A 51750-nucleotide genomic window follows, 5' to 3' on the forward strand; every position below is an offset into this window, starting at 1 on the left:
AAAATCTTCAATGGAAAAGAGGTGGATCACAGATGACTACAAAAAATCACGGTGGGTCAAGTTTAATCTAGTGAGACATATTTCAAAGGAGCTGGAAATTTTAGGGAAGAACAGTGGCCCAGAAGGGGCGAGGAGGAGGAAGAGAATGACTTGGGCCTCCCCTTGGCTCTGTGGTATTGAAGTACCGGAGAAAAAAGAGCCATTACTTAGAGAGCTGCAAAGGAAGCAGCATCCTCAGGGGAGGGCCAGGTGTCAGTGAGAACTCTCCCTGAACAGTATCAGTCAGACCACAACCTCAAGTTCACCATGTAAAACAAAGATTACCTCACGGCCACTGCCATAAAAATAGTTTTAGTACATTCATATCTAATGAGTTAATTTTATTTAGCTTCTTTGAAAGTTAACATTATAAAATTTTCCATTTTTATTTACCTTCCTGTTGCAATTGAGCCAAAAAAAGTGCAAGGTATGTGTCTGATATTAATTCTGGACCCGTCAAGAGAGAATTCAAGTTGAACCACTGGAAAAAAAAAAATGCCATCATTTAAATTAATATACATTATAATTAAGAAGGAAATTTCACGTTACAAATAGATATAACCCAGATAAGCTTAGTATGACTGTCTAAACAGTGAAAACAAGTCAAACTGAGATTAAAAAAAAAAAATTACGAAGAGAGAGAGAGGTAAAGAGGAAGAGGGAGAGGGAGAAGGAGAGAGATAAAGAGAGAGAGAAACATCAGTTGCATCCTGTACCTGCCTTGTCCAGGGTCAAACCCGCAACCTAGGTATGTGCCCTGACTGGAATCGAACTAGCAACCTTTTGCTGCATAAGATGATGCTCCTACCAACTGAGCCACCCAGCCAGGGCTGCATTTGTCTTAAATAAATAATTTTTCTTGTGATACACCTAAACTGTACATGGTTGTCACAAATAAATCTATAGTGGAAACTGACATTGTCTTTTAAAATAGCAAATTTCTAACTATCAAGATTGAAACTATGCTACATATATGCACATGAATGGTGAGTTTCTTCATCAGATCCTGAGCCTGTGAAACTCTGGACTGTTGAACATTTTAGTTGCAAATGGGGTGCAGGATGAGAAAAAAATACAAGGAGGAGAAACATTACCTGTTTTCCTAATTTTCTAACTGTAAACCAGTGTTCTTTATAATTGCATATAAATGATCTTTCATTTCTAGAAAAGAAAAAAAATAAAGACCCAATATTAAGTTGAAGTATTAGAGTTCATAGTCATTTAGTTTGTCTACTGGCAAGTGTTATATAAAACTTATGATAATTTACTAGTAAGATTATGTTTACAGTTTAGTATTATTAATTTTTTAAAAATTACAAACAGAATGAATCTCTCTACACATTTGGGATGCTGTGCAAAATGAAGGCATCACACATCACAGAAGGATCAGCTCTGTGCCACCACATACCAAGCTGCCAGGCAGGCTGAGAGGGCACATGTTCATGGACATCTCCAAAAGGAGAAGTAGGGAATGAAGCAGGGCACATCAAAACAAAAACATTCAAAATATATTTTTCTTAAGAAATTATAACTTTAATAATCAAATTTAGGAAAAGAAACGTAGGAAAAGCAAAATAAATCTTACATGGGATCGATCCTGAGCCTCTGATACTCTGGACTGTTGAACAGGATTAGTTCTAAACCCCAAACTTTCAAGGCATTGCTTATAACCTGTTAAAAAAAGAGCAAATTCTGATGAGCTAAACCATTCAATTCCAAATGTAATTAGGGAAAGTCATATTAATTGTGCAAACAATTGTACTTCATATATCAATTTCCCTGGAAGGCTATGGTTTTTTCAAAGTGTGTGTGTATAAGATATTTCACTAAATCTATAAATAACATACAAACATAGCATTTAAAAAGTCTTTTTAACTCTAGGTTTCTGGGATATTCCAGGGAACCACACAATTCCTAGATAAAACTGCCTCAAAAATCGAGATGTATATTCTTAAAACTAGTCCTCTATATACATATGATAAATTGGACGCTATGGTCCTGCTGCAGAAAAGTTATATTTCAACTCACTACCTGATATGTCAGGAATAGTGATAATTATATGTCTATTAAGATGAGTTCTTTCTAGGGGTTTAAACTGTAGTGTTCATAGATTTTAATCTTCTGTTATCATAGGTCAATAATTTTAGGAAAAACAAAAGATAAACCTGGTTATTCCAAACTGTCTAGAAAGAAATAGGAGATTTCTGAAAATTCACTACTAATCCTTCTAGGTAGCTGACAAAGAGGCAAGTGAACTTGGTACTAGAAAACAGAAAGCGAATCGCATGTAGGGGCACATGTGAATCAGCACCAAGGGCAGCGCCACATACCACAAAGGACAAGTGCTGGGCCCCTCAGCCTTCCATCCTAGCCCTGTAGGGAAGCACTGAATGGAAATGCTGGTGAATGAGGAGTCCAGGACAGTGCAAGGGGAATGCAAACAAAATTATCTTCAGAAGTAGATCTCTCAAGAGAGGTTCCGAAAGAACTCTGGATGCACCTTCAAGGTGTTAGAAACACAATGAAAGACCCACAGATAAAAGAATCTCACAAGCAATATAGCTTCCTTTGAAGTCTATGGGTGAATATACGTTTAAAAAAAAGAAAAAGCCTCGGGCCATAATAAAATAACCCAGTCTCAGTAGGCTGATTAAAAGGGAGACAGTGAGGTGTTGCATTTTCACAAATTTACACAAGAGATAGCAAGTTTAAAAGACTGTGACTTATTGGAATTAAGGTTATTAGTATCCAGATGCAAATTAAATAATCTTTCAAAAAAGCCCTATTCTAAAATGAAGATTCTACAATCCTAATTTTCATATTTACCTATATAAAAGTCTAATACTCTAAGAGTACAATCTTATACTTTTAGACACAACCCATTGGAGGAACTTCTAAAGGTCATATCATTAGTGTGACTATGAAACGCTGTGAGAAGATACTTCTATCAACCATACCCTGAGCTTAAATACAGCCAGGGACAAAAACAACACTTAGTACTTGTTGTGACTACTTACTTGAATAGAGAAAAAACCACTATCATCCATATTCCCAGAAGGCTGCTGTTTAATTTGGAAAGGTAGTTGAGGCGGGGGTTGAGGGTGGAGAAAGAAGGAAAAACTGTCATTAGTAGGCATATTTAAAATAACATTTTGTGCATTCTCATTTACAAAGTCAAGAGCAGACTTATAATTAACAAGTCAGATCCCGATAGGGAGAATAGTTTGTTCTTTTCTAAACAATACCCACATATTTTCTTTTTCTTTTTAATACCCATGTGTGTGTTTTGTTTTTTCCCCAATCCCTCTATGCCCTCAAACACCCTCTCCCCCTCATCAGAGCTGTCTGCCTGCTATGAGTCTTAATACCCACATTTTTAAAAAAACGCAAATTGGTGAGTTTAAAATCAGTACCTGTAAAAACGTGCGATAGTCTTCACTAGTCACTCCGCCTTCTGCCATCCTCATCCTCTCTTCTTCATCTAGTTGATGTGCAATAGAAGATAATTCCACAGGGCTAAAATATTCTCCTTGCAATAGATTATTCAAGCAATGCTGAGCACAAAGTGAGCCTTCTTGCTAATATCCAAAAGAAAAAATTCAAATGTGGCTTGATAAACAGATTTGTTCAGGGTCTTTCCTTAAAGAGGAATTTAATGATTAACTTCTTAACTGTCAAAACTGAACCTTTCTGGCTTTAGACCAGTGGTTCTCAACCTTCCTAATGCCGCAACCCTTTAATACAGTTCCTCATGTTGTGGTGACCCCCAATTTCATTGTTACAAGTTGAACATAATTAAAGCATAGTGATTAATCACAAAAACAATATGTAATTATATATGTGTTTTCCAATGGTCTTAGGCGACCCCTGTGAAAGGGTCGTTCGACCCCCAAAGGGAGTTGAGAACCACTGCTTTAGACAAACAACACTAACAAAAGGTAAATGCATTTTCATTTAACATTTGTTTTACAATCCTGCCATTAATGAAACCATAATAATTTAGCTCTATAATGGAAAACTTAAGAATGATTTATATTAACACATTTCGTACCGCTCAGGAGTTTTCTCGTGTTTCGCGCGCCATCTGTTAAGGACCGCTCACGAGTGTTCTCGTTTTTCACGCCCATGGAAAAAGGAGCGAATCTAGATACTTATGTAAATTTTGTTTGGTCCCTCTTCATAGAGGAAAATGTTTTACGCAGTACCATACGTTAAAAAAGTACTAGGAACTTTAATTGTTTTTGTAAATAAAAATGTTATTATTATTGAAAAACAACACCTAAAGTGCATTATGATGATTTAAATAACGTGCAGTTTGCCCAAAAACGTGTGGTCCCTGGTGTATGTCTTAGAGATTTCTATCAGGTACGCAATGTGTTAAACAAACATCTATGAAATATACCAAATCTCATATTTTACTAAAAATTACTCTATAAGCACTTAGCCTCCCTCATTTTCAGTGCCTAAAATAAATCCACTCAAGATTCCAGAGCAAATTACTAATGCTGAAAGGGAAGTTTAGTCCCTAGAACATTTGTTCTTTTAACAGGATAATGTCTACTTGATTTAAATGCTTGTTCATGTAACTTCATATCTCAAGAGCTGATACAGGTAAGAACAATCTGTTTGAGTTAATGAGACCTCATGGCTGCAGAGTTGAGGTTTCCTTTGGGAACTCTGAAGGTAATATACACACAGGGTGGTGCCGTGAGCAAGACTGGCATTCCTGGAGCTCACTCTGGACAAGCCAACATGGGGGCTGCATCCAAGCTCGGCCCCCCATGGCATCATTGACTTCCTGTTATGGGCGCAGGGGATTACAACTTCCCATGGGCCTTCAGGTGCTGGGCAGATGGCTTTTTTACATGTATGACAACCCAAGTATGTATCCAGACTGCCTGGCACTGAGAAGACTCATCAGCCCTCTCCCTGAAACAATGTTGCTTTTCCAAGCTCGCCTTTTAGGAAGAGACATTCAAGCCCTGCCTGCATAGCTAGGTGGTCGAGTGTCCACCTATGAACCAGGAGGTCACCGTTCGATTCCCAGTTAGGGCATATGTCAATGATTCTCTCTCATCACTGATGTTTCTATCTCTCTCTCCCTTCCTCTCTGAAATCAATAAAAATCTATTTTAAAAAAAAAAAAAAAGAAGAAGCCGAACTGGTTTGGCTCAGTGGATAGAGCATCGGCCTTCGGACTCAGGGGTCCCAGGTTCGATTCCGGTCAAGGGCATGTACCTTGGTTGTGGGCACATCCCCACTGGGGGGCGTGCAGAAGGCAGCTGATCGATCTCTCTCATCAATGTTTCTGGCTCTCTATCCCTCTCCCTTCTTCTCTGTAAAAAATCAATAAAATATATTAAAAAAAAAAAAGAAGAAGAAGAAGAGACATTCAAGAATAAATGAGATCCCTCCTATGAATCAAGACCAGGGGTTTGCCTCTGTGGGATGATGGCAGCAAGGAAAACACATGTTTCTCCTGCTAACTCTGGCCTTCTAAGTTCTCCTTTCCCCAGTAAAGTCTATTCTGTAAGCCAGTCTGTCTGTCTGAGCTATGTTACACAATAGATAGTGACCCCAAAGAACAACATCTTGCAAGATACATATTCTTCCTGATCAATTAATGTTCAAGGAACAAAATTCAGCTGCTGAAAAAGATATAAGGAGCCCTAGCCTGGTGGTTCACCTGGTTGGAGCAATGTCCCATACATCAAAAGGTTGTGGGCTTGATTCCCGTTCAGGGCACATACCTACGTTGTGGGTTCAATCCCCAGTTGAGGGTGTGTACGGGAGGCAACGATTGATGTTTTTCACACTGATGTTTCTGTCTCTCTCCCTTCCTCTCTCTAAAAAAGAAATCAATGAACATCCTCAGGGTGAGGATTATAAAAAAGATAGAAGGAATACATATGTAATGGAATAGGAAAGCAGCATGGAGACAGTTTGAGATAGGGGGCTGAGATAAATTTATCTTCATAACTTGGTATGGTAGTGAAAGAGGACTTGTGTCCACCTCCTTTTCCTTCTACTGTATTCCTACCACCAGAGAGTAACTCCCACTGAATACTATAATGGAAACTGAAGAATATACAGATATCTTAGTTATATTCTGCTGAAAAATTACAGGTCAAACAAGCATTCACAAGAGGAAAGCCAAATGGCTAAAACACACAAAAAGGTGCTCAACTCCATTACCATTAGGGAAATACGTATATACTAAAACCACAATGCATTACTACTCACACTCTCCAAAATGGCTACAATGTTGGAAAGTATTAGAGACAACAAATGATATGCTACCAGTGAAAGTGTAAGTTAGTATGACCACTTTGGAAAACTATTTGTAATACCTACTAAAGCTTATCATACGCATACCCTATGATCTAGCAATTCCACTACTAGGTATAGAATACAAACAAAAGAAATGTCGCCCGGCCTGTGTAGCTCAGTGGTTGAGCATCGACCTATGAACCAGGAAGTCACGGTTTGATTCCCAGTTGGGGCACATGCCTGGGGTTGTGGGCTTGATCCCCAGTGTGTGGCATACAGGAGGCAGCTGACCAATGATTCTCTCTCATCATTGATGTTTCTATCTCTCTCTCCCTCTCCCTTCCTCTGTGAAATCAATAAAAAGTATATTTAAAAAAACAGAAATGCAAAATTATGTTCATCAAAAAACATGTACAAGAACATTCAAAAAAGCACTACTTATTCAAATTGGAAACTAGCAAATGCCCATCACAGTATAATGGATTCATTCATTGGTTTATATTCACAAAGGAATAGTACACAACAATGAGAATGAATCAACTACAACTACCTGCAACAATATGGATGAATCTCTCAAATGATGTTAAACAAAAGAAGACTCAAGAGTCTACACTATATGATTCCATTTACAAAAGTTCAAAAACAGGCAAAACTAGTCTACAATGTTAGACTAGTGCAGGGGGTGGAGGTAGGGGTGGAAAAGGCAGGGAAATACATGTTTGTTATTCAATCTCAGTATTATTCACACGTAAGTTTACTTTGTGAGAATTCATGAGCTGCACTCTTATGATGTGTGTGTCCCTACATGTATTATATTTAATTTAAAAATTCAAACAACAAAAAAGCCTCTGCTAAGATACAGCGATTGCACACAGCAAAAGTTACCTAATATGGTAACCAGACAATGAATTTTCTGGGATCAGTCCTAATGCAAATTTTCTCTCCTGCTGTCATGCCTCAGTTTGGGGCTCTTAAACTATGGTTACCATACTTAATACGATATATAGAAACAGTGACATCCAAATATTTGATATAAAAAATGAAAAATAAGCACTTGTCTAAGTAAAACTATATCGCTATAGGAAATAATATCGTTCTGTATTTTTACTATGATTTAATGAGAGAAAATAACACATTGTCCAGCCCAAATTTTAAAAGCACTTTTTTTAAAGTCACAAGATCAATCAAATGCTACAAGGACCAAAAAAATTGTACAGTGGTCCCTCTAAAGATTATGCATCCCCCTCTCCAAAAACTATCCCCAGTCACTTCCTCCTCATCAAGCCTCAACCAAAGCTGAATAGTTCACTTTGCTATAGTTTAAGTTCAGAGGTACTGAAATTCCATGATTTTAGTCCTAACTTTGCTTTGGGATTGGAGGATAAGCAAACTGCATCTCCAGCTTTACAAAACCACAAAAGGATGAAATCCCCCACTGCCCTCAAAGTCTTCAGGACCAACCCGAAACCAGCTCAAATTCCCAGGGAAATACTGACTTCAGGTGTGCTCCACCCAATCGACCAAGCAGCACTTCATCTCAACCAAGTTATAACAAGGTCCCCCGCCTCCTGAGGTTCACAAACACAAGCATCCCAATAACAACAAGGCCAGCGCTTCTGCAACACAAAGTGCCAGGTAGCATGCTAAGCACTCATATCTCCGAGGCAGACACTTTACTATCCTCACACCAGAGGAGGAAACTGGGTCCCAGAGATAATAAGTAACTTACCCAGATCCCACAGGTAGTCAATAAATGGCAAAGCTGGGCCCAAACCCAGGCAGAGTCTTCAAGTCTGTGTTACTACCACTTCCTCGTGCCACTTACCTATGACTAAACCTCAACTATCCTGACGATGGCTAAGAACCAGTAATCACAAAAGGGCATATAATACATGCCATAAAGTCAATGCTCAGCATCTTTTCAGCATTTTCACTGATTTTAAATATAATCCCAGCAAGGTTGGTCACCATTCTGTTTACATTACATAAAAGTACCAATTCAGATGGCACAGTGAACTCACCAAGAGCAGCCAGCAATTGAAGTGATAACAAAAATGACAGAAAGCAGGCAACAGAAAATCAAAATCAAAAACAAACAAAAAGCGCCCTAACCGGTTTGGCTCAGTGGATAGAGCGTAGGCCTGCGGACTGAGAGGTCCCGGGTTCGATTCCAGTCAAGGGCATGTACCTTGGTTGCGGGCACATCCCCAGTGGGGGGGTGTGCAGGAGGCAGCTGATTGATGTTTCTCTCTCATCGATGTTTCTAACTCTCTGTCCCTCTCCCTTCCTCTCTGTAAAGAATCAATAAAATATATTTTTCAAAAACAAACAAACAAACAAACAAACAAAAAGCAGTTAGTGGTCATTTCATATTAGAGTTAACTCCCGCTCTTGAGCCATTTAATATTAGGACAAACTCCTGCTCTTGAGCCAAATTCAACCTGCACCAGTAGCTAAGAATGGTTTTTATATTTTCAGATGGTTAGGAAAACACACATAAACAAGAATATATGACCTGCAAAGCCTAAAATATGTACAAAAAAATTGTTTAGACACACAGCACCATTATATCTTAGATGCTCCAAGAACTCAATGTGTTCAAATATTTATTGAGCACCTACTATGTGCCAAGCACTCTCTTAGGTACTGGGGATGTAACAGGCAAACTTGTTGAGTTTACATTTTGACTTAATAAAAGGACCCTCAAAGTGACAACTCTAAATATGAGGAAACCAAGATTCCAAGGGGAAGTGCTTGCAGATCCCTACATGCACAGCTTCCTTAGAGCCAGAGTTGGGATTTTGGCTCCCTGAACCCAGGACCTAGCAAGGATTAAATATATGTGGTGGAGGGGAAGGGCTAAATATATGTGTCTGGAAAATGGCATATTAAGTTCATATATTCTGAGAAGGGACTGTGATGAGACTAACAACGGCCTTATAATTATAGGTGCTTCCCATACTCTTGAAATATGCCTGAAAACTTTAATTGAAGAGTCTTAATTTGCTACGTACATATGTTTATAAGGGTAAATATATTCCTGAAATATCTTCAAGCTGATAATTGAGAGTGACTTCATTCACGTAAATAGATTTTCATTAGGCTATGGCTCAACTTCTTTTGATCCCATGGTTTAGTAGTTACCTTCACTAAAATCAATCTAAAATAGGTAACAGTCTATATTTTTAAAATATGCATTGTACAAGTCTCAAGAATCTTCCATGTTGAAACATTTGGTCTTATACCAAAATTTCTGAAAATTAGTAATAACAGTATGTACATAGAGGGTTCTCCTCATCCAATCTCCTTATAGCCAACCAACGAAATTTCTATTGCCCAAGTTTCATAAATCATGTCAAACAAGTCAAGATTAATAATATCTATACCACTGAGTCCTTCCTCCCCATACATAAAAATTAGTCTATTCTAGTGCCAAAACTTCCCTTTATTGAAAAGAAAAGCACCCTAGCCGGTGTGGCTCAGTGGATAGAGTATGAGCCTGCGGACTGAAGGGTCCCAGGGGTTCAATTCCAGTCAAGGGCACATGCCCAGGTTGTGGGCTCGATCCCAAGCAGGGCCTGTGCAGGAGGCAGCCGATCCATGATTCTCTCTCACCATTGATGTTTCTACCTCTCTCTCTCCCTCTCCCTTTCTCTGCGAAATAAATAAAAATATATATTTTAAAAAGGAAAGCCTTCCATTTAACAACTTTAGATTTGTGCTGTTGCCTCCTTAGTCTTTGATTGCTTTATTTGATGGTGGTGTGCCTGTGAACCTTTTTAAATGGATAAATGATCATTTACAACTATTTAACAAAACAAAGCCTCTTTTCTCCTACTAATTAAAAGCCTCACCAGCAACCCCTTCAACACTTGAAACTCTTACGAAACAAAATATCATGTGCCCAAGTTATCCTGAGCAAGATTTCACTCAAAGCGAAATAGCTAGCTAATTGCATGCGGGAGAAGACGAGTTTCTCCGCATGCCACAAGCAGCATCTTTTCAAGCGCCTGGTCATCGAAGAATCAAAACAAACCAGGCTAGGACCACAACACGACTATTCCAGTCCACCCCCCCACCCCACCCCACTCCGCCCCACCCCCCGACACCTAATAAGAAAACTGGTTTCCTATCCGGAAAGATGGGACTACCGAAAGAAACGAAACCCAAAGAAACTAAACCCAAACCTTCCGTAACAAAAACTCTCGTGGCGACTTCCCTGTCCAGGTCCCTAAATGTCAGGCCCTCCACGGGATGGGGCCAGGCTCCCGGCACTGGAGTCTCAGGGAACTGGTGCAGAAGGACGTGAACTCGAGCCCAGGGAGCTAAGCGGATGGGGGGTTCCAGTATGAAACTGAGGAGCCCAGAGGAGGAAAAGTTCATTCTGCCACGAGCAGGGCTGCGAGAGTTGGAAGGAGCGAGGGAGGCGCCCGGGAGGTGACGAGCTACAACCCACGGAGTGTGGGGGGAGGAAGGACTGGGGAAGGAACCCCACGGAAAGTGGAGGGGAAGCGCAGAAGCAAACCCACTCGGGGCCACCCCGGCTCCGGTGCCCCGCGGCGCCCCCGGCTCAGCCCACACTCCCCGCCGGCTCCCGGGACTTCCCAGGCCCCGGGCTCCCCGGGCACCTCGGTCACGGGCACGGGCCTCCGGGGCGAAGAGTGCAGTGGGGGCTTCAGGGAAGCTCCCCTCCCGAGGAAGGTCTTCCCGCCCCACGAGATCGGGATGGGGGCGCCACGAGCCCCACCCAGCTCTTTGGAAGACGGCAGTACCGCGCCCCACGCCCGCCACGGCACCGCGGGCAGGTGCCCCCGAACGCGGACACTCACTTTCTCGTGGAAGATGGACTCCATGTTTATTTGTCTGGAGCCAACGGCCCCCGCGACAGACCACCCCCTACTGCTCCGCCCCCGCCCCGGCCCCACCCCTCCGCCCACCCGGCTCCGCCCCACCTGGCCCCCCCTGGCCACGTGTCTCGCGCGGACCAATCACACCCGAGGATGAGAGTCACGTGGAGAGAAGAGCGAGTGAAAGCCGGGGCGGTAAACGCGGGGACACGTGACCTATGTAACGCGTCCTCCTATCCACTGTTAGCTGGCAGGCTAGGGGGGAGGAGGGGGGATGCTGCAGCGCCGCCTGCCGTCTGGAGGATCTTCTCCACTTCCCACCCATTGCTATGGATTCTTAAGGACCTCCCGGGTTCTATGTTCTTTTTGTTTTCCACTATACTTTGTACTTTCTACTTATCATATCTGATTATAATTATTTAATGCATTTCTCTATCGCCATTGAAAGCCTCATTAAGAAACAGGCATCGCCCAGCAGGTGTGGCTTAGTGGTTGAGTATGGACCTATGAACCAGGAGATTACCAGGTGGATTCCCTATCAGGGCACTTGCAGGAGGCAGCTGATCAATGATTCTCCCTCATCATTGTTGTTTCTCTCTCTCTCCCCCTCTCTCCCTTCCTCTCTGAAATCAATAAACAAATACATTTAAAAAAAAAAAAAACAGGCATCATTGCCTCCCCGAATACCTAGCACTTATGTAAAAATGATAGTTAATATTTATACAGATATGGGGCTTACTGGAGGGTAGGCAATTTTCTAAGAGCTTTGCATATATTAAGGAATTTACTACAGCAACGTTTGATGCAGGCGCTAGTATCCCTATTTTACACATGAGGAAACTGAGGCACAGAGAGGATATGAACAGCACAGTGTCCAAGGTTCTGGGCTGGGGTCCAAATCCAGACAGACACCTTGTTATTAGTGTTATGTGTTCAGGCCCTGACGAGGAAGTGTCAGTAGAGGGATCTGACAGTGACCCTACTAAAGTTAGGGTTGGGGGTCAGAAGAGTTTGATGAAGCTGATGGTGTAGAATAGGAGATCTTGCACCTTGAAGCCAGGTTACGTGGTTATGTTGAATAATGGTTTTATATATATATATATATATATATATATATATATATATATATATATATGATCTGGAGTGCAGGAGGCTGGTTCGGCTGTGGAATAGGGAGTTGTTGACATAGAAAAGGAGACTGACAGCACAGGTGTGAATAAATCCACCAACGGGAAAAGGAAGAGACTGAGAAAAGGATCTAGAGTAGAGTCCCTTAGAGTAGAGAAGTACTAGCCCCGGAGAAGGGAGGAAACACAGGAGCATGTAATATTATGAGAGCCCTGAAAAGGGAATGTTCTAGGGGGCAGCCATGTTGCTGCCAATAGGTCCTGCAACATAAGGACAAGGGCCCACTACATTTTGCTGCTATGGAGACCACTTGTAACGTTGGTGAGTGCAGGTTCAGAGGAACAGAAGGAGCAGTGGGAGGTAAGGCAATGGAGGCTGCTAGTGAGGCCCAGGTGCTCAGGGGAGGAATCGGTCACCACTTATTCAACGTCTCTCCTTGCAGTCCACAATCCTGTACGGTGTTGGGGAAACAGTCTGTGTTCTTAAGGAATTGTGGCTCAACTGGGGAAACAAATCGTGGTCTCATGAAGTGAAAAAATATGCAAAACATTTTTTCTGATTTTCTTTCCGTGTAGAGAAACATGTATTGTGTGTGTTGTGTAGGTGTGTGCATATAGATATTACAAATTTCTGGAAGAATATACAGGAAACCCAGAGGTTAACCTGTTTGAGATGGAAAAGGAACTAGGTAAATAGGAGACAAGGGTAGGATAGAGATTTTTCACTGTATACAGTTTTGTTCTTTTTTATTAAAGATTTTAAAATTGATTTTTAGAGAGAAAGAAAGGGGAAGAGGGAGAAAGAGAGAGAAACATCAATGTTGATCGGCTTGCCTCCTGCACACCCCTACTGGGGATCAAGACCACAACCATGGCATGTACCCTGACCAGGAAACAAACTGGCAATCTTTCCATGCACAGGATGATGCCCAACCAACTGGGACATACTGGCCCCGGCTACAGTTTTATTCTTGATTTAACTATATTAGTGTATTATTGAGAAAAAATTCGATTGTATTCATTCATGTCCTATGACTGCTGTAGCAAATTATCACCAACCTGGTGACTTAAAACAACAGAAATTATCTGACTATTCTTAAGGCCAGATGTCTGAACCCTAAGTGTCAGCTAGGCCACGTGCCCAAGTATCTAGGGGAGAATTCTTCCTTGCTTTCAGGTGGCTTCTGGCATTAGTTGGCTGTGGCCACATAGCTCCAATCTCTACCAGTGTCTTCATGGCCTTCTTTCTCCTGTGTCTCTTCTGTGTCCTCTCTTCTTATTGGATTTAGGTGCCACCTGAATCCAGGGTGATTTCATATTGAGATCTTTAACTAATTAAATTGGCAAAGACTCTATTTCCAAATAAGGTCTTTGGTTCTGGGTGGACTTGAATTTTGGAAGTGTATGACTCAACTTTTTACAGTGGTTGCTTGCTAGGATATATGCTACCCAAAGGACCTTATTGTTTTGTTCACTGTTAAATCCTTATAACCTAGAACACTTCTTGACAATATTTAGTAACTAGAGGCCTGAGTGCACGGGTAGGGTCCCTAGGCCTGGCCGGTGACCAGGGCTGATCTGCGGGGTGACCAGCGGGGCCATGAGTGGGCTTCTGCTGGCACCCGCCTTGACTGGCCTGAGGCCTGCGGGCAGCTCCTGCATTGAGTATCTGCCCCCGGTGGTCAGTGCACATAATAGTGACCGGTCATTCCACCGGTCATTTTGCTGCTCGGTGGATTTGCATATTAGGCTTTTATTATATACTAGAGGCCCAGTGCACGAATTCATGCACCAGTGGGGTCCCTGGGCCTGGTCTGTGGGATCAGGCCGAAACTGGCTCTCTGACATCCCCCGAGGGGTCCCGGATTGTAAGAGGGTGCTGGCCAGGCCGAGGGACCTCACCAGTGCATGATGGGCCTGTAGAGAGATGCAAGAAGTTGGCCAGCCAGGGAGGGCCCGCGGGAGAGCTCCAGGGTGTGTCTGGCCCGTCTTGCTCAGTCACGATTGGCAGGACCCAGGCAGCAAGCTAACCTACCGGTCGGAGCGTCTACCCCCTGGTGGTCAGTGCATGTCATAGCGACTGGTCGACTGGTCAACTGTCTGTCCCCTGGTGGTCAGTGCATGTCATAGCAGTCTGTCCCCCTGGTGGTCAGTGCATGTCATAGCAAACTGTTGAGCAACCTTAGCATACATTAGCATATTATGCTTTGATTGGTTGAACTAACAACCAGGCAACTGGACACTTAGCATATTAGGCTTTTATTATATAGGAGGATGCTGAACTAATACCAGCCATTTCATTAGGCCTTCCCGACCTATTGAGCATGCGATTAATAGCAAGCATCATAAAGTGAAAAGATATCAATGCCTGGGAGTCGGAATGCAGGTTCTGGTTTTGGCTTTGTCTCTGAAGCCATGTATGATTTGGCTATTAGCTTTGTTACATTTCCCATTCTGATAACTAATATTTGGCATGTCCTAAACTTTAACTTTGTAAGATAATGCATATCGTCTTTCAAAACCCAATGACCATACTCTCCAGGAAGTATTCCCTGCTGCCCAACTAATTTAGAAGCCCCTGTCCCTCCTCTGCGCTCCAGTATGTACCTGTCATACATGGTGCTTTTCATACAGTATCATAATATTTGACTTAATCATACATCTTCACCAATACCCTATTAATGTCTTATTTGACTTCCTGTATTTAGTAGTTGATGTCTTTCAAATGAATTAATGAAGCCAGGTGTCTGGAAATCATTTCTTGATTTCTTCCCAAACTCTTCCACTTCATTCCTTGTTCCAGCCAGTCCTCAAATACTTGCTGTGTATTCACTACTCATTCCCTCTTCATTGCTACTGCTCAGTTCAAGCCCTCTTGATTCCTGTGCAGTCCAGTCCAAGCATCTCTGGTCTCCTGCTTTCAGTCTCAATTATGTTCCTAGTGCTGTCAGTGTTCTCTCAGAAATGCAAATTTCACCAGCTTTTCTCTCATTGAACAAATGCAGTGCTACTATGTGTCAAGCTCTGGGATGACAACCATGAGAAACAAATGGTCCCATCCTCATGGAGCTTATAGAGGGAGGGAGGGACCTTTGAATAATTATACAAACTTTACTCTATTAAATATCCTTCAGTGGCTTCCCATTGCTGGCTTAAAAGGCTCTGCGATCTGGACCACCCACCAGTCTTGCTTTATCTCCCTGAATTCCCTCTGCTCTAGTCACACCAGCTGTTCCCTTGACCTCCCAAAAGTCCTCTGATGAACAGCCCTTTGTGCCATCACCATACCTCGCACATGCCTGTATTAAAGCATTTACTACATCACGGTGGGATTATGACTTTACTTGCCATTATTAGACTCAGCTTTTGAGGATTAGGGTTTTACTCACTATGTAATCAAGGGCTGGTACAGAACAGTGAATAAATGCATGAATTCTTTTTGACTCATTGGCGCAAGAGTATTGCAATAATTCAGCAGGAGAGGTTACAGAGCTAATCAGGAGGGCTCCTAGAGACAGGGTAGACAGAATACATGCACTTCTAGTACTTCCTGTCACCTTGAACACAGCTTTTCTCTAACCCACTTCATTAGAACTCTGTTAACAAGTGAGAGTATAGCTGTTGTCTTCTTCAACACTGTACCTTTTAAACTGGCATTTTGTTACTAAAAACCAAATAGCTTAGAAATTTTAACATTTATGTGTCAATTTGTATCTTGAGTTCAGATAAGAATCAGTGATAATCAGGGTGTATTATTTCATTGTAATTTTACATCTATACTCAATCTGAAACTAATTTCTCAAGAAAAGGTAGTTGAACATGAACAGGTGACATATATATCCACTCATGAAACCATCACAATCAAGAACACTAACATACAGTACTATACCCGTTTCCATGTGTCGCTTTGTCATTCTTCCTTCCAACCCCTTTCTGCTCTGGATTAGTTTGCAGTTTCTAACGTGTTATACACATGAAATCATTCAGTGTGTGTGCTCTTTTTGTTTGGCTTCTTTTATTCAGGATAATGAACCTGAAATTCATCTCTGTTGTATCAATAGATCATTTCTTTTCATTGCAAATAAAATCTTAGCGTTCTCCTATTAAAGCTCCTTTGAAGCACATGGTTTGAAAATAATTTTCTGAAAAATATCTGAGGAAAGAATTGGCTACATGAATATTACTGTGATTTAAACTAAGTAACAGAAAATTAAATGCTAGTTGTAAAGTTAACATCAATGTACACAAGACACTAATTATTTTGAAAGCTAGTGTACCTATTACTTGAAATGTGAAAGATCACTTCAACATTAAAAGGACCACATTCTGCCCTAACTGGTTTGGCTCGGTAGACAGAGCGTCGGCCTGCAGACTGAAAGGTCCCAGGTTCGATTCCGGTCAAGGGCATGTACCTTGGTTGCGGGCACATTCCCAGTAGGAGGTGTGCAGGAGGCAACTGATCGATGTTTCTCTCACATTGATGTTTCTAACTCTCTATCCCTCTCCCTTCCTCTCTGTAAAAAATCAATAAAATTTATAAAAAATAAAATTAAAAAAAAGGACCACATTCTAAATTGTTCAGTGTTTTTATTTTTCTGATAATTTAAAAAATGTGAACATTCTGTAATTCAGCCACAACCTTTACTTCCAGGTGACTTCTTCATTGGGTCTCAATTCTCTGTGTGGAAAGAAAAATGGAAGGAAAGGAAAAAGTATTAAATAAAACTTTCATGAGGGATAATAGGGAAAGTCAGAACAATATAAATTCAGTATTTTATACTCTAGTAAATTAACCCATTTAAAAGATTTTATGTTGAGTCAACATATTCTATTCTCTCATGATTTTAAAACTTTACTATCTTTTCAATTATATTTTTCCCGATTAAACTGTAATTTCTTTTTTTTTTAATATATTTTTATTGATTTCAGAGAGGAAGGGAGAGGGAGAGAGAGATAGAAACATCAATGATGAGAATCATTGATTGGCTGCCTCCTGCACGCCCCGCACTGGGGACCGAGCCCGCAACCCAGGTATATGCCCCTGACCAGAATCGAACCTGCAACCTTTCAGTCTGCAGACCAACGCTCTATCCACTAAGCCAAGCCGGCTAGGGCATAAACTGTAATTTCTTAGTCTGTCTTCATATAAAAGCTCAATGAGTTCATTAATTGTTTCTAGACCTTTTCCAGCTCATTTTATCTTTCTTGAAATCCTTGACTGTGAACCTCCTCTGCAGTGATTGCGACTGCTGCTCAGCTCTCGCCCTCTGAGCTTCCTCCTACCCAGCTGCACATGCAGGGGCAGACTCCCTATCTTGTCATCTCAAACTCCCTGCTGCCAGGGGAGCCATTTCCAGACACAGTGGGACCAGGCGGCTACCAGCCGCCATCTGGTCACTCAACCGCCATGTCTAAAGCTCTCAGGGTGTGCTGCCGAGAACAGATCACCAAGCCAGTCAGCACCATTTATTTCAGCTACACCCTGACTCAAGTAAGATGGTATGTCATCATACACGTGAAAGCTGTATATAAAGTAGGCTTTGGGGGGCTGGTTCAATTTCAAGCAGTGTTTCCATATTAAAAAGTACCCCGAATTCCAAAAAATGGGGATTTTTCAAAAATCTGAAATAGTCTGTTCATAAGCTGAAGACATGTTTACATTCCAAATGTAATCATACAGTTTTATGTAATCATTAAACAACAAACAAGACTACAAAATAATATCACTTACATCTAAGTCCTTGGGGGACGGGGATTACCCCTTCTGTTTATTTTTTCGTATATGATATTAAGAATACTTCCAAAAGCTGGGTAATTGTTGGTTTAAAAATGCCCAAACTCACCTTTTAAATAACAAACTCTTGTTCCGGAAGGCAGTTAGCTTTTCATCACTCTTTCTGTCTAGATAACATCCAATGACAAATCCCATAGGGACAAGTATATGTACCCAGTGGTCACGCACAAGCTGAATTAAACTCATCCTGAATGCTAAAAAAAAATGAAAAAAATAAAAAATTCAGAAATATAACTGACTTTGAAATATCTTTTAAATTGCATCTGAAACAGGAAATAGTCCTGAATATAGGAATAGATATTAAAAGCATAAGCCTCTTGCCCTAGTCGGTGTGGCTTAGTGGATAGACGATAGAGTGTTGGCCTGCGGACTGAGGGGTCCTGCTTGATTCCGGTTAAGGGCACGTACCTTGGTTGAAGGCTCCTCCCTGGCCCGGGCCCTGGTCGGGCTCATGCAGGAGGCAACCAATCAATGTGTTTCTCTCACATAGATGTTTCTCTCTGTCTTTCCCTCTCTCTTCCACTTTCTCTAAGAATCAATGGAAAAATATCCTCTGGTGAGAATTAAGAAAAAAAAAAAGCATAAGCCTCTTTAAAATTGCTTGGCATCAGAATGTAGTATACTACTTAAAATCTACTCGATAAAGATTATATAGATGACAATGATTAGCATAGAAACTGCAATGCACTAAAGTCAATTTATTAACTTTTTCCCTATTTTCATCAGTGATCTGACGATATAATGCAGAGAAATGGAGAGTATAAATTCTACCTGCAAAAGCCCGGCTAGTGTTGCTCAGTGGTTGAGCATCAACCTATAAACCAGGAGTCACTGTTCGCTTCCCGGTCAGGGAATATACTGTCAGCATAACCATTATATACTGTTTGTATTTCACCACCAACAAAAAAGTACTTGGGGACTCTCAGCCCATGACCACCTGTGGGCTATCAGCCACTTACTATTGGCATTCTTCCAACATGGCCAGACGCTACTTTTGTCTGGCTCTACTCTGAGCAGATGTGACCATACAAGCCCTGAGGTTCTTGCTGAATAAACGTCTTATGAGAGTCCAGGTAAAGACAGTGGGACTGATAGATAAAACAATTCTGTACATTTAAAATCCAGAGTTGGATTCAACCACCTCGAAGGAAACCCGATTCCATCCCCAAGAAGCAAATGGCAAATCTTAGTCCCAGAGGTATTTCATATTCCAATTGTAAAATCTACAATTTAATAGGCTTTGGGAGCAGTGGCACTGAACATATTTTTCCTGTGTATTTCGCTGCGAGTGGGTGACCAGGGAAGACAAAGATTTATGGGCATAAAACTGAGCTAGGATGATTTCTTGGAGAATGGACAGGAGAGGGAGCATGGACAGGCTTTCCAGCTCTTGGTCATGGCCCAAGGCCATACGGGATGGGTAAAGGCGAGTGAGGGCCTGGGACAGGCTCCAATGAGACAAGCCTGGGTTTGGATGAAGAGGGACATCGCCTGGGTGCCCATGAGGGCACTGTACACACTGGGGTGGGAAAAAGTAAGTTTACAGTTATGAGTGCGAAACAAATTTTGTTCTTGCATTATTATTTTCTAAATTATTGCATTATTTTCAGTAATATATACTGAAGAATACTGCATTATGAACAACTGTCAACCTACTTTGGACACCCTGTATTAGTGTCTTCTTTATATGAAAACTCTTAAGAAACATTTTGCTCTTACTTCCGAACTGGGAGTAGCTGTGGTATCCCTGGGAAAAACAACAACAAACAAAACGAGTTGGTTTTTATCTTATGGACTCAAGGAATCATATAACAGATCAAGCTGTTTTGCCTACCTCTAGAAAGAGCTGATTTAGCAGTCTCTGTAAGGCTCTTCTTTTAAAAAAAATATTTTTATTGATTTCAGAGAGGAAAGGAAAGGAAGAGCGAGAGAGAAACATCAATAATGAATGGGAATCATTGATCTGCCGCCTCCTGTACGCCCCCTACTGGAGACCGAGCCCGAAAACCGGGCATGTGCCCTTGACCGGAATCGAACCCGGGACCCTTGAGTCCGCAGGCCCACACTCCATCCACTGAGCCAAACCAGCCAAGCTGTAAGGCACTGTTCTTTTTTTTTAAATTTCTTTATTGATTAAGTTATTACATATGTGTCCTTAATCCCACATTACCCCCCGCAAGGCACTGTTCTTAATGCTTTTCCTAATCACAACTCAAGTAATCCTCACAGCACTATACAAGTTTTCATTAATAAAGGCCCCCAGTGCAGTCGACATATTTTTTTTCAGATGAGGAAATCCACAGTTAATTGATTTGTCAGAGGTCACAGATGCAGCAAGTGGCGGAGATGGGATTAATGGGCAGCCTGCCTCCTGGAGCCAAGCTCTTTATTTGTGCTTCCTGTCTCTTACAGGAAGCACAGAGGTAAATAGTTATATAATTCTTCACTTCCTCTTATGTTCCCTAACTACATATTATTTTTTCTTCGACCCAATTTTCCCCGCTTACCTTCTAAAAAGAAAACTATCTGGTGTGAATTTTTGCATGTCACTTTCTAACTGTTCCCCACAGCATTTTATATGTATTGATCAAAAAGTGTCAACTAAGCTGACGATAAAGAGCGCTGCATGCATGGAGAATCTGAGCTCCTTGAAGTCACCTGTCTTAATGACACATACGCCCAAGAAACTCAGCACAAAGTAAATATTCCATTTTTAAAAAGTGCACATGGTCGGCTCGAGGGTTTGAGATTTACAAGAGGGAGAGAGCGGGGTTAGCTTCCCATGGCGAGTGGCGAGGAAGGCAGACCCGGGACCGGGGACGCATGAGGCTCCCTCCAGGCTGCAGCCCAGCATCGCGTCCCCGCCGCTTTCCTCTCGGGGCGGCCGGGCGGACCCCGCGTGACCAACAACACGTGCCCCAGGGATGACAGCCTCCGAGTCCCCTTCCCAACAGCCGCGAGACGGCCTGGGCCCAGCACCTCCCTTTCCCATCTCGCCTCCTCTGATCTGAAGCCCGGGGAGGCCGGGCCGCTCCAGCCCCGGGGAGACCCAGACTACGACCCCCCGGCTCCCCCACTCCATCGCCGAGGGCTTTCCCAGGGGCGCACCCTGGCTGCCTGCACAACCGAAGCCCGCGGCGTCGAACCCGGACCCACCTGCGGCCTCGGTGCCAGCCCGACCCCAAGACCAAGGGCAGCGGCGAGTCCAGCCTCCAGCGCCGGCGGAAGCCGCGGCCTTGGGACACGCCATTCGCAGCGCCCGCTCCAAGACGGGGGGGGCACCGCATACCATACCTTTTTTCCTTTCAATACTCCACTCTTCTCATATTTATGTTAGCTTTAACATATTAAACATTATTGCAAGAGTAACACCTAGGCCTCAGGTGGTGAGACTTGGGGTGAGGGCCGTCTCTTTCCTACATTCCGTCCCCGCCCCTCCCCGGCAGATGGTATCGCCCTGGGTCTCGCCCCGCCTACGCGGTCCGACTCCAATTTCAAGATGGCGGCCGCCATGGCGGAGCTTCTGCGGCCCGGCCGTTACGGCTGCTGCTGAGCGGGCGTCAGCTTTCCTCGCTCTCGAACCTGGATTCAGCGAGGGGTTGGGAAGGGCAGTGGACGGCGTTGGGGGGAGGACGGACGAGGCAAGTGCGGGCGAGGAAAGGAATGAGCCTCGGGATGGGGGAGGGGGCGTCCTGGGCGGCGGGGAGTCTGCTCCCACCCAGTCTCCGCCGGGACGGGCTCCGGGGGTTTCGGATACGACTTTCCGGCTCGATCTTGGCCCAAGTGCTCAGCGAGGGAAGAAGAAGTGACATCTCCGAGGGTCTTTGGCGGCCATCCTTCCGATTCCCCCCCTTCGCTCCCCCCGCCCCCCTCCGGCTGCTTCCCTGCGCCGTGCTGCTCGCGGGGCTGGAGGCGTTCATCCGACGCCGCTTTGGCTCCCGAGCCTCGTGGCTGCCGTGTTCTCCGCCTCCCCCTTGGCGTTTCCCCGCCGTCTCGGGGTGAGAGAGCAGGAGGCTGCTAAGCACTGGGAATAAAGCAGGCATCCTTTTTGGTGAAGGGGGGCTCGGCCCTCCGAGTCTCCCGCTCCCCGGCCGCCTTCCATCTATTTTACAGGCTCCTAAGCCAACAGGAGGTCACACTAGCCATACCCCTGGCGAGGCTGAGCTCCTGTGACCTGGCGGACCTGAGTTATCAATTGCCCATCTCCTGATTTTTAAAAATTCACACCCGCGCTGATCCTGTTAGGAAATCACTGCTCTTCTGGAAGTGACCCGGAAGAGACTCCGCATTCCGCTCAGGGGCCAACCAGGACCCCTTCCTGTTCCCTTGCATTTTGCAGAATTCCCCTTGGTTGTCATCGACATGCAGGGTCATTATTGAGAGAGAGAGAGAGAGAGAGAGAGAGGAACTGATAGACAATTGCAATGAAACACTGTCCAGAGGCGTTTATGATGTGGCTAGCGTTCATTCCTAGCCTCTGCACATTTATGTTGCTTTGAGTGCCGCGCTTGGTATTGGCGATACAAAGGTGACCACCTTTACTCCTGGTGCATTCAGTATCCGTTCAGCAAGTATTTTTTGTCCCCAGTTTGTGCTAGGTGAAAATAACTACCTGAGGACACCAAAAAAGCTTTTTAAGGAGTACATATTTGAGCTGGGTCATGCAGGGGCAAAAGGAATTTAGATTCAAGAGAAGGTCATTCCTGCATGGAGGACTGGAATGCAGAGATTTGAGATTTGACTCAATAGTTAGGAAGCCACGGAATGCTTTGCACAAGGAAGGGGCATGAGTATATTTGTTCTTTTTAAAAGATGGCAGCTGTGTTATGGAGGATCAGCTTTGGACAGGAAAACTAGATGAGAGGAAATTGCAGTCATTCAGGTAAGGTAATGAGTGCCTCAGTTGGGGTAGGAGAGTTGAAGGACGTCAGACATTTCTGAAATGTCAAATAGGATTCACCTGGTGGCAGCCCATTTGGTGGTAAGAGGGTGACGCCAGAGTTTTTAGTCTGGGAGGCTAAGTGGTTGGTGATACCATTAAAACCAAGCCTAAGACATGTACATAAAAATAGAGCGGTGCCAACCTGCACTTTCGGAGTGGCAGAACACATGCTCTGCATTCGGAAGCAGTGATTTGAGAGTCTAGACCTGTGCTATTACAGTAACCGGGAGCCACATCTTGAAATTGTAATTAGACCAAATTGAAATGTGTTGTAAATATGAAACACACACTAGATTTCAAAGACTTAATACAAAAAAGTAAAATATCATTAATTTAGTAATGATTACATGTTGAAATATTACATATATATTGGATTAAATAAAAGTATATTAAAATTAATTCCACCTGTGAAACTTTTCAGCATGGCTCTGAAAAAACTTGAAACTACATTTGTGGCTTGCATTATATTTTTGCTGGGCTAACCTGTGGTGGTCTAGACTAATGATAGAGGAATTAGTATGGAGGTGGAATTTGAGCTGGGTCTTGAGATGGTGAATAGTGATGTCAAGGCAACTGCTGGCACCCTCCATTGCCAGTGAAGGCATTCAGATTTCTGTGTTGTTTTTTCCTTCAAGCAGTAGGAAGCCTGCTTAGATTTCTGAGCAGGGGGTAATGTGTGCAGGAGTGTTTCTGAAGATTAATCTGGCTGGAATGTTTAAGTTGAGATAAGGGCAGAAAGACTGGAGGCCAGGAAACAGAAACCCTGCGTTAAGGTACTGACAGTGGGAATAGAAAGAATGACTTATGTGCAAGGCATTCTAAGGGAAAACTAACCAGAAGTTGGTAACAGACTGTTCAAAAAGAAGTAATAAAAGGAATTAAACATCTAGAGTTACAAGTGTTGGTTACTTAGATAATGATGAATTCATGTCTTGGACTTAAGAAAGTACTAGAGGCCCAGTGCACGAGTTCGTGCATGGTTGGGGTCTCGACCTGGCCGGCGATAGGGGCCAATCGGGGCCTGTTGGCCAGGGGGAGGGATCACGGGAGGTTGGCTATGGGAGCGCACTGACCCCCAGGGGGAAGCTCCTGCATTGAGCATCTGCCCCCTGGGTGGTCAGTGCGCGTTATAGCGACCGGTCATTTGGTCGACTGATCTTAACCGTCTCTTAGGCTTTTATATATATAGATTTTTGGGGCTAAAAAAATTTAGCCTCAAAAAAGAACCAATAAAGTTGAAAGGATGAAGTAGCCTGCTAAATACTCCCTCTTTTTATCTCTCAACTTTCTGTACCTTCTTATCAATCATATACATCAGCCAATATCCCTAAAATACAGTTACCTGGGTCATGTCATCTTCCTACTTGACAATGGATCTTAAAATGTTTCTCTGTTGCCTGTAGAACTAGGTCCAAAGTTTCCCAGGCCTTTCACTATCTGGCCCTTTTCTCTTCAGATGCCAGCTCGTTTCTTCACTGGTAGCCTGTAATTTTTTTTTGTTTTGTGCCTTTGTTCATGTTACTGTTTTGTATACCTTTTCTCTTTGTCTCTTTCTACCCAGGTCCTACCAATCCTTAATGAATAACTTAAGATCCCACCTTTTTTATGATTTTCAATAACATAAGCTATTGTGAATTTAAAAAATCTTATTTCCTAAACTTCATATTTCAGCCTCTAATTATAACCAATTTGGTATATTATTACTTTTGTTTTTTATTATGTCTTTTATTATCTTATCCCTATTTGTTTTATGTCAGCTCAAGCTTCCTAAAATTAGGACAGGTTTCTTTTTTTTAAATTGATTTTCTAGAGGGAGGGAGGAAGGGAGAGAGAGAAAGAGAGAGAAACATTGATGTGAGAGAGGCACATTGATTGGTTGCCTCCTGTCCCGTGCCCCGACTGGGATAGAACCTGCAACCTTCTTGTGCACTTGATGATGCTCCAACTAATTGAGCCACACTGGCCAGGCATGACAAATTTCTTTTTTTTGAAAAAAGATCATATATTATACTGTTTGTTGCTGCTCACAGTGTTTATTGTAGGGCAAGACATAGAAATTAAACATCATAATTAAAACTAAAGTAAGTCATTATGCCACATTCATTCGTCTCATTTCTTTATATTTTAGATTTGTAAAGAGCTCTTACTTTGAATTTATGGTGTTTCATCGTATATAGGACTGAGATATCAGTAAGTAATGAATGTCTAATAAAGATCTAGCTTTATTATATTCCGAGAAGTTGTAATAAAAATACTTTTCGTGTGGTGAAATCAGGATCTGTCTGCAGAAACGTTTACCATGAACTCATTCAATTCTATCTGCAAGGTACTTTGTGTTTTCACTTCATGATGGAAGTAAAGTGGGAGGTCAGGTAGATTTGAGATGAAGAGTTTCTCTTCGGCCGTTAACAAATCGCAGGGCGTGTGTTACCTGCTGTTGCATTGGCTCCAGCTCCTGGTGACTCTATAAATGAGTGGTGTCCACAGTGTTCTGCTCAGCTCCTGCAGACTCACGCCTGTGGCTTCTTCTCTGGGGTCAGCCCATCTCATATTTGGTTTCCTCTTTTCCTGCTGCTTTCTATTTTTCCCAGTAGATTGCCACTTTCAAAGAGCCCTGCCTTCTCATGGTGGATGTGAAGTAGGACAGCCTTAGTTTTGTCATTTTTTTGGCCTCCAGTGATGTTTCAGGCTTAACTTGTTCTGAAGCCTACTTGTTCAGATGAATCAGTTTTTTCCTGTTAGCTTCTTCACTACCCAACTTTCACACCTGTACTTAGTAATTGGGAATATGAGGGTATGAGTGACCTTAGCGTTGGTCTCAACACACTTTTACTCTCAGTGATTTTTGTTTTTTAATATATTTTTATTGATTTCAGAGAGGAAGGGAGAGGGAGAGAGAGATAGAAACATCAATAATGAGAGAGACTCATTGAATGGCTCCCTCGTGCACACCCCACACTGGGGATCAAGCCTGCAACCCAGGCATGTGCCCTGACTGGGAATCGAATGGTGACCTAGTTCATAGGTCGACACTCAACCACTGAGACACGCCAGCTGGGCAAGGCTAATTTATTTTATTTTTTTAATTGATTTTTGTTTTTCAGGGAGAGAGAGAGAGAGAGAGAGAGAGAGAGAGAGATTAATTTGTTGTTTCACTTAATTATGCATTCATTGGTTGTTTCTTGTATGTGCCCTGACTGGAGATAAAACTCGCAACCTTGGAGTATCTGGAAGACACTCTGACCAACTGAGCTACCTGGCCAGGGCTAAGGCTAATTTATTTTTAGGAGCTAAAATCTGGAATGTTTCTGTGGAGCTTTGTTTTGCTAGTGAATATTTTTATAACATTTGTTTAATAGCCCACAATTCTAGTTTTAGGTCCTAAATCTCAATAGATGTGTTCATGTTATATTTTCTTGAAATGTGTGTAGTAGGTGTCCCAACATAAATTCTATCTTTATGTATATATTAATATTTATGAGGAAAGGTTAATTAACTTACCCAGAACCACATAGGAGCAGATTCAAATTTGAGTCTGATTCCCAATCCACTACTTTTCATTAAATCAAACTGGGGAGCCACTGCAGTATTCATTGTAAACAATAGTGTGTAAGATGTTCGTGCTTTTAAACTTAGCAGTGACGGAAAGGGGTCTTTAACACGTTAAGCGCCCAGCCTGTTCTGTCTTCCGGACGGAAAGTATAGTGTCAGTCACCGGTGACTGGGCGCTTAACGTGTTAAAATGTTTGCTTTTCATGTTTATGGAATTTCTGCCCACTTAGAAATTATATATAATTTTAATTTGTCTAGTGTGTATATTAGGCTGTACTTTTATGCTTAATTATATATATTTTTCTTTTGAAAGAACTGTTTGGACTGTTGTTATTATTGGACCAAAAAGAATGACATCTATTATCAAATTAACTACCCTCTCTGGGGTTCAAGAAGAATCTGCTCTTTGTTATCTTCTTCAAGTCGATGAATTTAGATTTTTATTGGACTGTGGCTGGGATGAGCACTTTTCTATGGATATTATCGATTCCCTGAGGAAGTACGTTACTTTTAATATTTCTAGACTTCTAGTACATCAACTTTTCTACATTGTAATACTATTTTCATGTTAAATAGTGTTTGCTTTTTTTGCTCTAATTTAGTTTATAGTAAAAGACTTAATTTTACTTATGCCAAAGAATGACTATCCTATATAATAAAAGCCTAATATGCTAAGTGCCCAGTCGTCTGGTCGAATTTTGTGCACCTCTAGTTTTCACTTATAAAGTTTGATCGACTAATAGGCTATGTTATTTGAAATTCAACATACTCTTAAGTTAATCGTTACTTGGCTAATGGATCTCAGTAAAAATTTTGCACTCAAATTTTAGAAAAGAGTAAGTTTATAAGAATTTGAAGAGAGAAAAAAACCTTCCATGTGAAAGTTCTACAATCAGATTGCATGAGCTTACTTTTTGATCTTTTGATGCTAGACATTGAGAATTGTTGCTCAGAATAGTGACGGTGAGATACAAAACAATAGTAACCCATTGGAGAAAAACTCAGTAATGTTTGCAGTATTGTACTAATTAGGGAAGGAAAGAGGACTTAAACATTTACAAAACTTAGAACTTGTAGCAAAACATTTTTTTATTTTGTCAATGAGAACATATGCTTCCTTGATTAAGTAAAGTTTTACTATAATGAATATGCTATCAGTTGCCATGATAAATAGCTGGGCCAAAAGTCCATAATCAATATGTGGCTGTTTAAGTATTTCCTCCTTCATTTCTGAAATTCCAAACTGAGTTCTTGAACTTTAATTAATGGTACGTAAGGTAGACATTTGAAATCAGCTTACATGTGGTATCTACCGTTTCTCTTTCTTTTCTCTTTTAAATGTGTCTATACACTATAGACCTAGTGTGACTTACACCATGATTTTGCTATCTATACAGCACAGGGGTGGTTAGAATTAATATTTGTAGGCATCATACTTTGAGCTCTTTTACTCCAGCATAGTCTTCAGTTCAGAATGCTGAGAGGAATCTGAATTGGTGAATTAGTTTGAGTGTCCTGCCTTCATCCTTAAAACATGACTAGGGAAATGGTAATGTTGCTGGTGCTCTTCCAGGCACGTTCACCAGATTGACGCGGTGCTGCTGTCTCACCCGGATCCTCTCCACCTCGGGGCCCTCCCGTACGCGGTCGGGAAGTTGGGTCTGAACTGCGCCATCTATGCGACCATTCCTGTTTATAAAATGGGACAGATGTTCATGTATGATCTTTACCAGGTAATATAAGCAATTAAAAAAAGTTTTAACGGTTCTGCAGTGATCATTTTTAACCTTTTATTTGTGTTATCCTTTTAGTCTCGACATAATACAGAAGATTTCACTCTGTTCACGTTAGATGACGTGGATGCAGCTTTTGATAAAATACAGCAGTTGAAATTCTCTCAGATTGTGAATTTGAAAGGTAAAAAATATTTCCATCAATAAAATAATTGGACTAATGGGATTTACCTTACTGAAAAATGCAAGGGGAATTTGTAGTAAAAGCTGTAGGCACTGTGGTCTGAGGAATAGAAAATTAGCATTTTTTAATAAGAACTCTGAACCTCCCCTGAGTCATTTGGACTGGAAAATATTCCAGACGAAATACTAACAAAATGTGAACAACTCGCCTTTTTGTTGTTAATCCTCACCCAAGGATTTTTTTCCTATTGATTTTTTAGAGATAGTAGGAGAGAGGGAGGGGGAGAAAGAGAAAGAGAGAGAAACATCGATGTGGGAAAGACACATCGATTTGTTGCCTCCCATGCGTGCCCCAACTGGGGCCAGGGATCAAACCTGCAACCCAGGTAAGTGCCATTGACCAGAAATCGAACCTGTGACCCCGTGGTGTGGGGGTGGACACTCTAACCATTGAGCCCCACTGGCTAGGGCAACAACACCTTTAACTTGGGAACGACTTATTTAGTGTCTACTGTGTGTAATGCACAGAGGTAGCGTGGGCAGATCCTCCTGGGAGCTCACAGGTCGAGGAGAATAAGCAGCACAGACAGCTGGCTGTAGTGACTGACGGAAATGGAATGCGATGGCAGCATAAAGGACAAAAATGACTGCATTCTAGAATCAAGCATTAAAAAGTTTATTCTCATTAAGGCAGGAAGTTACATAGTAAGTTTATATTTACTATCTACAGAGATAATTGTATTAAAGATTTTCAGATATGAACCCTGGCATTGAAAAAATGGTGCAACAATCTTCCTGAAGATTTAGCCAGGAAGTCACAGTGGTCTCAATAGATGTGCATTACTGAATTTTTCTGTAGGATAAATTCTTTAATGAGGTTGGAATGGTCAGTTTAGAAGTTAGCAAAAATGTAAATACTTTATAATTGTGTGTACAATATAAGTAATAAATTTTATTAGTTCATACTAAGTAACTTACTAGTAATAGTAACTTTAAGTCCAATCTCTAGCCTTTTATTCATAAGCACAAATATGTCTGTAAGAATCGTAATAAAGTGATAAGAGCATTTGCTTCCATGAGGGAATGGAGTAGCCAGGGGACAGGAGAGTGAGACCTGCATTTCACTGTATGCCTTTTTACTTTTGAATTTTGTATCATTGTCTATATTACCTGCTAAAACATAGCTTACAAATAAATAACCTCTCTGTAGGGATGTAAAAGAAATCTGAGTGTTGTCATGATCTCGTTGACCTAGGAAAAGGACATGGCTTGTCTATCACACCTCTGCCGGCTGGTCATATGATAGGTGGGACCATATGGAAAATAGTCAAAGATGGAGAAGAAGAAATTGTTTATGCAGTTGACTTCAACCACAAGAGGGAGATGTAGGTATATCAAGAGAAAAGCTAATAGAAATACAGTTGGTATTATTTTATACTTTGGAGGGAAAATTAGAAACAGTTATTTTTTTAACCAGAAATCTAAAGATATTTAAATGCACCAATTAGTGAATATTTTGAAAATTACTAATTATTTGCATTGTAAGGGAAAACTATGATACTAAGAGATAAAAAATATATTTGAAATTTACATGTTAGTTTCCACTCTGTAAAACAGATTTCTCCCTGGAGATGCTGCAAAAGAGATACATTTTTGTATATCAAACTATACTTTATATGCTCTTGACCTGCTATTTAAAGGAAATTTGTCTTTTTTTTGTAGAGTTAGTAATTACCATATAATATAGTTATATTTAAAGTCAGATTCCCTTTAAAAGGAGACACAAGAGTTTAATTTTAAATACTTCATTTTGTATTCATAGCATATTATATCAATTACTAGAGGCCTGATGCACGAAATTTGTGCAAGAGTAGGCCTTCCTTCCCCGGCTGCCAGCACTGACTTCCCTCTGGCATCCGGGACCTGGGCTTCCCTCACAGCCCCGGCTTCATCTGGAAGGTCGCCCGGCAGGACGTCTGGTCTAATTAGCATATTACGCTTTTATTATTATAAATGTCTGAGTGATGGTGCTCTGGAAGATCTTGGTTTTCCTTTTTTTTTTTTTAATTTACCAGATTTTCTTATCAGTGAGCATGTATGTATACTTTTATAGTTAGAGGAGGAAAAAGGCCTTATAAAAGACGTTGCTTATTTTCAAGTAAGATTTTCAGGTTTATTTGAAATAATATAAAATATTCCTCTTCTTCAAATTTGTTACAGCCACTTAAATGGATGTTCCCTGGAAATGCTAAGCAGACCCTCCCTACTTATCACAGATTCGTTTAATGCTACATATGTGCAGCCGAGGAGAAAACAGAGAGATGAGCAACTTCTGAGTATGTATTACATAAGGTCCTTTATAAAGAGCCATGGAAATGCTTGGTAGAGTGAATTGCTGCTTATTCTGTTCTGGTTTTCATTTTTCTTGTCATAAGAGATTGTCTAATTCTAGTTATTTAAAAAAAAAAAATACCTATGTGACCATATCAAAACAAAAAGATGCTTTCATTGGTTTGAATTTAATTTTTGTGGAATAGGTATAAAGATTGGCTTCTCCCTGCCATTCACCATATGGCTAGCTCTCCCTGGCACTCACTGGTATATGTCTAGGGAATACCAAAATATAAAGATCTTATATAAATCAATAAGAACACAACAGTACTTTGCTACAGAATTAAAGATAACTTTATTTTCATGTTTTCACTATAAAAACTATGATTTATAAATAAGCCATTACTAGGCCAGGTACAAAATAAAATAAAAAAATGAGAGAGAATCATCGATCTGCTGCCTTCTGCATACCCCTCTACTGGGGATTGAGCCCGCAACCCGGGCATGTGCCCTGACTGGGAATCAAACCATGACCTCCTGGTTCATAGCTCAATGCTCAACCACTGAGCCACACTATCCGGGCTTGGATTCTACTTTTAAACATTTTTTAAACCACTGCCTTTGTCTATCTACTTAAAAAGTATAGCTCGTATACTATGTTACACTACCTAAGAATGTTTTCAATTCTTGTTTTTGCTAGAGTTGGTTTTGCTAAATATTTTCAAGCACACTTTTATCTAGAGCAAGAGAATCTATTTAAATCTGTTTATAAAGATGCTTTTGTTAGCAGAGAGAATATGATCTATTTTATTCTATAGGCATACATACACATATATAAAACATGTTTGTATTAGTGTAAAGTCCACATTAAGGGTTGGAAACCAGTGATTTCTAATGTCTCTGTGAAAAAAAATTGAGAGTCAATGGCATTGTTTTTCACTCTTAGAAAGATGTATTCAGAGAATAAAAAGTATTTGTAATAGCCTAAACAGAATTATTTTATTTTGTACCTGACCTGGTAATGGCTTATTTATAAATCATAGTTTTTATAGTAAAAACATGGAAATAAAGTTATCTCTAATTTTGTAGCAAAGTACTGTTGTGTTCTATAGGGATTTTACACTCTTGTTTTCTAGCAAATGTCCTGGAGACACTTCGCGGGGATGGCAACGTGTTGATCGCAGTGGACACTGCAGGCAGAGTTCTGGAACTTGCGCAGCTCCTCGACCAGATCTGGCGAACTAAAGATGCAGGACTGGGTGTGTACTCCCTGGCACTCCTGAACAACGTCAGCTACAATGTGGTGGAGTTTTCCAAGTCCCAGGTTTGTCTTTACATGATCATTTGTAATATAGTTTGCTACAGACAACACTGTTTTAATTGCCCTTTAGATTTTATTTTTCTGTTGAAGAGGTTGCGATGATGACAATAATAATAGCTAAAAATTAACCACTTACTGTGCTTTCTGCTTTACATGTATTATTTCATTTAATCCTTATATACCCTATGAAGTAGGTTCTGTTCCCCCCCCCCCCGCCCCCATTTTACAGATTGGGCAAGTTGCTTCTCCTCTAGCACTTAGTGTGGCAAATGGGGACAAAAATTAAACCAACCTCTTAGGCCAGTGGTCGGCAAACCGTGGCTTGCGAGCCACATGCGGCTCTTTGGCCCCTTGAGCGTGGCTCTTCCACAAAATACCGGCTCTTCCACAAAATACCGACTTCTGCACATGGGCCACGCAGTTTCAATCGCATTGTACGTGCGCGCCAGCACGTGGTATTTTGTGGAAGAGCCACACTCAAGGGGCCAAAGAGCTGCACGTGGCTCACAAGCCGTGGTTTGCCGACCACGGTCTTAGGCTATAAATGTTAGAATTCATTTTTCTCTTCTTTTTGAATAAACTTGTCCTTGAAATAGCAATCTCTGGGCTAAGATACTCATTTAGAACTTATACGTAGCCGTCTCAATAGGCTTAAAGTAATTTATAAGTGAAACATAATGCAAAATTGGAGTTTTGGGGGTGACTACTATGGGTGATGGGATCTAATGGGGGCAGAAGCAGAAAATAAGCTGCTTGTCAGAAAGTTACAAATTTAAGCAACTAGTGGTGGTGGTGGGGGGGGCGGGGGAGGACTTGAGCTAGAACTTTAACTTCCTGACTGTGGTAGGATACATTGAATTTATAATATAGCATTTTCTTATCATTGTCATCTTTCCCCCATATTAGGTAGAATGGATGAGTGACAAATTGATGAGATGTTTTGAAGACAAAAGAAATAATCCGTTCCAGTTCCGCCATCTCTCTTTGTGTCATGGTCTTTCTGACTTGGCTCGAGTACCCAGTCCTAAAGTGGTACTTGCCAGCCAGCCTGACCTGGAATGTGGATTTTCAAGGGATCTCTTTATTCAGTGGTGTGAGGACCCTAAAAACTCCATCATTCTAACTTACAGAACTACTCCTGGGACTTTAGCACGTTTCTTAATTGATAATCCTGCTGAAAAAGTTACAGAAATAGAGGTAAGTGCTTGCATATGAATTTTATCTTAACACTGTTTTGAATACATTATAAAACTCAAAACTTTCAAGGTTTTTATCAGAATAACAGTAGAGAACCTTTAATAGCCCAAATTTCAGAGCTACTTAGTTGGAAATCCTCATTCTTGAACCCTTCCATGGTCCCCTCTGGAACCACCCCAGACGGTATGCACATACACTGTGTTCTCATTTCCCCTTTGAAAAGTTGCTCTGCGTCCTTTCCTTAGTTGGAATCCGGCGCTTTCTTGATACTTTCTCCTGTAGCCCTCTCAAGCAGACGCTCTTTTTCCTTCTTTCTCCTCCTTTCACGTTCCACGTACTTTGGGTGGGGTAGGTGTTCTTGTTATGTATTGCAGCTTTGAAGCCATTTCTCTTCCCTCTGCAGTTCTTAAGTCAGACTTGACAATATACTCACCCCTCCTTGTTCCTGGCATTTACTGATCTCTTGGTCATTCTGTCACTCATCTGTGACTTCGGACCCTGGTTCATAGCCTTCCTGTCCACTCGTACTCAGGACTTCATTCGTGATGACTTTAGCATTCCTTTCTGCCCAGTTCCTTGGCTCTCTTGTTTCTTGACCTCTTATTCCTTAGTGATCTTTTCCTCTATTCCACCTCAGTATCTTTCCCACCTTCATGCTGTGTATTCCCAGGGTCATGCCCTTAACCTTGTTATGGATGAACAACTTCCACATCTCCACTACCTCAGGCATCCCACCCTGATGTTACAGATGACTCTCTTACTGCCATGCCAACAGTTCTTTGGTCCCATGGGGACTTTAGGTTCATGAACTTCACCACTTTTGCTATCCGTCCTCCCTCCAGCTTTGAGTCAGTGGTCCATCATTACTCTGTGAACACCTTTAACTCTCTTATCCTTTCTGCCACTGTGCTCACCTGGCAAAGCCTTGGCTAGTTAAACCATTTGCTTAGTGTGTGCCTGTATCCAAGGATTTAAACGCTCTGCTGTGGGGACAGGTTTTCCTGCCCATTCATGACCTCACATCTCAGAAGGGCACCCAACACTAGCACTCAGCATTTTGGGGCACTTTTCTGCACTCTCCCATAAGACAACGTCCTACCTTCTTTCTTCTCAAAACGCCTACAGCTCCATCTCAGTCCTCACCCATAGCACATGATGTTGTGGGAGTTGTTAACAGAAGTGGGAGTCAGACGGGAATTCCCTTATCTTCTCACCACTAAATAGCCTCACCTGTTTCTGCATCTGCATTGCTGCTGCCTTGTTTCCTGTTATAGGAGCAAGACAGTCAAATGACCGTTATGCCAAAAGACCATAATATATCAATTTTCCAAAACTAGTATCATTAACCTGAAATTTATAGCAATTGATATTGAATGGGTTAATGACTGCCAGTGCTGGGCAGAGTTTTAAAAGACTGCTTTTCATTTTGTCTTCATACGGCCATTTTAAGGGATGTCTAGTTTTAAAGCTGAGTAGGAAGAGTATCTTATTAACTCTACTTAAGAAAACCATAGTAATAGTAAGTAAAATCTGATATGCATTCACTGTAAATACAGAATTATTGAGGAAGGATTCAAAGCAAGCACACCAATTTAAAATACTGTCTTTTGAGTTATTTAATAGCTTAGAAATACAAAGTTTAAAGAGCTCAAATATTTGAAACAGTTTCATCAGATATGAAATGCTGTATTAGAAAATATTAATAACTAGAAATTCAATTAAGGCAGATATGCCATTTGAGGAATTCTTAAAAGAATATTAAACGTGGTTTAAGTTTGAAAAAAATAGAAAATGATTCAAAGCTGAAACTTGAAGTGTTAGGTTTTTAATTTTTTTCATAAGTAGTACTTATGCTCAGGATTCATTCCCGCTTACCTTGTTAGGGATATTTCTTGTGTAGTTACCCTTTTCTGTCCAATATCTATTATTTCTTCCTCTACTTGGTACATCCAAAACAATTTTGACTATGTCTCCTCTTCTCCCAAACTTCCTTTTCTTTGAGTTTTCTCATCTCAGGGAATAACAGCATTTTCCATATGTTTACGCAAGCCAAAAATCCAGAAATTAAAAAAAAATGTTCATTGAAGTATAATATATATTGAAGAGTGTGCATAGTGTACGCATACAGTGTGATGAATTTTCACAAATTGAACACACTTGGCTAGCCTGTATCTAGACCAAGAAATAGAATATTACCAGTACCTCGGATGCCCCCTTTCTGGTCTTCCCTACCTCTTTCTTCCTAAGCTAAAAACTATCCTGACTTCTAATGCACAGATTATTAAAACTTATTTTAACTTCCTTACCTTTCTTTTAACAGCCATAATCATTCTAGCAAGAAGTCCTTCCTATTGGCTTGACCTCCAGATATAGTCTACGTGTCTTCATGGCTGTTATTTGTTTTTCTTATTTTAGAAATTGCCTATATATTTGATCTTTTCTGATTTGTTGATCATCTTTTTCTTAGGAAAACAGTAGCTTCTGCTAGTCATATAGTGCTGCAAATAGATTTTTCAGTTTCCTTTAACTATGAAATTTAAAATGTTAAATAGATTTTATTTTTTATACTGCCACTAGAGGCCCGATGAACAAATTCGTGCACCAGTGGGGTCCCTTGGCCTGGCCTGTGGGATTGAGCCAAAACCAGCTCTCCGACATCCCCCAAGGGGTCCCAGATTGCGAGAGGGTACAGACCAGGCCGAGGGACCCCACAGGTGCACAATTGGGGCTGGGGAGAGACGCGGGAGGTTGGCCAGCCGGGGAGGGACTGCAGGAGGACTCCAGGGCGTGTCTGGCCCATCTCGCTCATTCCTGATGGGCCAGACCCTAGCACAGGGGTGGGCAAACTTTTTGACTCGAGGGCCACAATGGGTTCTTAAACTGGACCGGAGGGCCGGAACAAAAGCATGGATGGAGTGTTTGTGTGAACTAATATAAATTCAAAGTAAACATCATTACATAAAAGGGTACGGTCTTTTTTTTTTTAGTTTTATTCATTTCAAACGGGCCGGATCCGGCCAGCGGGCCGTAGTTTGCCCACGGATGCCCCTAGCAGCAAGCTAACCTACCGGTTGGAGCGTCTGCCCCCTGGTGGTCAGTGCATGTCATAGCAACTGGTTGACTGTCTGCCCCCTGGTGGTCAGTGCATGTCATAGCGAGTGGTTGAGCGGCCTTAGCATATCATTAGCATATTACGCTTTGATTGGTTGAACGGCCAGTTGACTGGACATTTAGCATATTAGGCTTTTATTATATAGGATATTTATTCATATTTTCCTTACGGCTTTTAGGGTTTATGTCATATGTAGGCCTTGCCTACACTAAATTGTAAAAATACTTAGCTGTATTTTCTTTTCCTTATTAGTGATTTGAAACCAGTTTGATTTAAATTAAGCCCATCCTAGAAATGGGAAAGCTCAATTTTTGTACTAATCTAAATAGGATCTGTAAGTGCCCATAATGGACACTTGAATAATTTCAAAGAAAAATTCAGTTTAAAAATGATGAATCAATTTAGAGATGCAATATATCTCACACCTCACTTACCTTAATCTCATAATGATATTTCCTTTTGTCTGCTATTTCTCTTTAGTTGAGGAAACGGGTAAAGCTTGAAGGGAAGGAACTTGAAGAATACTTGGAAAGAGAGAAGCTAAAGAAAGAAGCTGCTAAAAAACTTGAGCAGTCCAAAGAGTGAGTTATTTTCAGACATATTATAATTTTACATATGTAATTTGAGAAAAACATTTCTAAGATAAAAAAGTTTAATTGAAAATATTTAACTTTTGTTTCAACCTCATTACTTTCGTTACATCTTTCAAATGGTTCTGGAATATCAAATTCTTTCGTTGCTAATATTAATATGTATTTATTAACTGGCAGTTAATGCTATGTTTCACAAAATGTCAACCCAATAATATTGATGATTATATTACCATCCAGTTAATATTCAGTATTCAGTAATAATTATATGCGCATTAATTCAAAATCTTTAGGGGACTCTATGACCTTTATCTAGTCTAAAATCCTCCTAGGGCCGATATAGATTCCAGCGATGAGAGTGATGTTGAGGAAGACATTGACCAGCCTTCGGCTCATAAGACTAAGCACGACCTGATGATGAAAGGTGAAGGCAGTCGGAAAGGGAGTTTCTTCAAACAGGCTAAAAAGTCTTATCCCATGTTTCCTGCCCCAGAAGAGAGAATTAAATGGGATGAATATGGAGAAATTATCAAGTATGTGAGCAAAACAAGCTTTTCTTTCTTACAGATTAGAGGTATCAAGTGTGTTATCACTTGAGTCCAGTGAATTTGGTCTTTCTGGTCTTTGTGTACCTTGTTGCTTTCTGAGAACCTCAGCTTGAAAAATGTAGACTTACAGTGTGAAATGTAAAAGTGGGAAGGTGGAGGAACATCTAGAGAATTGAAATTAAAGGAGAGCTGGTAGTTTTTGTTTGTTTTTTTATACTCAGGTATCACTTTTATTATTTTTTTAAATATATTTTTATTGATTTCATAGAGGAAGGGAAGGGAGAGAGAACTAGAAACATCAATGATCAGAAAGAATTATTGATTGACTGCCTCCTGCATGCCCCCTACTTGGGATCGAGCCCCAACCTGGGCATGTGCCCTTGACTGGAATTGAACCCAGGACCCTTCATTCCTCAGGCTGATGCTCTATCCACTGAGCCAAACCAGCTAGGGCGGAGAGCTGGTAGTTTTATTACTTAGAACAGAGGTCCTCAAACTACGGCCCGCGGGCCACATGCGGGCCGCCAAAAACATTTGTTTTTTTACTTCAAAATAAGATATGTGCAGTGTGCATAGGAATTGGTTCATAGTTTTTTTTTAAACTATAGTCCGGCCCTCCAACGGTCTGAGGGACAGTGAACTGGCCCCCTGTTTAAAAAGTTTGAGGACCCCTGGCTTAGAATGAAGACTTCTATTTCCCACTTAAAAAGAGAGATAAAGGGCATGCATTGGAAAGAGACATAGGATAGGAAGAACTTTCGATGGGTGGGATTATGTTAAGTTTGGGAAATGGGTTATGTCTCAGATAGTGTTACACGCATGTTTTACTTAAGAAAAACATGAGATAGCATGAGTGGAACCATGGGAAATCTACAAAGTCTATACCCACAATTAGAAAAAGAACTGAAATCACATGTTCTAATCTCAAATCTGAAAACACTATCCTGTATAAAGACCCCTTAGGGTGCCATTGCTTCCAGGTAAATGTCAGTGCCTTAGCACAGTGCACGATGTCTTTCACGACCTAGTTTCTCCCTCCTGTTCTGTGATGTTTCTACATCCTTCTGCTACGTCCGTGTTCTCCAGCCTTCTCAGCTTCCTTCTCAGCTTCTTCATGTTACCCCTTTGCACATGTTGTTTCTTCTGCTTTGTGCCACCTTCCCATCCCAGGTGTCTGGGCTGCTAAATCTGGCCCCACAAACTATTGGAAACCTTCCCTGGTTCTTCCTTGCTACCTCAACACGGTTCCTCTCTTGTACTCTCTTTGTACTTTCATAATACTGTCTTGAGCCTATTGTGGACTTAGGTTTTAAACTCACTCTTGGGTTTAATTAGGAAAATTCCACTGTCTACTTGGACGTCTAAAATAGTAGAGAAGAAAAATAATCTAAACAGCATTGGTGAGTTTGCTTACCATCCCAGTTAATTAATGGCCAATCTGTTTAGCATATGGATGGTGCTTTTTAGCTTCAGTTCCTTGTCTGAAAAATGGGGTAAGAATTAAACAAGGTTGTTGTTGTTAAGGCACTTAGCATCGAGTCTGACTCATATAGTAAATGCACTTCAGGTGGCTGCTGCTGCTGCTGCTGTCATGTGGATGACAATGGGCGACTGGGCTTCAGGGGAAAGAAGCTGCAGCAGTCTAGGTGCTGGGTAACTGGTGGGGATTCCAAGGAGTGTGAGTGGGTTTGGGGGTGGGGCCTAGACAGTAATCACAGGAGTTAGAGAAAACAGTTTTAAAAGTTTGTTTTTGAATTTTAACATTCAACTCTCTGATCCTGGAGGTAAAAATGCGAAGATAGATGTGTTAACAGTTCGTTGTAATAAAGACAAGGGCTTTTGCAGGAGCTGATGATTTCGCATGTCAGTCTTCTCGTTAATGTGCAAATGGAGAGCTACCTGCTTTCTGTGAGCAGGGGTGGGAGGACTGGGGGTCTTAAAGAAATCAAGGATGTATGAGATTTATAAGAATTGGGAGGTGGCCAGGGAAACCACAGAAACTGGAGACAAATGCAGAGCCAGGCTGTAATAGTACTTACACTAACCGCTAAGATCTGATGGCCTGTCTGGGGGCTCTCACTGGCTCACAGGCTGTGTTTTAAAGCGCACTCCTTAATGGCCATGAAGAACATAATATATGCAGTCATCTGATAATTGATGTTATGAAGTTGCATTGGCTTTGGATCAACTGTATATTTAAGTCTTGAGATATGTGAGGAGTCTAAAAATTCTGCCATCTACTAGTCAGTTATAGTAACATAATATTAGCTTGTTTGTTACTACTTCTAATTAGAGACTTATTATCTAGACCAGAGGATTTCTTGGTGCCAGAACTTCAAGCCACTGAAGAAGAAAAAAGCAAATTAGAATCTGGCTTGACAAATGGAGATGAACCCATGGATCAGGATTTATCTGATGTTCCTACCAAGTGTATTTCTATGACAGAATCTATTGAAATCAAGTAAGTGCTTTCATTGCATTTTGTAAATAAAAATTTCAAACACTTGAATTATATAATTTACGTTGTTTCCAAAGTGAAACTTCTGAATATCCTCTAGTAAGTTTGCACTTTCAAAATTTAATTTTTCATGTAAAGACTTGTGAAGTATGGACGTATTTTCTCTTCATTAATTATATCTGAATGCCAGAGTAATTGAATTGGTGGAGAGGAGGGGTTAAACATTAAATTGTACATTTATATAAAGAAACATTCTTTTTGGCATTTCTAGTATGTCTAGTAGCAGGTGAAGGCATAAATTCATAGGTTTAATTTTCCCAAGTGCTTGTTTAATATACTCGGCTTAGACATTTCCAGTGTCCTAATATCTTAAAACTGCTATCGTGATCTTCAGAAAACTTTGTTTCCTTCTCTGCTTGGTACAGTTAACACCAGTAAATCATCATTTTGGAATTTAAAAAACTCAGTAGAGAGCAAATTGGTTTATATCTGTCCTGTGATATCATATAGTATTATTCTTGGGTAAAGCTAAGTTCTCAGTGCTGCATATCAGCAGTTTCGTAAAGGTCTCTCCAGAATGGCTGGACCCGTTTACATTTCACTAGCAGAGCAGGAGCTCCCTCTTCCCTGTTTCACCGGCACATGAGGCTTATCCAATTCTTTCATGTTTCCCGTCTCATGGGTATAAAGTAATATGTCAGTGCTATTTCCATTTGTCTTACTGTGATTATTATTGAGTTCGATTATCTCTTCAGATGCTTGTTACGGTTTTTGTTTTCTCTTATGTAAAGTCCATGTTTATATCTTTTGTGCGTTTTTCTCTAGAGGTTGCTGCCTTTTTGTTAATTGATTTGCAGGAGTTGGGTGTATATTCTGGATATTATTGCTGGCTGGTTTTAGACAATGCCAATAAGTACCACCTCTCATTCTAGTATTTGTTTATAAGAGTCGCCCATGGTCTACTTCGTTTAAAAACATCTTTAATGTTGATGTAAGGAAATAATAGAATATTTCTCATTAGGTATTTGGGGTTTCATATTTTAAAAGTCTTTCCCTATCCTTGGTCACAAAAATAATTCTTATATTTTATTCCTTAATCTAAAGCTTTACTTTTTTTTTTATGACTTCAACTCAGCTGCTGTTTTATATGGCATTAGGTCAAGACCCAGTTTTATTTTTCGTTATATAGTGAGCCATTTTTTTCTAATAACACCTATTAAAAAATCCATAATACCTCCCTCAAATACACATTAATAATAATATAACACACGTGTGTTCTTTAAAGCCTCATTTTATATACTGTATATGTTTCTTTCCAGATAATAAGTCATTAAATTCTAGTTTTTGAATTATCAGAAAAGTAAAATTGAATAATTATGTCTAATTACAGAGCCAGGGTTACTTACATAGACTATGAAGGACGCTCTGATGGGGATTCCATTAAAAAGATCATTAATCAGATGAAACCCCGACAGTTGATCATTGTCCACGGGCCTCCAGAGGCCAGTCAGGATCTGGCCGAGTGCTGCCGTGCGTTCGGGGGGAAAGACATTAAAGTGTACATGCCGAAGCTGCACGAGACCGTGGACGCCACCAGCGAGACCCACATCTACCAGGTGAGCGTGCCGGCGCTAGAGCCACACACAGGAAGCACTTCCTGCTGCAGGTTAGGACAGACAGCTCCATTAGGAATATAGCAGTGAGTGACACACACATGGTCCCCTGCCCTGGCAGATCTTAGTCTGTGGGGCTTATAGCAAGGAGATAGTATTTATCACACGGTTTTACCTTTGATAGAGAAAGTAGAGGATGTTACGAGAGTCTAAAGAGGGAGACTAACCCATATTTAGAGGCTACAAAAGATTTCCCAGAGGAAGTGATTACTAAACCAAATCCTGATGGATGGATTCTCAGGGATGTATATAGAGTAGGAAAGAGAGGGAACTACATTTGCAAAAATATACAGCTGAGGGGAATGGTGAGTGTTCAAGAATTCAAAAGTTTTATAAAAATTCACAGATGTCAGGGTTCTACTAATAGAAAAAAAAAAGGAGACAGGCACAGAAAATAGGAATAGAGGAGAAATTGATTAGTTCTTATTTGTTAGTGGGAGATGGTGTCCATTAAGGCAGAAGTGATATCTATATTTGTTTGGAAAAAATGGATTAGAATTTACCAGGCAAAACTGTCATTCTGGCCAAAACAGGAGGAAGCAACATTCTAAGAATAGGGAGTTGTGAAACCTCATGGCTTATTTAGGAAACTGTAAGCAACTCCGTGCTGCTCTAGTGCCATCAGGTATTGGGGAATGACACTTACCAGTGGTTTTCAGCCTCCTGTACACCTGGGGAATCTTTGGGGGAACAGGGGTCTCGATGCTCTTAGTTTCACTAGTTATATTCGAATCATTGCAAGTGGGGCCCTGGCACTGATAAATGGAAAAAAAATGTGCTGTGTGACCCCAGTGTGCAGTCTGGGTTAAGAAGCTTTATTTTGGAAAGTAGACAGGGGCCAAGTGACCTTACAGGTCATTAGGTCATTACCAGTCATGGTGAAGATCAGATGAAGTGAACGATTTTGAAATTTTAATGCACATTTCCAGACTTAGAAAATGATAGTAATAGGTTAATTTATTCATGGGTTTTATTTCTCTTCCTCCCCTTTGCATGTGTAGGTGAGATTAAAAGACTCACTTGTTAGCTCCCTTCAGTTTTGTAAGGCAAAAGACGCTGAACTGGCTTGGATAGATGGTGTCTTAGACATGAGAGTTTCCAAAGTGGACACAGGAGTTATTTTAGAAGAAGGAGAACTGAAGGATGATGGAGAGGACTCAGAAATGCAAGTGGACCCACCTTCAGATTCTAGCGTTATCGCCCAACAAAAGGCCATGAAAAGTCTGTTTGGAGATGATGAGAAAGAAACAGGTGAAGAAAGTGAAATCATTCCTACTTTGGAACCCTTGCCACCTAATGAGGTAGGAAAGCGTGCGCTACTTCTATCTTTTCCTTTATTTGTCATCCTTGAATTTTCCATTTAAAATATATGTCATATTTAGGCTGATTTTAGAGTTTTTTAGATTACTCGTTGTGTGTGTGTGTGTGTGTGTGTGGTATGGCTAGGGAATAATAAGTTAAAGGAAACCGTTAGCAGATGTTGTTATAAGATACATAATTGTTTCATGATTTTTTTTTTCAGTATGGACTTTTAAGTTTGATGATTGTGAGAATCGTCTACCTGCCTCTAATTGGGAGATTTATAGTTTTCTAAGAATGTCATACTCCTGCACCCCAGTTTTGTCTGTTGTCAATTCAGTTCAAATCACTTGGTTTTGATATAGTTAGAAATCTTTATTTAGTACAAATATAATTCTAGTCTAGTATTGACATGTTCTCAAAAGATATCTACTTAGCAAAGGTTTTGGGGAATTAACTTACAACATTAAAACCGTATTATAAGAGTCTTACATGCACGTCAAGTGATGGCTTAGCCCTTCTAAGCAATAAAGAATAGAGACAGCCTCCATCCCTGTCAGTACTACTCTTGAGATGGGGAGGAGTTGGAACTGTTTTTTTCTCTGTGCTAAAGCTAGCACTCATCAAAGCAATTTCAAAGTAGCAGCATTAGGTTGAACCACTTGTCTTTGCGATTCTAAAGCCCGTAGCATCCACTGCTTTCGTTCTGAGGGAGGAGGGAAGTGGCACTGGGATCTGGAGAAAATCTCCTCTGAACTAAGCAAGGGTTTTTGGTTCAGCTCTGCCCGCTGGCACTCTAGTTGACCCCCTTAGGCAAGTGGGTGAGTGAAGAGCATAGCATTACCAAATGTCTCTCTGTTATTATGAGGCATGACTAATAAAATTGATTGTGAAGCATTCAGAAAATGTGAAGGCCTTTGTAATGTCAAATAATGAGGTGAGATTCAGAATAACAACTTGGAATGTGATTTACAGTCTTGAAATGATCTGTTGAAGGACTTCAGGGAATAATAGAAAATGTCTTAAAGGTCATGGGCTGTTTTACTTTCGTCAGGACAGCTATGTGTCTGGTCCTCCATTTGAAGTTCTTCCCCTTTCACCTTATCCAAGGTTCCTGGACACCAGTCAGTCTTCATGAACGAACCAAGACTGTCTGACTTCAAACAAGTTCTCTTACGGGAGGGGATCCAAGCTGAATTTGTAGGAGGTGTCCTTGTTTGCAACAATCAAGTAGCAGTTCGTAGAGTAAGCGTGTTTATTAATTAATAAGGGTTGAATTGAACAGCTGCTTCTGATGTTTTGTCATTTTGAATTCTATAATTCTTGATTGGTAATTTCACAAAACTGAAAATCAGTCATTTATATTCATAATGATGACCTTGAAGGCTTTAAAAAGTGATTCTCAAAGACTTGATAATTTTACTGTAAATTTTTATTTGAATTCTCTGACATTGATATGTATGTAAAATTCATGACTTGAATAATATATCCATATTCCGTGAATCAGAGCAATCCATTTCCTGACCAATCCTAAAGTTAACTTATTTTGGTTATTATGTCTGCATATTAATGGTAGAGAATGTACTAAAGAACTTTTTTTTTTCACTTGGTTTCTAGACGGAAACTGGACGCATCGGATTAGAAGGCTGCCTTTGTCAAGATTTTTATAGGATAAGAGACCTTTTATATGAACAGTATGCCATTGTGTAAAGGACAGCATGTCAAGAAGTATCTGTTTGACCTTTATAAGAAAAAAAGGATTCTTATTCTAAGCTTTTGCGCTTTTTTTGTAATATACAAAAAGAATCTATCAGAAAAACTAAGCGTGCATTAGATTTTTTACAATGTAAATATTTTGCAATGCGCTAATAAGCATTCTACCTTTTGGCTTTGAATGGGAGAGACCTGTGTGCAGGCCTGAGAGGTGAAGGTACTTGCTTTCCTTTTCAGAATCTAACTCTGGAAGGGCTCTTTACTTGAATAAAACAATGCAACTTAGCAAACCAGTTCATGGCCTTAGAGAAACATATTTGCATGAATTCTTGCAAACTGTTTCTTACATTTTCTGGAATGCAAACTGAGAATTATTTAGAAAAGATGTGCTATTAGAAAAAAACTGATAAAAGTTTTTGGAGGCCTACCTAGTTAAAAAAAAAAAGGTAGCGTATGGGCTGTAACTCTTCTCTTGAATTGTAATATGCAGTTGTCATCACATGCAGCATATCCGCTCCATGCCTGTATTTCTCAGATCCACTAGCATGAGGTTGGACACATTTGGTTCAGAAATCAATTTTTATTTCTTCCATTTCTTGTTTTACCAAGATTTTGTTGTTGTTCAGTTTGAATTATAACACCATCATCTGAATACACATAATTCCACAGAATTCCTCGATGTGTTACAGTCTTAAGGGTTCTGTGTACATGTCAGACACAGCTTAACTACCAGCTAGATGACTGTGTTAGAAACTGTTTAGTGCTCTGTTTTCAAGGAAATAAATTTGAACCTCACATTTCGATACGATAATAGTATCACTGATTTACAAGCTGTAAACGTTTTCATCTTTTAGGCTTGCTTTCTCCCAAGTTTGCCTAAGCAGTGGTTAGATTTTATATACAATACGACAAACATAATGTTGAAACTGGAGACGGTCATCCTTTCTGTCCTCACATCTTGGCAGCCCCGATAATAGTATACACCACCTGTGTTTAAGAATAAAAAGGGAATATATGCAATTTCCGTTGAACTTAAAAATGAAAATCATGTCGCCCTATTGTAATCTGTCGATGCCTTTTTAGCATGTAGCTTCATCGTGGCAGGTCTTCATGCTTATTTTGTAAGTATTTAAGCCCTCCTCTTTATACTCAGTATTTTCAGAAGGGTCAGTCTTATTTAACTATGTATAGTTCCATATAAGTGAAATCAGACTAGAATTCATTTCATTCCATTGCAAATGCGTACAGAGCTTTTGTTGTGGATTATACTTTTACTGCCTTCTGATACTGAAAACCAGATACATACAACAATGTGACAGAAGATGAAGAGTATGTTTTCTTTGCAGAGCTTTGAAAAAAATTCACTTAAACTCTTATTCCTGAATAGAGTAAGCCTAAAATTCGATTTATTTTTGGAGGGTGGGGTAGGGTGAGGTGGGGGGAATGTCTGCATTTGTTTCATGGCCTAATGATTGGCTTATACGTATTACATTGAATTACTGATATTGAAATTTTGTTTTTTGCCTAATCTTTAAAATTTTTTTTTGAATTTTTTAATTGATTTTAGAGAGAGGCAGGGAGAAGGAGAAAGAAAGAGAGAGACATCAATGTGAGAGAGAAACATTGATCTGTTGCCTCCCGTGTGCACCCTGACTGGGGATTGAACTTGAAACCTGGGTACGTGCCCTGACCGGGAATTGAACTGGCAACTTCTTGGTGCATGAGATACTCAACCAACTGAGCCACAGCAGGGCTTGCCTAACCTTTTTATTGTCCCATGAACAGGAATGAAAATTTAAAGTACTGCTTGAAGATCAACTGATGTCATTGCAGGAGCAGTATTTTTGTTTCTAGATGACGATATTACTAACCTTTTTAGAATGAAGACATTTGTTTAGCTTCATTTACTTAAGAAAAACACAGATTTTAAAAAGGACTATGACATAAATCATGAACTCAGAGGAATTTTTAGATCTTTACTGTTTAGAAGCAAAAGAAATACAAGTAGACCATCAGGTGAGATCTATACATAATTAGGTTAAAAATAAATTTTGTAGTGTTTTGTGACAGTGGGATTATAAATGTCAAATATCATTGCAAACTTTTAAATATTTCTATGAACCAGTAGCTGGTCTCAAACAAAAGCAAGAAAATCAATTTCCTAAGGGCCATTTGCCTTTTATTAAAAATTTGAGATATGATTCACATACCATACAGTTCACTCCTCTAAAGGATATATTTCATTGGTTTTTTAGTATATTTACAGCATTGTGCAACCATTACCACTATCTAATTCCAGAATATTTTCATCACCCCCCAAAAAACTTCATACCCATTAGCAGTCAGTTCCCATTCTCCCTTTTCCCCAACCCCAGGCAACCATTAATTTATTTTGTCTCTTATGAATGTGCCTGTTCTGGATGTTTTAGAAAAAAAATTGAATCACAAAATATGTGGCTTTTGGTGTCTGACTTCTTTCACTTAGCCTCATATTTTCAAGATTGATTGATGTGGTAGCATGCATCAGTATCCTTTTTATGGCTGAATAATCTGTTGCGTGGACATACCACATTTTGTTTATTCTTCATCAATTGATGGACATTTTGGTTGTTTTTTGCTGTGATGAGTAATGCTGTGAACATTTGTGCGCAAATTTCTTGTATAAACATAAATTTTAAGTTTTCTTGGGTATATACAGGATGGGGCAAAGGCTTACAGTTGTTCATATGGAAAATAATACAATAATTAAGAAATAGTAATGCAAGAATGAACTCTGTTTCACGTACTCACAACTGTATACCTATTGCCCAACCCTGTATCTAAGAGTAGAATTGCTGGATCATATGGTAACTATATTTAGCTTTTTGAGAAACTGCCAGACTGTTTTTCAAAGTGGCTGCACCATTTTACATTCCCACCAGCAGCGTATGAGAATTCCATTTTCCCCACGTCTGCAGTGACACTTGTCGTTCACCATCTTTTTTGTTTTAGCAATCTTCGTGTGCGTGAAGGGGTACCTCATTATGGTTTTGATTTGCATTTCTCTGATGACTAATGATGTTGCACATCTTTCCTGTACTTATTGGCCATTTGTATATCTTTTTTTTTTTTTTTGAGAAATGTCTGTTCAGATTCTTTGCCTATTTTTTTAAAAAAAATATTTTTTTATTGATTTCAGAGAGGAAGGGAGCAGGAGAGAGAGCTAGAAACATCAATGATGAGAGAGAATCATTGATTGGCTGCCTCCTGCATGCCCCCCACTGGGGATCAAGCATGCAACCGGGGCATGTGCCCTTGACTGGAATCGAACCTGGGACCCTTCAGTCTGCAGGCTGATGCTATAGCCACTCAGCCAAACCAAGGAGGGCTTTGCCTATTTTTTAATTGGGTTTTTATCTTTGTGTTGTTGAATTATAGGAGTTTTTTATACAATATGGATACTAACTCTATTGGATATATGATTTGCAAATATTTTCTCCTATGTGTTTGTCTATTTTCTTGATAGTGTCATTTGAAGCATAAAGGCTTTTGATTTTAAGTCTCATTTATCTTTTTTTCCCTTTGGTTCCGTATGCTGTTGGTATCATATCTTAGAAATCATTGCTTCATCCAAGGTCACAAAAATTTATGACTTTTTTTTTCTAACAGTTTTTTACGTTTAGCTCTTATATTTAAATCTTTGATCCATTTAAGTTTATTTTTATATGGGTGTGAAGTAGGGTCCAATTTTATTCTTTTGCATGTGGATATCTTTTGCATGTCCCAGTATCATTTGTTGAAAAGACTATTTCTTCATCAAATTTTCTTGCCACCTTTGCTGAAAAACAGTTGTCCATAAATACATGTGTTTGTTTTTGGACTCTAAATTCTGTCCTTATACCAGTACCACATTATCTTGTTTACTGTAGTATTGTATTAAGTTTTGAAATCGACAAGTGTGAGTCCTCCAACTTTGTTCTCTTTCAAGATTGTTTTGGCTATTCTGGTTGCCTTACATTTCCATAGGAATTTTAGATCAGCTTATAAATTTCTGCAAAAAAGAGCCATGGCGGGGTGGGGGTGTGTGTGGTTGAAATTTACAGCTTAAAATCTTAGAATGTTATGGCTGAGAAGGACTATGGAATTCATGTAGTTCAACACATTTACTTTAGTAATAAATGACGGGGCCAGTGGAAAAGAAGGGATTTGCTTGAGAGCCAAATAGCCAGTTAGAGAAAGAGTTGGAATTGGAACCCAGCCTTTCATAGTCCATTTATTCAATACTAAATGAATAAATCTAGAGTCCTTACAGAATCCAGTCATTCAATACAATATGTGTTGAACTAAATGAGTTCTACAGTCCCTCTCAGTCATAACATTCTGAGATTTTAAGCTATAAATTTCAGCTTCTTTTTCCTGCACTGCTTTTTTTCAATTGCTTAGTTTATGTTCACTTTGATTAAAATAATATGTTCTGTTATCTTGTCTAAGAATGGCACCTGGCAAACCATTACTTAGGACGATAGCATGCTGAAAGATTGATGTCCATTCTGTATGGTGGGGGGAGAAAAGGTATAAGTCACGCTCTACATTGTTTGTGTGTGTGTGTGTGTGTGTGTGTGTGTGTGTGTGTGTGTGTGTTTGGTTGTAAGGTTCTAGATTTTTATCACAAGGTTATTGTCCTTTTAATATTGATGAATTGCCCTAGCTGGTTTTGCTCAGTGGTTAGAGCGTGGCCTGTGGCCTGAAGGGTCCCAGGTTTGACTCCAGGCAAGGGCACGTACCTCGGTTGCAGGCTCGATCCCCAGTCTGGGCAAGTGTGGGAGGCATCCAATCGATGTGTCTCTCTCACATCGCTGTAGCTCTCTTTCTGTCTCTCCCCCTCCCTTGCACTCTCTCTAAAAAAAATTCAGTGATAAAAATATCCTTGGGTGAGGATTAACAAAAATTAGTTGCAGTGTGGAATCTAAAAAATAAATAAACATCGATGAGTTGATCATCACTTAAGTCAAAGGATGTACATGGGGGTTAGTAACTCCGTGATTGAGAGGTTGGTTGGTTGTTGGCTTGTTTGGGTGGTGGGGGTCCCCTTTCGCCTGGCCCCCTTTTTTATTCAACCATTCAGTAGCGGTAGAATGAGTGCATAAGTGACGATGCAGCGGAACTAGAGAAGGAGCACTCAGGTCTGCCTCCCTGGGCAGGGGCCAAGGAAAGGTTTTTTCCCTTAACCACCTCAATTGTGTTTATGAGAAACATACCGCAAATTACTAAAATAAGTTAAAAACCCGGGCTTCGCTGGACGTCAGGGTATCTTTGCTTCTCTCTCCGATTCTTCTCCTCCCCACCATCACACACACAGCTCTATTTTTTGGTCTTTTCATTTCAGTACCTCGTTCGTTTTAGTTATTGAAGTCAAAATGTGATTTCAAGGTGCAAAATAGGAGTTTGGAGAGTTTACATCTCTCTTCACCGTAGTGGAAGAGAACCAAAGGTGTATGTGCTGCTTTTGTGAAGTTGTTGATGGACTCCACGGATGCTACGCGAATGTTAAGTGATCATCTCAAGTGGAGGATATACAGAGGACTCATAAGGACTTCCTACATCATTTTTTGAGGTTGTGTTGATTTTCGTGTTCAGGATCCAATTTATTGTATGTATTTCCATGTTTTCTGACACAATTGCTATACTTTTTAAAAAGGTACTACTAAACTATGTTCAGAACTAGTGAAATCCTTCAAACTAATCTCTGTGGGAAGCTGTTTGATCCCAGCAGTGCTGCTGTTGTCCTTGTTTCATTTCTTTTTTTTTTTATTAATTAAATCTTTATTGTTCAGATTATTACAGTTGTTCCTCTTTTTTCCCCCCGTAGCTCCCCTCCACCCAGTTCCCACCCCCCCCTCTGCCCTTACCCCCCCCCCCACTGTCCTCATCCATAGGTGTACGATTTTTGTCCAGTCTCTTCCCGCACCCCCCACACCCCTTTCCCCCCCGAGAATAGTCAGTCCACTCCCTTTCTATGCCTTTGATTCTATTATATTCACCAGTTTATTCTGTTCATCAGATTTTTTATTCTTAGATTCACTTGTTGATAGATGTGTATTTGTTGTTCATAATTTGTATCTTTACCTTTTTCTTCTTCTTCCTCTTCTTAAAGGATACCTTTCAGCATTTCATATAATACTGGTTTAGTGGTGATGAACTCCTTTAGCTTTTTCTTATCTGTGAAGCTCTTTATCTGACCTTCAATTCTGAATGATAGCTTTGCTGGGTAAAGTCATCTTGGTTGTAGGTTCTTGGTATTCATCACTTTGAATATTTCTTGCCACTCCCTTCTGGCCTGCATAGTTTCTGTTGAGAAATCAGCTGACAGTCGTATGGGTACTCCCTTGTAGGTAACTGACTTTTTTTCTCTTGCTGCTTTTAAGATTCTCTCTTTGTCTTTTGCTCTTGGCATTTTAATGATGATGTGTCTTGGTGTGGTCCTCTTTGGATTCCTTTATTTGGGGTTCTCTACGCTTCCTGGACTTGGAAGTCTATTTCTTTCACCAGGTAGGGGAAGTTTTCTGTCATTATTTCTTCAAATAGGTTTTCAATATCTTGCTCTCTCTCTTCTTCTGGCACCCCCATAATTCGGATGTTGGTGCGCTTGAAGTTGTCCCAGAGGCTCCTTACACTATCTTCATATTTTTGGATTCTTTTTTCTTTTTGTTTTTCCGGTTGGGTGTTTTTTGCTTCTTGTATTTCAAATCTTTGACTTGATTCTTGCGATCCTCTAGTCTGCTGTTGGAACTCTGTATAATATTCTTTATTTCAGTCAGTGTATGCTATAATTCCTAGTTGGTCCTATTTTCATAACCTCCTAGGGGCACACGTATATCCTTAAGGGGCCTAATGTAAATTATTGGATCGATTCAAGAAAATTTATGTCAAACTTACAAAGAGGTATTGAACTCTAAATACCAAAGTATAGATTCAATCATATTAAGTATCTTGTACTCATATTCAGTAGTTTGGATTATGGTTATACTGCGGAAGTAAAGAG

General features: G+C 40.4%; 3 protein-coding genes across 12 annotated transcripts in view; 1 reads left to right on the forward strand and 2 right to left on the reverse strand.

Annotated features, from left to right (window-relative positions):
* Positions 1-11213, reverse strand: part of ATXN3 (ataxin 3) — a 34012-nt gene extending 22799 nt beyond the window's left edge. The window contains exons 1-6 of one of the 5 annotated variants that reach the window (XM_006103093.3): positions 11139-11213; positions 3453-3617; positions 3057-3101; positions 1625-1710; positions 1134-1200; positions 433-520 (exon numbers count right to left, since the gene is read on the reverse strand). In XM_006103093.3, coding sequence (XP_006103155.1) covers positions 433-520; positions 1134-1200; positions 1625-1710; positions 3057-3101; positions 3453-3617; positions 11139-11162 — 475 coding nt within the window. In that variant the 5' untranslated portion in view covers positions 11163-11213. Of the gene's footprint in view, positions 1-432; positions 521-1133; positions 1201-1624; positions 1711-3056; positions 3102-3452; positions 3618-11138 lie in introns of those variants that run through there. The other 4 variants (XM_023744422.1, XM_006103097.3, XM_023744423.1 and 1 more) reach the window with 4 other exon arrangements.
* Positions 11214-16853: 5640 nt separating this feature from the next.
* NDUFB1 (NADH:ubiquinone oxidoreductase subunit B1) lies at positions 16854-21412 on the reverse strand. 2 transcript variants are annotated; one of them, XM_023744429.1, is made up of 3 exons: positions 21186-21412; positions 18127-18271; positions 16854-16961 (listed from the first exon to the last, which is right to left on the reverse strand). In XM_023744429.1, exons 1-3 carry the CDS (start codon positions 21367-21369, stop codon positions 16925-16927), a joined length of 366 nt encoding a protein of 121 aa, XP_023600197.1. In that variant the 5' UTR covers positions 21370-21412; the 3' UTR covers positions 16854-16924. The 2 variants fall into 2 exon arrangements, with proteins under 2 accessions (XP_023600197.1, XP_006103161.3); XM_006103099.3 differs by having other exon boundaries at positions 21234-21379.
* A 157-nt stretch (positions 21413-21569) lies between these two features.
* On the forward strand, positions 21570-45768 carry CPSF2 (cleavage and polyadenylation specific factor 2). 5 transcript variants are annotated; one of them, XM_014445537.2, is made up of 16 exons: positions 21570-21718; positions 25148-25209; positions 26885-27070; positions 28145-28304; positions 28383-28488; positions 29743-29872; positions 30708-30823; positions 31955-32142; positions 33046-33336; positions 36929-37029; positions 37371-37571; positions 39895-40047; positions 41435-41660; positions 42719-43018; positions 44127-44261; positions 44634-45768. In XM_014445537.2, the coding sequence occupies exons 3-16, from the start codon at positions 26922-26924 to the stop codon at positions 44724-44726; spliced, it is 2349 nt and encodes a 782-aa protein (XP_014301023.1). In that variant the 5' UTR covers positions 21570-21718; positions 25148-25209; positions 26885-26921; the 3' UTR covers positions 44727-45768. The 5 variants fall into 5 exon arrangements, with proteins under 5 accessions (XP_014301023.1, XP_023600195.1, XP_023600196.1 ...); XM_023744426.1 differs by lacking the exon at positions 21570-21718 and adding an exon at positions 22587-22605; XM_023744425.1 differs by lacking the exon at positions 21570-21718 and adding an exon at positions 22784-22959.
* Positions 45769-51750: the final 5982 nt, after the last annotated feature.

This window comes from Myotis lucifugus, unplaced genomic scaffold, assembly GCF_000147115.1.
Source record: "Myotis lucifugus unplaced genomic scaffold, Myoluc2.0 scaffold_463, whole genome shotgun sequence".
Lineage (NCBI taxonomy): Eukaryota > Metazoa > Chordata > Mammalia > Chiroptera > Vespertilionidae > Myotis > Myotis lucifugus.

Bases quoted from the DNA above. Each gene is read 5' to 3' on its own strand.
- NDUFB1 (XM_023744429.1), bottom strand. From the start codon at position 21,369: ATGGTATGCGGTGCCCCCCCCGTCTTGGAGCGGGCGCTGCGAATGGCG. The intron at 18,272-21,185 runs GTGCGCCCCTGG...ATTTTTTTTTAG, and splicing joins CGGTTGTGCAGGCAGCCAGG to CATTCAGGATGAGTTTAATT. The intron at 16,962-18,126 runs GTGAGTTTGGGC...CTTTCCACACAG, and splicing joins AAGAGTTTGTTATTTAAAAG to AGAATTGAGACCCAATGAAG.
- CPSF2 (XM_014445537.2), top strand. From the start codon at position 26,922: ATGACATCTATTATCAAATTAACTACCCTCTCTGGGGTTCAAGAAGAA. The intron at 28,305-28,382 runs GTAATATAAGCA...TTATCCTTTTAG, and splicing joins TCATGTATGATCTTTACCAG to TCTCGACATAATACAGAAGA. The intron at 28,489-29,742 runs GTAAAAAATATT...TCGTTGACCTAG, and splicing joins TCAGATTGTGAATTTGAAAG to GAAAAGGACATGGCTTGTCT.